The sequence below is a fragment of the Brachyhypopomus gauderio genome, unplaced genomic scaffold (assembly GCF_052324685.1).
Source record: "Brachyhypopomus gauderio isolate BG-103 unplaced genomic scaffold, BGAUD_0.2 sc108, whole genome shotgun sequence".
In the NCBI taxonomy this organism is placed as follows: domain Eukaryota; kingdom Metazoa; phylum Chordata; class Actinopteri; order Gymnotiformes; family Hypopomidae; genus Brachyhypopomus; species Brachyhypopomus gauderio.
The window spans coordinates 184,522-254,521 of NW_027506929.1; the positions used below are offsets into that span (position 1 = coordinate 184,522).

Here is a 70,000-nt window from a genome sequence, read left to right on the forward strand (position 1 = left end):
TGAACTATTGTGTATAAATGTTTATACACATAAAATATATTAAACCTATTGTGTATGTGCATGAAGATATACATTACTCACAAAAAGTGAAATTTATGGAAAACATAAAAAGTTCAACAAACAGTGGTATTATATCATGGCATTAAAGTTGAAGCATGCAATGGTGATTTTCTCATCTCAAACAAAAGCCAAATGGCTACACCCCAACAAAAAATAGTCTCATTGACTTCTCATGTGCCCTTGTCCATCCATTACAGTTTGACAACTGAACCATAATTTCTGCTCAGTGTGGATCAACTTCCATCGGTGAACAGCACTGAGGCCCACTGGTCCCTCGTCCAGTGTAAATGCTCCCTGGCAGGATGAGCAGGATGCAGGATGATGACGCCTGTGTCTGGTGGTGTGGTCAGGGACCCTTGCAGGTCGTCTAGCACGCAGACCACTCTGATGTGACTGTTGCTTTCCACAGTGGAGAAAGGACCATCCCTTATGACACCATTAGACATGCCTAAGACATCCGTCTGCACACGCACGCGTGTGGCTTTCATCTTTTGGACTCACATGGTAATCTGACGTAGTTCTTAAATCTTCTGGCCTTCTGCTGTGGTCCAAAATAGGAGAAACCCTGCTCTTGTTTCTTCTGAACTTTATTTGTCCCTGTTACAATTCAAAAGACATCAGTTGTGGTTACTTCTTTGCATTATTATAGTAATAAATATCGCTACACTTAAAATATTGTCATTATTCATTAGATTTTCTATTTGAACATTAATTAATTAAAAACTAAACAGAATGAACTTAGCAAAGATGTAAAAATATTGAGATGAATGCATTTTTTGTCTAGCCTATGATTTGGGTCAGGTACCTTTATTCAGCTCTCAGTGCTACCTTCATGATACTGTAGGGAAGAACAAAAGAGAACCAGACTCTACTGATGGAGATGGAGACAGAGAGAACTGGAAAGAAAGAAAGAGAGGGAGAAAGAGATGGAAAGACAAAGAGAGGGAGGGAGAGATGAAAGGCTGAACTACTAGTATATGCCCATCTTATTTTGTGCTGTGGCTTTAACTGTGTGTGTGTGTGTGTGTGTGTGTGTGTGTGTGTGTGTGTGTGTGTGTGTGTGTGTGTGTGTGTGTGTGTGTGTGGGTTTTATGTGAGAGAGAGAGAGTCAGAGAGAGAGAGAGAACCCTGGTCTGTACTGTTTCACATCAAAGGTGTATGTCTTTGTGTGTTAGAAAGCACAAGGTGAGATTTCATTTTTATTCTTTTTCTCTGAGGAGTCTTTTTCTCCTGTACTTGCCCCAGGTCTATTCTTCCAGAAGTTTCTCCCGTTCATTGAGAAGTTGAGCAGTTAGCAGTGCTTTGTTCCTATTTGCCCAAAGGAGTGAGTCCTCTCTTTAGCTGATGCTATCTCCAAACACACACATGTGCTTACTCTCACACACACACACACACTCATTCCAAAACACACACACACGCGCCCACATAATTGTATTCTCTACAGTCAAATGCTGGAAGAGGGTTAAAAGCAATCATACAAAACGGTGGGTAGGACATGCAGGTTGTGAGGAGTGACAGGTGTGTGTGTGTGTGTGTGTGTGTGTGTGTGTGTGTGTGTGTGTGGCTCAGGTTTCCCCTCCTCGCCAGGCTTAAATTGTTAGAAAAAAGAAAGAAAAGAAGAGTGAGAGACATACGGACGAGGGAGTAGTGATACCGGCAGAGCCGCCTTCAGCCCACTGCCAGGCTTGAGTGTCTGATCTTATCAAGACATGAGAGAGAGAGAGAGAGAGAGAGAGAGAGAGAGAGATTGGGCAGCTCAGATGGCCCAGAGAAAAAGAGAAAAGAGTGGTGATGAATGATTTTTCTAAGAAGAGGAGAAAGGCGTTTCAGTCTCCTGCTCCCAGCTCGTAACCCCCCCCCCCCCCCCCCCCCCGTCTACCAAGGAGAGCAAGGTGTGTACCACTGCTACTGTAGCCCTGACACTGGTGCCCTCGTCTACTCCATAAGGGAAGAGTGCACGTCCGTGATTAGATAAATGTAGCACTATCTGAGGTTTCACCTCAAACTAATTTCATGGCTGTTTAATTAGTTTTGCTATTGCTTTTCTATCACTATTAAATTCCATTACTTTTACTTACTAACGAGCATAACCTTATATATTATCTTTACATAACCTTATATAGTATTGCATCAATAAAATACTGCATAACTGACACAGACGTCATCTATTTAGTGGCTGTGTTTTTTTTCCCTGTGCTTTTAGAGAAAGTGAAAGTCTTGTGTCATCTTGTGTCATGTGCCATGTGCTCCAGCAGCTGGCGGGGGATATACTGTGTAACCCAGGAGGACGCGGTGCTGTGGTCCGTTAGTCTTAAGACTGCCGTTTATAATCCCTCCGGATTGTCTTGTGATTATTCCTAATTACCGCAGGAATGGTCAAAGCACAGCCAGGCAGAGCAAGTCCAAGATGAGCTTACGGCTGCTCACCGTTTGGCTGTCTTTCGGAAATACGCTGACTTGAGGACATTCATTCTAGAGTTATTCTAGAGTTATTCTAGAGTTATCTAGAGTTATTCTAGAGTTATTCTAGAGTCTGAGTTAACAGACAACAGAAGCATATTCATTGGTCATATTGCTAATTTGTTAAAAATTGTTTTACTGAATTCTCTTTGTCTCTTAGAGGGAACTGATTTTGTGTAAATACACACATGGAAAATATAACCACAGCAGGAGTTAGAAATGGGAACAGGCGTATTCAGAGGTTTGCCCAGCAAGTCTATGATTGATGTGTTTGTGGAACAAATAAGCTAAGGGATGGTGTAATGGAACCTAGGACCAGAGTGGGGGGGGGGGGGGTATTAGGGTATTGGGGGGGAGGGGTGTCAGGAGGGGCAGTGGGGTGTTGGGGGGTGTTGCAGCCTGTGCCAGAGCCCCGCTCTAGGGTCCCGGGGCAGGGGTGGAATGGCAGAGAGGCCAGATTTCAGCTGCGCAGTCAGTGAGTTTGCCTCAAATGGGGTGGGAGAGAGGATCTCCCGAGGGTTCGGCCCTGGTGAAGACCTGCCAGACATGATGGTCTCACTGGGAGAGCACTCCACACACGGCACATCCCAGTGGTGAATGGCTGCAAACAAGTGCACAGTCCAGATGTGAAATATGCTCTGCTTTTGTATGCATGGGTGTGTCCACATTAACAATCACAGAGCACATCTGTACACACACACACACACACACACACACGTACCACACTTTTCTATTGAGTCACAACACATCACCCCGATACACACTTTAGCGCGAAGCAGTAGCCTTGCATCTCTTTTCTCTCGCATCCCTCCCCATGCCCCGCCCCCTCCCTCATGATCCGCCCCCTCTACCACCCTGCCCCTTTCTCCCCAGCCCCGCCTCCTCACAAAACTCTCCTCTCCTTAGCTTATGAGAATTGTCGCTGTAAACATGTTGACAAATGGCCCTTTGAAAGCCCAGTTACAGACGCCATTTCTTCAGTAACAAAGTGGATATTGGAGAGGACTCTCGGGGCGTGCTTTACTGCCACTCCAGCGATCAGTTGTCTGCCCGCCAAGCACCCGAGGCTGCTGGGCCCACCCAGGACGGCTGGGACCATGAAGGAGCTGATTTATAATTGTGGAGGAGGCTGGGTTTCCCTAAAACACCCCCACCCCCAGCACTCCTGCCCCCCGGCACCAAGTTTAGCTGGCTCTGCCTGTCACCAACTTAGCCAAAAGGTTTAGTGTTCTTTACTAACATTTTAATATGATTTGTCTTGGCATAAAGAGAAAAAATGAAAGAAAAATTTGAAATTGGCATGTCTTCGAGGCAAAGCCTGGAGTGTGTGTCTGCCAAACGCACTGTCAGAGGGGAGTGGGGGCTACAGAAGAAAAGATGTAATTAACGTTATTGTGTTTCGGCCCACGGCACCACTGGCTTTGAGAGGAGGGCTGGTTAATTCCCAGTCAGGTCCCTGAATGGCCTTTGTTGGGGTGGCCCTTGTTGAAAAATTGGATTATCCTACACACCTTGATAAAAGGAGCTAATCTTTGACCTGGGCAATTATTAGGAGAGTGTAGTTTTCAGCTAAGCTGGACCCTCAGCAACGCCCACACTCTTTAACAGTGTTACTGTCATTAGAAGCATAAGGTCAGAAGATTAGAAACAAATCAGACATAATGAATAGTATTTTTCAGTCTGTTATACACATTATGTTAAACTTTAGAAATTTCTAGAAATCTCCTATATGAGTGTGAGTGAGTATAGGTGAGCGTGTGAGAAAGAGTGAATGAATTTAGGTGTGTGTTTCTGTAGGTGTGTTTGTGAGTGAATGTGTGTGAGGGAGTGTCTGTACTTTGTGTTTGTGTGTGTCTGTAGGTTTGTGTTAGAGTGTGTGTGTGTGTGTGTGTGTGTGTGTGTGTGTGTGTGTGTGTGTGTGTGTGTGTGTGTGTGTGGAGATTGGATGACGTGAGTTAAGACTCTGTCCAGTAGGGCATCGTCTGCGTGAGGGCTCCTCGTCGTAGCAGACGGCTGGGCCGGCACAGACCAGCCTTTCAGCTGGCGGGAAAGAGGAGCTCCGGCCCACAGCGGCCGCCATTCGATCCCCTTGAGTTTGTCCCGCCTCCTGCCTTTGATTCACTATTCACTACCTCTCACTGCTTTCCACTTTGTTCGGGACATGAGGTCAGATGTTCACGCATGAACTGAGACACACTGAGAGAGAACTGTGAGAGAGGACCGAGCATGAGAGGGAGAAGGAAAGAAGTTTGGGGGGGAGACAGAAGTGTGTCTATTGGTGCTGAGTGGTGTCTTCTTAAATAGCTGTAAATAAGGTTTATAATGTCATGCAGCCATTGTAAAAAGAAGAATGTTAGGATATCCTTCCTTTAATGTCCTCACCATAGATACAAATGCCCCATTCCAAGTGTGTGTGTATGTGTGCGTGTGTCGGTGTGTGCGCAGGTGTGTGTGTCTGGGTGTCGGTACATGTAGTATCTCCAGTACAGCTCCAAGAGCTGTGAAAATAAATGTTTTTTTTATCACTGATTATCCCCCTCTGGACTAATTTATGTACTATAGATTTCCACCTGTCCTGTAGGTGTGTGTGTGTGTGTGTGTGTGTGTGTGTGTGTGTGTGTGTGTGTGTTTACATGCTCGCAGGCGTGTGTGATTGTGTTGTGTTAGAGGTGTATCTCGGTAGCCCCACTGTGGACTGCACACACTCACAACACACTAACACACTATAGGGGAACTCACACACTCACAACACACTAACACACTACAGGGGAACTCACACACTCACAACACACTAACACACCACAGGGGAACTCGGGCACTGCATCAATCTCTGAACAGCCCACCTCACTCTAGAAAGGCTTTGAAGTTTCCTTATGAATCACTTAAAATAGTATATAGTAAGATTTTAAAATAACCTTATTTAGTTTTTTAATATTTATTTTTGGTAATGTTTTTTTTTTTTTGGGAAATCCCAAGCAAAATCATAATTTTATTATTAAACATTACATCTCACATCAAGCAAATGACAATTATTTTCATTTATTATTTATTACTTTATTAAACAAATAAACGTCCCTTTGTGTTCCTACTGAAAGAGCTTTGGTGCTTTATGTGTCCTGGTTCACTATATGCAAAAATGGAAAGGTTGACACCATTTTCAAATTAGTATTAATGCAAATTGACAATAGTATGCATTTGTACTGATTGAAAATTCCCCCATAAATACCCCCCTGAATACCGCCCGTTTTATTTTCTCTCTGACTGTATTCAGTGGCCAGAAGCGACTAGCTCTGTGTTTCACAGAGAACAGCCAGCTTTTATTCTGCTTTGCGGGGACAAGCTGGCTCTGGTCTACTGGTCTGGGTCTGCTGATGGGCTCCAGTCCACTGGTCTGGGTCTGGCGGAGGGCTCTGGTCTACTGGTCTGGGTCTGGCAGAGGGCTCTGGTCTACTCGTCTGGCTGTGGTGGTGGATTCTGGTCTACTGGTGAGGGTCTGATGGTGAGCACTGGGAATGTAACATGACACTAGCATTCCAGGAATACTCCATGCTGGTCTGGCACCAGTAGAAGATGCCCAGTCCATGCTAGGCTCTTTTGACAGGAGTGCAGAAAATTGGCAAAATGTGGGCAGGACGTTGGTGGAACCATCTCACAGGTGTGCTCATTAGCTGGGCATGCACGCGAGTGTGTGAACAGACCTTCACAACCTTTTTTTGGAAGCTTTCCTGCACGATCCATCCGTCCATCTCTGCCCACGCAGAGCTACTCACGTTGGCTCAGTACGACTCGTCGAAGGTCCCTCTGCTCCAGCAGGTGACCTCCAACACTATAGAGAAGATAAATCCAAGCAGGCCTTGCTATAACCAGCTGCTGTGTGTGTGTGTGTGTGTGTGTGTGTGTGTGTGTGTGTGTGTGTGTGTGTGGGGCGGGTGGTGTTTGGATGTGTGTATCATGTAAGTAGGACCTATTGTAACCTGCTGTCCAACAAAGACCTTTGGCTCCTTTGTGAAGGGTCCATGCGCAGAGCTGACCACCCCTGAGTACATGCCTATGTCTAGCTGAGCTGGTCTTTATAGCTATATTCATCTACCCTACAGCTATCCAAGGAAACCTATAATACCACAATGCTAATACTGCCTTCCTAACCATGCCCCTGCCTGCCTAAACCCACCCGCCTGCCTAACCCTGCCCCTGCCTGCCTAACCACGCCCCTGACTGCCTAACCACGCCCCTGCAGGATATATTACTGCAGGCTGTGTTAAACAACCTCATAAGTTCTGAAAAGAATAGACGATGCTTTCAAATGACGAATTAGTCAGTCAAGGCTGGGATGCTCTGTGTGTTTAAGATGGATTCCAGATTGGGTCTGGAAGAAAAAATTAGTTTGTAAAAATGAGTTAAAGTAGCAAGAAAGGGGTACAAAGTTTTGGACTCACTTAACGCTCCGAATGAAAAAGCATGCTGTGACTCTTACAGTATGCAAGCACAGCCAAACAGAGAGAAAGATTTGCATTTGATGCATGAAACTGATTTGTAACACTGTAAGTGGCAGTGAAATGAAAAGCTTCAAGGCACTCCGAGTGCAGCGGGCTTGTGTTCAGCCCTCAAACAACTCAACGTTTTACTTGCTTTGACGAAACTGGTTTACCATAAGGAAGACCATGAAAACGGCCTTGCTCCAGTGTGAGCCTGGCCCACTTTGTGTAGGTGTCCTGGACCCTGATCTAAACAGAGCTGCTATCAGTGTTCTCTGCAAAGCATCGTTTTCAACAATATGGCAAAACTTTTAAAGTGAATATGGACATACTGTGTTTTTTTTTTCATTTATTATAAGTGTCTTGCTAGTTGATCCAATTTATTTTCCATTTTTAGTAAAAGTCTCGGGGGATATGTGTGTGTGTGTGTGTGTGTGTGTGTGTGTGTGTGTGTGTGTGTGTGTGTGTGTGTGTGTGTGTGTGGAGAAAGACACTCTTGAACCTGTGGCCGCCTGTGTTTGTATCTCCGTAATTAGCCGGGGGAATTGAGCGAGCTCCTCTTCTGAGCGTGGGGAGACGCAGCAGATGGACTTGGGGGAGGGTCGTGGGCACACAGAGAGACAGTCAGGCAAGGAAACAAGAACGATGAGTGGAACAAAGAAAAGAAAACACACACACACACAAACATATCACGGCCAAGATGGCTGTGCTCACGCCTTCTCTCCCCTCTTCTTATCTCACCCCTCATTGGTCCATCATTGTCGTTGCAAACATTACCCCCCCTCCCTCCCCACAGACACACACACACAGCCTGGCAAAGGCAGTGTGTGTTCTTTTTTTCCGGGAGAAAGACATAATTTACCGTAAAACGCCTGAGAGTCCACTTGACCATAAACATCCTGCTGGTGTGGGTGAATCCCCCTTCCACTCTGACAGGACACATGGATGAGGAGAGGCTTGAGGACAGAACAGAGAGCTGAATTTGCTTTTCATTGGGTGATCACATTTAATGCTGTTTTTTATTTTCATATTCTACTTTATTTGATTTACTGTTACTGTTGTTCTTTCACTTCATCTCAATGGATTCAAAGTTTCCTGGCTAAGACAGCCAGTGTGGCCAGAGAGCTTTTGAGAGTCTCACATCATCTGTGTCTGGAAAAATCATCAAAGCAATATCCTTTCAATATGCTTGTTTTTAAGAGAAGAATAGCAAATGTCCATTCCAAAGTGGTGTAGATACAGAACATATTTGGGCCATAGTGTCTCTGTTGCCAGTAAATAAGTAAAACACAGTTCTAATGACATGGCTGAGAGACTGAAGACCTTGGGATTTGTAGGCTTTTTTGTCATTTTTAAAAATGTGTTAGGGTTAGGTTTACTTGCAATATAGTTGCATGGTTTTCATACACACTCACCGACCACTTTATTAGGTACCCCAACTAGTACCAGGTTGGGCCCCCTTTTGCCTTCAGAACTTCCTTAATATTTCATGAAATAGATTCAACAAGGTACTGGACACATTCCTCAGAGAGTCTGGTCCATATTGACATGATAGGATCATGCAGTTGCTGCAGATTTGTCGGCTGCACATCCATGATGTGAATCTCCCATTCCACCACATTCCAAAGGTGCTCTATTGGACTGAGATCTGGTGACTGTGGAGGCAATTCGAGTACAGTGAACTCATTGTTGTGTTCAAGAAACCAGTCTGAGATGATTCGCGCTTTATGACATGGCACGTTTTCCTGCTGGAAGTTGGGTACACTGTGGTCATAAAGAGATGGACATGGTCAGCAACAATACTCAGGTAGGCTGTGGCATTGACACAATGCATAATTGGTACTAATGGGCCCAGGAAAATATCCCCCACACCATTGCACCACAACGGCAGGATGAATTCATGCTTTCATGTTGTTGACGACAAATTGTAACCCTACCATCCGAATGCAGAAATTGAGACTCATCAGACCAGGCAACGTTTTTCCAGTCCTCCATTGTCCAATTTTGGTGAGCCTGTGTGAATTGTGGCCTCAGTTTTCAGTTCTTGTGGTCTTCTGCTGCTGTAGCCCATCCGCCTCAAGGTTTGACGTTGTGTGTTCAGAGATGCTCTCCTGCATGCCTCGCTTGTAACGACTGGTTATTTGAGTTACTGTAGCTCTTCTGTCAGCTCCAACCAGTCTGGCCATTCTCCTCTGACCTCTGACATCAACATCTGTGGGTTTGCGCCCACAGAACCGGCGCTCACTGGATATTTTTTTCTTTTTTGGACCATTCTCTGTAAACCCTAGAGATGGTTGTGCGTAGATCAGTAGTTTGTGAAATACTCAGACCAGCCTGTCTGGCACCAACAACCATGCCACGCACTTAAATCACCTTTCTTCCCCATTCTGATTTGAACTGCAGCAGATCATCCTGGCTATGTCTACATGCCTAAATGCATTGAGTTGCTGCCATGTGATTGGCTGATTCGACATTTGCGTTAATGAGCAGTTGGACAGGTGTACCTAATAAAGTGGCCAGTGAGTGTATATATTGTTTGTATGAGATAATTAATATATAAATTATAAATATACAATGTAAAAATGCATGAGCAGTTTTGTTCAGGTTTACAAGGCTGTGCTATGTTGTTGAGAGCAGATTTGCAGTAGCTATGGGGAGATGCTCTGGGGCAGGAAGAGGAGTGAATACTGCCTCCTGCTCTTCCTCAACATGTTCTATTTAAAGGAAACAAGCAATGACTTTGGTATAGTGAGTCTTATCTGTGTGAGTCTTAACGTGTCTGTATGAATCTGTGTGAGTCTTAACGTCTCTGTATGAATCTGTGTGAGTCTTAACGTCTCTGTATGAATTTGTGTGAATCTTAACGCGTTTATATGAATCTGTGCGAGTCTTAACGCGTCTGTATGAATCTGTGTGAGTCTAAATAGTCTGAATGAATCTGGGTGAGCCTGATGCGTCTGTATGAATCGGTGTGAGTCTATGCCGTAAGACCAACAGCATGCTAGTATGTGCAGCGGAAGAAAGACCCACTCTGTTCTAAAGAGGACGTGACCGAGAGGGCCGGTTACATCAGCAAGCTCAGGACCCTCGACGTGGGCAGAGAGAGGCATGTGGGGGTGCTGGCAGCCCCCACTCAGCCTCCAGGATGACAGGCACTTGGGTCTCGCACCATACGGCTCTGTCTCTGGCGCTAAAGGGCCAGCTGTACCCGCCGCCTGTCCCCGCCATCCTGACACTTTGACACGGGTGCGGCGGTGACAAATAGCTGGAGACTTCGCCCCGCGCCACCTCGTCTGCACGCCGCTAAATCGGGGGCCTACGCCACGGCAACACGGCCCCGCTGACAGGTCTTCTGTCACAGTGCAGCGTTGGTCGGGGGCCCGGCGGGGGCCCGGCGGGTGGTGGCGGGCGGTGGTGGCCTACAGAAGGGGCTTGGACAGCAGTTGTGTCTCTCTCGCAGGCGTGCGCGATCTGCATGCGCTGTCTGCGCTCGCCGTCTCTCGCGCTGAGGCTGACATGCTGAGACTGAGAGCTGGAAAAGTCCCAGCTGAGCAGGCTGTCAGGTCGGCTGGGAATGCGTTTGTGGGTGTGCCGTGGGTCTGGGCTTTACAGGGTGTGTGTGTGTGTATGTGTGTGTGTGTGTGTTTCTGCTGTGAACACCTCTTCTCTTGATGACTGCAGCTTTTTTGTTATAGACAATAAAACATAATTATGCACATCATAAGCGGAAAAGGTTTATTCACACATTACTATTCACATCCACTTGCCCTTTTAATACCTCATTCACTCTGACATTCAGATTAAAAGAAAAAAACTCAGCAACTGTAGGCCTAGAAAAGGGCTCTTTGGGGCACTTTGGGGGTCTTTGGGGGTCTGTTCTTTGCTCCAAGTCCGCAGGCAGCAGAGAAAATGACTTTTTATTTTGCACATCTTCACTAGTGCACAGTGACTGAAGGAAAAGTGTGTTTGTGTATTCCCTTAATGCCTACAGAATGCCATGTCTGTGAGCAGGCCTGCTTGACATGTTCAAGGCAGTGTGTGAGTGAGTGTGTGTGTGCGTGTGGTGCTTTAGCTCTGATTAATCTTCCCATGTATAACCTACAGCTCACTTTGAGAAGTCAAAATTCATGGAACTCTGAGGCACAGTATACACTGTGATTAATGCATATATATATATATATATATATATATATATATATATATATATATATATATATATATATATATATATATATATATGCGAGAGAGAGAGAGAGAGAGAGAGAGAGAGAGAGATGGAGAAGGAGACAGGTAGAGTCATGTGTAAGTTTAGATCGGTCTCTTGGCAAACTTTAGAGATTATGTATTTATTTCTTTTAAATGTAGGAGACATCCATCACTAATCTCTTCCAGTCTCTCCCACACTCTTTCTCTCTGTCTTTTCTCTCCGTTTCTCACTTGCTATGTATTTGTACCCCCTCCCTCCTCCAGGTCTGTAGAGACCAGCTGCATTTAACAATACATTAACAGATAAAGTCTCAGTGTGGTTGAGGGTTTTTTTCCCCCCTACCATCACCTCCCTTCGTTTATCTTCTTCTCTTTTCCTCTTTCCATCCCTCACTCCCCTCCTCCTCCTCCTCCTCCCCATATCTCCTGCAGCTGAAATGGAATTGGATCAAAGACGGGAGGAAGAGAGCGAGTGAGTGAGGGAGGGAAATCATCCTCGCTGGGTTTTGTTGAAATATTTATAGGTCAGGGTTGACTGGCTAAATTGAATATCTATGCCGATCTGGCTTGAATGTTTAACTTGCGCTTAGGCAAATATGTTTCCTAGGTGATAACCTTTTATGTACCCGTCTGACTTCATTGAAATGCATGAAGATAGAAATATGTCACACTTCACGGGTGCTCCGAGCCGTCGGCAGCGCCCCGATTATTCAAATGATAATTGACCCCCACCTGTAGCCGCCTCCTTCCTTCCACTCGATCACTTCATTGGCTGCTAAGATATCGGGGGTGGGGGGATAGACTTGTCATTTACATTACAAACCATGCTGAATGTCAAGTACCTCAAACTCAACATGTTTATAGAGAGAAGAATGGGGAAAGAAATATATGGGCAATTATTATAGCTTCTTTAATAATGTAAACATGGTGAGTGTTTGAGGTCCCACCAGCACAGCTGCGGGTCTCGCGGTCTCGTTCGGTCCTGTATGGTTTTGCCTCTCCTAATAAATGTGCTGATATTCATAACCAACAACATCTCATTTTTTTCAGATATAATTCTTTATAATGGCAGGCTGTCAGAAGTGTCAGGCACTGAAAATCGACAGAATGAAGGGACACGGGTGTAATATATTATACCAAGATGATTGGACCCCCTGTTGAAAACATTTGCACATATGTACACAACACACACACACACACACACACACACACACACACACACACACATATACACACATGCACGCATACACATGCAATCACGCATATGCTCATATTCACACATACACACACATACATGCAAACTTACATAAACACAGACCTCCAAATAACCCTTTGTTGGTTTCATAATTTGCTTCAAACACTTTTAGAAAATGTTTTGCTTATGATGCATTAATAATCTCTGTGGATGCTTATTTTGCCAACACGCATATTTTGAATAATTTGAAATAACTCGTTAAGTGTGTATTATCTCAGCTTTATTAAATGTGATTGACCACGTGCTTTGATAAACCTCTTCAGATCCTGTACAAACAAATGCCCTCCGTTTAGTTCCTAATGAGCAGGGATACAGAATGTCCTCATGTATTATTACCGTGAGCACTCTAATGAAAGGTGTTGGAATGCGCTCTCTCTCTCTCTCTCTCTTCCTTGCTCTCCCTCTCTCTCTATTCCTCTGTCTCTCTTCCTCTCTCTCTCTCTCTCTCTCTCTCCATTCCTCTATCTCTCTTCCCCTCTCTCTTTTCCTCTCTCTCTCTGCCCCAATGCCTGTTTGCGCAGAGTGAGCCAAAGCTCTAGAATTAGAACTGTTTAATTATGAAAATGGTTACCTTGGAGAATTTCAAACACACTCCCTCCCCAGATCATTAGTTATGAAGTAAATGGAGAAAAAAATGGAGAGGAGGAAAAAGGACAGAAATGCTCTCCGTGGTGAAGGGTTCATATTTCACGCTTATAGCTGCTAAAAGGCTATACTCCAAAAATCAATTTAATGAACATTGCCTCAGTACTGAAGGGAGCAGTGTATGCAACTAAGCAGTTCTGAAACAGTGTGTGGAGGCCCTGTCTCACACTTGTGAAACTCTCTCCTTTTACGTTATCCTTTGACTTGGGGTCAAAGGTGGCTTCCTGGTTTAAATCAGGTTTCTCTCTCCCTCTCTTTCTGTCTGTGTTTGTGTTAAAGTGCATGGTCTGGGTGATAATCGGTGATTAATGAGGATTGAGATGGAGTTCTCTTGGAGAGGTTAAGAGATTTAATGCAGAAGTATCTGTCTGCCAGCAGAGATTGGTGGAAAGTGAACTGCATGTGCTCGTATGTAATGAGAGGCTGAGGGAGGTGGGTGAGAGGTGGGAGATGGAGAGAGAGAGAGAGAGAGGGGGTAGGGAGAGGTGGGAGATGGAGAGAGAGAGAGAGAGGGGGGTAGGGAGAGGTGGGAGATAGAATGAGAGAGAGAGCACACCGGTATTTGTATTAGATACTCAACATCAGGGAGACAGAGTGAGAAGGGAGGTTATCCATCCCTGCCTGACACACCCCAAGCTGCTGACAAAATGAATCCTCAAAATAAACAACCATCAACCTCACACACACATTTTAAATGCCAGATAAATGACTATTATCCTTTCCCTTATCTGTCTGCTTGGCGGTACCCCATGTGGAGAGCCCCCTCCTGGGCGGGTAAATATGTCACACACATGTGCCAAGCCCAGTTGCCACACAGCTGACACATGGGCCGTGTCACTGTATGCAGCCTCGTGCCCTACCTAGGGAGACTCCTTAGAGCAGAGGTGTGTCAGCATATGGGGGCACGCCCAGGTCTGGATACCTACACATCAGTTTTAAGGCTGGTGGGATTTTTTAAACAGAGGGATGGGGGAAGTGTAGATGTGGAGTGGTGTGTTCTTCAAACCAGCTGTTTAAGTGAGTGTAGAGGATAGACTGGAGACAGACACTGTGTGTGTGTGTGTGTGTGTGTGTGTGTGTGTGTGTGTGTGTGTGTGTGTGTGTGTGTGTGTGTGTGTGTGTGTGTGTGTGTGTGTGTGTGTGTGTGTGTGTGTGTGCACGCGCCTTCAGGTTCGGAGGTCACTGAGAGACAGCACAGCTGGTCTGTCTTGGCCCACATATAGCTCACCTGGGATTCCCATTACTTAGACTGATCGTTTCTTCTTCCCCTCTTTGATTCATACATTAGACACCAGCCTAATGAGTCTGCAGCCTTATGGCACAGGGCATCTGTGCGCCTGCATGTTTACACACACACACACACACACACACACACACACACACACACACACACACTGTCTGATCATCCAGAATCTGTCTGAGTTCACTGTGACCACTGTCAAATGAAGCTTGTATATGTATATAAGCTTGTATAAAAAATAGAATCGTTGCTGAATTCTGACAGTTTGCTAAAGGTCCCCATGTGTGGATCTGATGTAAAGGTGGTGATGCACTGCACTGCCTCAGGCTTGAAAAATGCTTTAAACTGTGTTAAAACCTTACAGTGTAGTTTCAGTGACATCTCCCCAATTTGTTTTATTATCCTACCGTTATTATCCTACGGTACTTCAAGGTCCTGATTGCAGCTCGTACATTTACTGATCCAGTCTCATGTGCTCCTCATTGTGTGTTTTTACAATTATGATGACAATGATGATGATGCCATCAATGACATTGTTGACAGCTCCAGCAGTAACTGTCATTCATGTTAGCTTGCAGATGGCAATTACGTGACCAGTCCAAGAGGGAGACTGCTGGACCTCTCACGTGCCCAGTTCAAGAGGGGGACTGCTGGACCTCTCACGTGACCAGTACAAGAGGGGGACTGCTGGACTTCTCACGTGCCCAATACAAGAGGGGGACTGCTGGACCTCTCACGTGACCAGTACAAGAGGGAGACTGCTGGACATCTCACGTGACCAGTACAAGAGGGGAGACTGCTGGACATCTCACGTGACCAGTACAAGACAAGAGGGAGACTGCTGGACATCTCACGTGACCAGTACAAGAGGGGGACTGCTGGACCTCTCACGTGACCAGTACAAGAGGGGGACTGCTGGACCTCTCACGTGACCAGTACAAGAGGGGGACTGCTGGACTTCTCACGTGCCCAATACAAGAGGGGGACTGCTGGACCTCTCACGTGACCAGTACAAGAGGGAGACTGCTGGACTTCTCACATGACCAGTACAAGAGGGAGACTGCTGGACTTCTCACGTGCCCAATACAAGAGGGGGACTGCTGGACCTCTCACGTGACCAGTACATGAGGGGGACTGCTGGACTTCTCAGGTGACCAGTACAAGAGGGAAACTGCTGGACTTCTCACGTGACCAGTACAAGAGGGAGACTGCTGGACTTCTCACGTGCCCAATACAAGAGTGGGACTGCTGGACCTCTCACGTGACCAGTACAAGGCACATGACTGTGGGTGAAGCACCATACCAGTCAAATATGATTCATCGTACAGCTTACAAGTTTCACTGCCCATAATACAAATGTTTCTACAAAGTTAATAGAACTGTTCTTGGAAAAGCACACATCAGGGGTCTTCATGAAGATTCATAGACATAGACCCTTAGTATGAAACAGGATTGGATTTAGTTAGGGTCACATGAAGAAGAGGATCAGGACTGTATAATCATCTGATAAACTAAATTAGCTGATAAACTAAACTAAGATAATCTCTCGGATTCTCAAAAGGGGACAAAATTGTAAATCTATAGGAGTATATACATGCCTATACATATGAATGTGTGCATGCAAACAGACACACATGCACAGAGAGAGAGAGAAAGAGAGAGAGAGCGAGAGAGAGAGAGAGAGAGAGAGAGAGAGAGAGAGAGAGAGAGAGAGAGAGAGAGAGAGAGAGAGCTGTGTGAACTGTGAATGAACTGGATATAATGAAGTAAAAACAGATTGTATTCAGTGTTATGGAGCAGTAGAGAATAAATGACTGTTTGTTAAACACATTAGCCTAGGCAAGGGTTGGTGTAGGGGTGAGATTCAGTGCACAGAGGCTTCGGGGTGGTCGGCATTGTGTGTGTGTGTGTGTGTGTGTGTGTGTGTGTGTGTGAGAGAGAGAGAGAGAGAGAGAGAGAGAGAGAGAGAAAGAGAAAGAGATAGAGAGAGAGAGAGAGAGAGAGAGAGAGAGAGAGAGAGAGAGAGAGAGAGAGAGAGAGAGACTGAGACTGAATGGGATAAGCAGGTCTGTGTTTAACTGAAGCTCAGCTTGTGAGTAATCTCACACTGTCAGCCTGGTGCTAGAACTGTCACTGTGAATGCCCAGGGCTCCATGTTGTGCCTGGAGAGACTGGTCTCTAGAGGTCAGTGCAGTTCCACCAGTGACAGCTGCATTTAGGGCCCTGCCATAGAGCCAACATGGCTGCCCACAGTTGAAAAGGGAGCTATAGGGAGGGGAAAACAATTAAAGACCAGAATGTGTTTCCACAACATGCTGTCACACTTGCACTCTCTCTCTCTCTCTCTCTCACACACACACACACACACACACACACACACACACACACATATCACACACCATTTTACTCTAATTTCCATGTGTTTGAGTTTTTGACTATATTTTTGCATGAAGTAGAGTGGTGAAGCTGATGAGAAAACGTTAATTAAAACAGTGTATTTGAGATTTTTTTTTAACCTTGTCTGACCTATATGAAAATGTTTAGTGCTTTAGTGTGATTTTTAATGTTTCTGTTGTATATTTCTTTTAGCCACAAAGCAATTATTCAGCTGAAAATTACATTACCGATCTGAAATAAGAGCAAGCCACTTATCCAGTGCACGTGGCCATGGGGCTAATTATTTGATTGCTTGTTGATTCATCATAGTGAGTGGGACCACGACTACTTTCAGGTAGTTTCAGTACACAGTACAGGATTAAAGGAGATGGTCTGAAATACTGAACTTCTCGAGCTTTCTTCCGTTACTGCCGGGCGTTCAGACCGTGTACTCTGGTGCACTTCTCAAGTACTTGAGGCTTTATGTCTCTCCACAGCACGCATGCAAGCGCGCGTACCCGCAGATACAAGCCGAGATCCGGTTTCACTCTAACGCCATTACGCCGAGCTATTTTTTGCAGTCTTTCTCTAAACATTTCCAGTGAAAAGGAACACCGGGAGCTGCTGTTCCTCGTGCTTTGTTTGCGTTGTGGTTGCGGTCGTGCTGGGCTCGAGCCGTCGGCTAGAACTGTGGCCTTCTCTGCCAAGTTTTAAAATTAGCAACAAACCTAATATGTTCGCCCTGGCATCGCGACACTCGGAGACTGCGAAAACGCGCCACTGACTTTGTCATGGGGCTTGGTGCAAGACCGCAAAGATGCAAAATTTAGAAACTCAAGTGGAAGAAGGGAAGTGGCGGATGAGAATGCGGAACAGATGGGAGAGGTATCCGATGGGGCGCGGGGTGGGCCGGGGTGCCGACGCACTGAAGCCGCACACCACCAAACAAGTAAAGCATCCCTTCTCGTCCACGCCGTAAACGAGGCCGTGTGTGTGTCTGCGAGCAGCCGCAGTCATCATCCTCGCACTATTAGCATGCGCCAGAATGACAGAACCCTGATTCTGTTAATGGAGTAATAGTTGGCGACTGTGATTCATGGCTTTCATTTTAAAGACTGCTATCCCCATAGCTCCCAATACAAGGAGGAAATATGTGTTTTGGGTAATGCAGCCCTGCTGTAAGGCCTTACAGGCTGTTAAAGCATGGAAAAGCGCATATTACCATCATAAATCTGCATTTTAGAGCAGCCGGATTTAAATACATGGGGGCATTAAGAATGGGAATAGCTGTGAATTGGAGAAATGAAGAGAGGCAATTACATTTGACTCATTTTGATAGAAAGCAGGTTAGGTTTTTGTTCAAAGCATTTTATTAGTGCCGTTCTGGTTGCATTTTCTTTTTCTCGTTTCTTTTTCCTGATTTCCCTTTTCCCTTTGTTTTAGATATTTTTAGCTATTCTGTTGTAATTTCGGACTTTTTCGTTTATTTTTTCCAATCAGTTTTATTTAAACTGGGACTGAAGGATGTGTTGACTTCCTTGTCTTTGCAGGGTTTAAACAAACAAACAAAAAAACCTCTACAATATCTGATCGTTCATCGTGTCGTCTTGCTCAAAATGACTAGAATCTACTTGGAATAAGAAACTGGCAAATGAACACAGTGACTGCAGTTCTTTATCTGGCCAGCAGAGGGGGGTCACTGATTTATTTCCACCATTTTGCCATTAAACGCGACCTTTGCTGATACGCCTTCATCATAAGCGATTCCATAGAGATGTGTCACTTATTATTTTTGGGCAACCACATCAAGGCTCGCAATCTCTCTGAAAGGATCATTTATAATGTAAAAGATAAGCGCGTTCCAATAACAGATTCCTCTGAAACGTTCACAAGAACTGATTATACGTGACTCCACGTCAGGTCGTAAATATTTGTCAGCCCACCTTTGAAACAGGCAAGCTGCGGCACACTGCGCTCTCCCACATGAAAGTGTATAGAGGGGCTGGGACTGGAATTGCTTAGCGTCGGGAACAGATTCAGGCCTCGCTGTAACGCAATGCTCAATAAAATGCGTAATTATGATGCTCTGTCATTGGCCACCGCCCGGAGGGTTTTTTTAACTGGGCGAAAACCCCACACGCGCATAATGGCTCCGGTTTATGGAAGGCTGGTCTAAAATTGAGCTGTGACAATGTGTGGTCTGCGTGTGGAGCTGGAAAGCGCGCTGTAGTGTGTGGTTTACCTTGTGCAGTGTGCGGGGCGGGCATGTTGGGACGGCCTCTCTTTGATATCAGTGTGCTCGGGAACACATGGTTCTAAAGCCGTGCAATAAATGGCACGCTACTGCGGTAACAGTTAGGGCTGGGTCCACCTGTGAATACCCAGCAGAAATAGCAGCTGCAGGTAACAACTACAAACTGTTTTGATACAACTGAAGATGTTTAAGTCTTCACTACCACCCCCCTCTCCACCCTAACTTAATTACACTGTCAGCGTTGGTGTTCATACAGCGCTGAGTTAATGTTAACAGTAAAAAAAAACAGATTTGAAAAAAAAAACAGATTTGATGATCATTTAGAAACGTCATTGCAAAGTGTTACAAATCCTACTTCACCAAGGAGCTCCATGCAGACACAATGAGACTAAGCAAGTCTTCCTTTTCCATTCTCACACTCATGCAGAGTGAAGTGTGCTAGTCTGTACTCTCCCCCAAGATCTATACACCATCCACACACTACCTGAACACCCCCAGCACACCGACTGTAGGCCTGCTGTGAGCTAGCCTAATGGTCCCTGTGCAGTGGTAGACACTGTAATCTCGGCTTTCTGTATGCCTGTCCTAACAGTCGCAATGAAGGGAGTGCTGTGGGAAACGTACGCAGGAGGAAGATAGTCTATAAGTTCTGTTATTTTCTGACTTTCATAGTTGAGTGCCAGCTATGTTTGGGTAGACTGGGGGCTGTGATTAGGACATGTTTGCCCTGCTCTGAAACGGCACACACAAGCAAACTGTAATTTCGTAGAAAGAGAGAGAGCCAAAGTAGACAGTTTCTAGTCTACATATTCACACACACACACACACACACATTCACCCTTGTGATGAACATATGTGATATACAACATCTTTGCTTGATGTAAGAATTGATCTCTAGATTAGTGTAAGTAGAACTATTGTAAAGAGATTTTTCTTTTTGTCATTTAAATTGTCACATTAAGAACATATTCAGTATAAGGGTTTAGATGTTTAGGGACATGATTTCTGGGCCTAGTAAGAGTAATATCATGATATTTGTTGTGTGTGTGATTGTGTGAGTGGGAATTAGAAAGTCATAGTTAAATGACAACATTAAAATGACATACATGGCTTATGAGGGAATTTAAGTCTGTTAGTCCAATGGTGGCAGAGCTGGACACACACATACACACCCTAACACACACACACCCTAACACATACAATATCACACACACACATACACACCCTAACACACACACACCCTAACACATACAATATCACACACACACATACACACACCCTAACACATACAATATCACACACACACATAAACACACCCTAACAGACAAAATTGCACACATACAAGCACACCAAAATACACACAAAATCATACAAACACACACTAGAACACACAAACTCTTAACGCATACAAACACAAATGCACCTTAATATATCACCACACAAACAAACACATACACACCATAATAAACTTTAACACATACAAACACACCACACCCTAACACAGCGACTTTGAGAGGGTGACTTCTCAAGACACAAACTAACCCTAGACTAATGAGCATTTACAGTTATTTTGGTATGTTGAATCCTTTGACATATTTGGTGTGACACTTTAGTAGGAGAGCAGAGTAAATACATCCTCATAAGGTGGGTATTACTGAATGATCCTCACCTTATCTATATACACCGTTCTCACAGTTTGAAACATTTTCCTATTTGACCCAGTTGTTTGACCCCAGGTACGTCACGTCTGTGCTGGCCCATGTTTTGTGCTGCTGAGTCAGGATCTGGGTCAGAGCAGAGACATAATGAGGATGTAAGAGCCACAGGAGGTGAGAGAATGCTTACGGACCTCCGGCGTTTTCGGGCCAGCACGTCGAGTGGCCCGAGTCACCCCGAGAGCACTGGAAGGTTGAGAACGCACGGCTCGGCTGATGGAGCCACACAAAGACGCTGCTTCATCTACAGGGCCCGGCCACCGAGCAGGGCCTGTAATTATCTTTGACAAAACTCATTAGCAGAGACCCTTGTAGCAACGTCGGCGGCCAGGAATTTCCCCGACGGGAGACATGTGCGAGAACAAAGACTTGCGCACTTTTCATTACGCTCTTTGACAAAATGTAATGAAGTGTGTTCGCCGTCCCCCTCATCAACATTTGAACCCGGAGCCATCCTCACAGAGAGTTTTTTCTCATAAGCACACATCACATGGCACCTCCATCCATTACCCCCTTTGTGTGGCCTCAGGCAAATCGTTGTTGGAGATGATGTTGCAATCACGTTCCTTAATAAGTAGAACTGGACATTACTGCCATGTCAGATGGTCACATGTTGTGATTGTATAATCAGGATTGCATACTCAGGACTGTGTGGGAGGAAGAGGGAGAAGAGACCTTTCCTAACCTCTCTCCTAACTTCTCCTAACGTCTTTCCTTTCCTCTCTCCTAACCATCTCTCCTAACCTTATTTCGCGTTGGTTGACCTTCCATTAACCTTTGACGCTGGACAATTGGGGAATTATAGACAAAGTTTTTCTCAGTATGAGAAACACAAGGATTCCATTTGGCTGACACAAATCACAGTAAACTGGCTAAAACATTACAGTAAAATATAGTTTTAGTATGTATTTTTGTAAGGGACAGGATTAGTGGGAAGGAGTCAGTTTAACAATTCAACAGGCAAATGCATATTTGGTTAAAATGATCAGATATAATAATAACCAGGCAGAAGCAGACTGAGTTGCTATATTCTCTGCTAGCAGAGTCTGGGGGTTTTAAAAAAGCCTACTGATTGCACTTAAGCAATAGATGTATCACGGGTAATAAAACTGGCTTAATTTTTCTCTAATGTCATTCTTAAACCTGTCAGTGACTGTGGGTCTTATAGACAGGACAAAGTCCTAACATGAGCACTTATGCTTGTACATATGCAGACTAATACGTGACATTACTAAAGAGATTTGGTAGCAATTTAAATCTGGTTGTCTAATAGCCTGATGGTGATTAAAGTATTAGCATGCGGGGTATGTCTAAGGAATGTTATTAAAATATATATGTTATGGGAATGCAGTGTCTATGTAGAGAATCCTTCTGTGGTCAAGATCAGTGGCATCTACAACTGTTGTCCTTGAAATACAACTTGTCATTTGCTCCTCAAACATCGAATATTTTATGGTAAATTTATTATAGTTTGCTGTGCAGATGTGCTCTTGCTGTTGTGCTAGGAAAGTGTGGCGTACGTCGAAGATATTTCGCCAGGAAAAGGAACTGAAGGGGGAAACCAAGTCCACCAGTGGGTGTAGTGACTGCGCACTTGGGGATCAGCGTTCTGTCTGATCTGGTCAGCGGTCACACGCGCGCTACATTCGCCTCCCCCTCTCACTCTCTCCCTCTCCATCTCTCTGTCTCTCTCTCTCTCTCTCTCTCCGCACACGCATACACTCACTCGACACAGCACCCTGGCAGTTTAAGTAACAATTTTCTCTATCACGCGAGACTCCACTTGGTCTGCCCAGTCCCACAGTACTTTTGTTTACTCGTCGTTATAACGTCTTTGCTTTTTTCCTCTGTTATTGGGAGATTATCTGAAATCTGTTTTGGATTAAACTGTAGGCTGATGTCGCTACAACACCCCGGAGAAAATAAAAACAGGAATGTAGACTGAAGAGAAACACGTGTATGAAGTTGCTTTGCGCGTTTGCTGTAAATTGAGAACAACAAGTAATTGTAGCTTTTTCTCTGTATGTAATTGCTCGGGGTCTTTACTCTAAATATGCTGTCACTCAGATTAATATGACTATGACTGTGATCCATTTAATGACAAGATCATTCATTCAAGATCGATTCATTGTCAATCTTATTGATAGAAGTGTTTTTTTTTTAAGAAAAAGCCTTTGCTTTAAGTTAATTAACAAAGGATTATCTAATGCACCATTCCTAATACGCAGACCATCGGTCCATTAGGATAATGAACAATACTAATGACGGAAAATAAAACCCGAAAACAAAAGGGGTAAAAAAAACCTGAATAGCCCTGCACCGTCGTGAAATGTCGGAACTTGAATAAAACATTCTGCATCTGAAGAGAAGGCAAACATTGTTCAAACCTATTCCGTTCTCTCTCTCGTCTTGATTTAATGTCATGTAAACCTGATGTAAGACAGCCTCTTAATTGATCTATTAGTTGTTGCCTGAGCCCGCGAATTCGTTGCTCCATGCCAGCAATCCATGCCGTTATTGTCGGTCCCCCCAGGTATAGAACTACCGTGCTAATCCCATTGCGCATGCTTCATTACCTTCAATAATGTTTGGCGGCTTTTCTTTACAGCCTCCGTTTTAATTAACTTTCCTTTAAATATTTAATACACGCCAAAGGTAGGCTATTTATGTCGCCCGCGCGCATGTCCTCTGGCATTCTTTTTCATTGCAGTAGAAATGAACAGAGGGTAGGCCTTACATCCTGCCCCTTACATCCTGCCCCTTACATCCTGCCCCTTCTATTTTTTCTCCATATTCATTGTTTAATTGAACTTTACTACGTAAATGTATGCTGTATCACATTTGTGTCTTGGGCGATTTAGCTGCAGTGATATCAGGTCTATAGCTAAATCACCCTTGACCCAACACCGAGTTTATCATGGCTACAATGAATTTTCAATTCCGGACGAGCACATTTTCATTAAAAATTAATACCGAGCTCTTAAATTCTTTTTCATGTTATTATCGACCATGTCCAGGTCCGATTCTCTTTTAATCAAAATAGTATTCAGAATGCGATTCCGCGAGATTATATGTAGGAAGATTTGTCGAAACATAGGCCTATCTCGCCTGTTGGACAGATTGCTTAGAATTGTAGATCCTGCTAGATAATCTCAAACCACCGTCCGCTGACCTTCAGTAAAACCTGCAGGACGAGCCGTGCGTGCCACCTTGATCGCTTTATGATTTCGGGCACTTCCATCCGCCACTCTACTTTTACATTTACCGCAGGACAAATACAAAGTCAATTCATTTTCAAACCTTTTCTTGAAAACCGATTTTTTTAAAATCCCTTTTTGTTACAGGCCAGGTAATTTTGGATGTCCTTTTGCAGGTAAATATTTAGGCCTATAGGCTCCATAACTATGTTAGGGATTTGCTTGTTTGCTCTGCACTGTTCCCAAATGACTGGAGGTCTGTTAACGAGCGATGAAGGGTCCAGAACCTTATCGGATTTATCAAGTGGGTCCGACAGAAGCGCCAGTCGCTTTTAATGTGGTCTTCGTTGTCACTTGGGGTTATCTGCTAAAGTCACGCAGGTACACCGCGTCTCCATGGCCTGCGCTCCGCAAATAGACATAATACAGACCTAATGCTCATATTACATGATTTAATCCTCTCAGTCGAACCAGAAATAATGTTTATCTTTTCGTGGCTTAATTTACTGGCTTCTAAATTGTAGGTCATTCGCTGGATCCTTTTCTTTAATGACTTACATAAAAAAACTTTGTTCGGAACTTTACTCCGTCTGATTATAACAGTAGGCTATACGTTCGTAAATCAAAAGGAATTGTATTCAGACTGAGAAACTGTACTGATGGGTCTGTAAATGTGTTTTTATGGGCGCTCACCCCGACTGCCCCGTTTTTAATACAAGTATTCTTCTGGATGAGACGGCTGAAGGCTGCTTTGCGCCCCGAGCACAATGCCGCATTCATAACGTATTCTTTCCTTGTTGCGAAACTGAACTTTAACAAAGTGTTTGATGCCACTACCGATTAAATAATGACAAAGACGGAATAATGTCCCCTTTCTTCTCTGCCTTGTAGAGTTCATTCACGTCCTCGACTGAATTATGACCTTCCAGCAATGTCCTGGCATTATACACCGAGTCAAGAAGATAAACTTTGATCAAGCGCAGTGCTTCAAATGTTTTAATTGACCCATTTGTAAGCAGAGAAATCATGACACAGAAACGACAGTCTTTGAAAAACGCATTCTTATAAAATAGTTTAGAAATGGCAAACACAGAACACTGATAGGCCCGCTCACGATGTTCTTTTTGTCTGGAATGTTCTCCAGGTTTAAATGTTCAGCTCCTTAATAAGCAAATCAAACAGTAACAATAAGCTTTGCTTTCCTCCAGAAAACGAAACACAGGTAAACATTTAGCACGTGACCACCGTAAATATCATACACAACAAAACATCGAGAAGACGCATGACACGAAATAAATAGTGAATGAATAATTAAGGAATAAATAGATAAATAAGACCACTAAACTACGATTGCCATTGCAGACATCAGAAATCACGCACAGTTTTTTCATAACAGTTGCATTTTTTTAAATGTTGCATAAAATCTTCAACACTTTCGAAATTATATTTGTGCAAAATTATGGCTACCTCGGCTTTCACAGAGCTGAGCGCCCCTACCCGCGCTCACATCCCGAGTTTCAGCTGCCACGAGCTTTGTTCTTCATTTCAGGTCTCTAGTGCATAATTGAAGTTACAGACACGTCCCAGTGCTTAATGGTAGCGCCTCCATCATCCTGAGGACAGAAATGCAGAATGACTGAACAAACACTCCGGGAAATAACACGGGAAATAGCACGCAGTATCGCACGAATTTAGCGCAGCATTTATACGTTACATACATACATAATTTGTCATTAAATACACACACACACACACACACACACACACACACACACACACACACACACACACACACACACACACACACACACACACACACACAGATGGGGGGCTGCGGTTAGGTAGGGATTTCAGAAGGCCTTTTTTTGTTCAGTTGAGCAATAGATTAAATATAAGCAATCCAGTTATACTGATCCATTTTCTCTGTTAAATCTGTTAGATCAATCAAATCTTATTAATGTATTTAGATGTTTCCTGTGCCACCAGTGATGATGCATCTGAGTTTGTTGAACGACTGAAGTATTATCCAATAAGCAGTAATCCAATTGGATTTATCGACTGCTATTTCAGTGAAACCACAGATGTCGGTGTGGCTTCTGTGGACTTTTTTGAGAAAAACATCATATATGCCTATAAGTTGGTGTGTGTGTGTGTGTGTGTGTGTGTGTGTGTGTGTGTGTGTGTGTGTGTGTGTGTGTGTGTGTGAGAGAGAGAGATGTGCTTACCTCCTTCACCTCTTCATCACAGGTATGAAAGCTGTTGCCTTGGTATTCTGCAGTGTTAGACACGTGTCAGCAAGCAGGGGAGACTCAACCTCAGACTTCCCTCCACAGCAGATACCTACAAACCACGCAGGACACAGTCCCATTACACCCAGTACAAAACCCTACAAACCATGCAGGACACAGCCCCATTACATCCAGTACAAAACCCTACAAACCACGCAGGACACAGTCCCATTACACCCAGTACAAAACCCTACAAACCGCACAGGACACAGTCCCATTACACCCAGTACAAAACCGTACAAACCACGCAGGACACAGTCCCATTACACCCAGTACAGAACAACAAACCATAGAGAACACAGTCCCATTACACCCAGTACAAAACCCTACAAACCATACAGGACACAGTCCCATTACACCCAGTACAAAACCCTACAAACCATACAGGACACAGTCCCATTACACCCAGTACAAAACGCTACAAACCACACAGGACACAGTCCCATTACACCCAGTACAGAACAACAAACCATAGAGAACACAGTCCCATTACACCCAGTACAGAACAACAAACCATAGAGAACACAGTCCCATTACACCTAGTACAAAATCCTACAAACCACACAGGACACAGTCCCATTACACCCATTCTAGAACCCTACAAGCCACATGGGTTACAGTCCCATTACACCCAGTACAGAACTACAAACCACACAGGACACAGTCCCATTAGACCTAGTACAAAACCCTACAAACCACACAGGACACAGTCCCATTACACCCATTCTAGAACCCTACAAGTCACATGGGTCACAATCCCATTACACCCAGTACAGAACTACAAACCACACAGGACACAGTCCCATTAGACCCAGTACAAAACCCTACAAACCACACAGGACACAGTCCCATTACACCCATTCTAGAACCCTACAAGTCACATGGGTCACAGTCCCATTACACCCAGTACAGAACTACAAACCACACAGGACATAGTCCCATTACACCCAGTACAGAATCCTACAAACCACACAAGACACAGTACAGAACTCCACAAACCATCAGGACACAGTCACTGTGTATGCGGTGGACCAGCCCTGAATGCATGGTTAAGTTTGATTTGAATTTGGAAACAAATAAATGAAGTGAATTACAACACACTACACAATAGTTTACTGTAACCTGCAGGTATAGAGCAAGAGGTCAATAAGGTCACAATGTTGTCATTTTATGATGCCCTGTTTGAGAGAGAGAGAAAAAAAACACGCTGAAATGATTTACCTTCTATGTTGGAATACTGGCATGAATCTGTCACAGCCTGGTAGGAGGAGCAATACACCTGTAGTTCTCTGTAGCCCCCCATGCTGTACACCTTACTCCGCCCCTGTAGCTCCTCTTCAAACAGGCTCTCTGTGTGCCCCAGGTGTGTGGGCTCCTGGAGTCCTTTGGTGTCCCTGCTTTGGCCGCCACCCTCTACCGCCAGTGCTCGGGCTGCCTGTACCTGGCAGTTCCTGGCTCTGCCCCCAGTCCGTAGGTCGGCCCCATGCTGACTTCCTGGCACAACCCCACCAGCAGAAGCGGTCCGGGCTAGGGACCAGATCCGTGGCTTCTGCTCCGACCCCTGGAAGTGGGAGAAGGGCCCGGGGCAGACAGAAACAGGCAAAACGGGAGGCCGTGACTTGGGACCCAGAGGGTCCATGCAGTCGGGCATGATGGACGACATGCGTTTCACCCCACAGGGGAAAGACGGTAAAGTGGAGGAAATGGGCAGGTTGGAATCGCAGTCCTTTTTTACAGGGTTGGCCATGGGCAGGACGGGCGGGGGGAGAACTGGCGTGTCCTGTCTGTGTTTATCACACTCAGCGTCCAGCTTGTCACAGTCCTCGTCCTCATCCTCGATGTCATCCAGGTCACTGAGGTGGAGGTCCTCTTTGCCGTCTTTAGGGTCTGCGTAAGAATGAAGATATGCACTCTCAGAGACATTGGGAAAAAATGCCTCTGCCTCATTAATCATTTTTTAGAAACAAAAATAAGCAGATTAACTATTCATACAAATTATTAACAGCTCTGCCTCATAACAAACCAGCACATTGTTGGAAACTAACTTTATTATTGTTAGAAAACTATCTTCAGGTCAAATTATTGTTACAAAACCAACCTCTGGTGTTATTATTGTTAGAAAACAAACCTCAGGTGTTATTCTTATTAAGCCGACGTCAGGTGTTGTTATTATTACTAAGATTAGTGTCTAAGTACAGATGAAGCTGATAATAACATGGAGCAGGAACCTTTGGTGATGCTCTCCTCCTCTGTCTTATCCAGGATGTCCTTCTTGTCATCTCCAGTCTTGTTCTTAGGTGACCAGGTCATCTTGTTCTCCTTCTTCAGCCTCCTCCTGGCGTTGGCGAACCAGGTGGACACTTGAGTGAGGGTCATTTTGGTGATGATGGCCAGCATGATCTTCTCGCCCTTGGTGGGGTAGGGATTTTTCCGGTGCTCATAGAGCCATGTTTTCAGAGTGCTTGTAGTCTCTCGAGTAGCATTCTTCCTCCTGGCTGTGCTGTTAAAGTCTACAGTCCCATACCTGAAGAAAGATGTCTATATTATTGTTTTATTCCTACATTCATGCATTAATGGAAAAAAAACCCATCATTGTCACAAATGTAATATTAAAGGTCAATGATTGCCCATGTTTGTGGAGCTGACACCAACCTTTCCTAAGTATGCATAGTAAAAATCCAGACCTAATTCATCTGTCCTGCCAATACCCAAAACTGCTTTAAAATCTTGTCATGGGGGTTTCTAGTGACGTGTTATTGTAACTCTTACCTGTCATATTGATACTGACTCAGGGAGTGATCATACGGATAGTAAGCAGCATGCTGTGGTATCCCACTGTGAAGGTTCCCTGTCCCCTCCTTAACGTCATACTGTGGAGTCTGCAAAGACAACGCGTGGGATAAAATTTAAAATACAAAAGTAGTTAAGCACAAAGTGTATAGTAGTCTATGTATCGAACTTTAATGGAAGTGTTATGATAGCCTAGCTTCTATTTTTGTTTTTTGGAAATATAAATATAGTAGGCTATAAGTGAAACGCATAAATTGCATTTTGTGGCCTTATTTTCTGCTTATTATTTTCTGGATTATTTGCGTTACACAAAGTCATTACAATACAGTAAAATGTCCTTTATGAACAAGGAAAAAACAGAGATAGTATCCTTATTCGCTTATTATTCAAAGTTACTTCGGTCCTCATCTGCTTGATGCTATAAACAACAAAAAGTAATCGATAGAGCGTAGAGACTGTGATGAGTCGATCGATTAAATGCAGAACGCCTTTTAATCAAATTAAAATGCACCACATACCAGCGTGGAGTATATTGTGGACGGGTCGGTGCTGTACTGGAAGTAGTTGGCGTAATTGTGACCGGCTGTGGCTGCCGCTGTGTACGGAGAGCTGTACATCCCGAGCGCCGCGCTGAGCTCCGTGCGCGTGCTCGCCAGGAGCCGGTTCTGGTATGAGGGACAGCAGAAGGTGCCGGTGGTCTGGGACGCGTTGGATCCCTCAGAAACCGACCTGGAAATCGAATCGCAGCAAGTCGTAGTGGGGTTTGGCGACACTAAAAACTGTATGAAGAAAATTATGGAAGGACACGTTATTTGTTTGCTGTAGACATGTTTAATCTTTGCTCGTTTTGCTTTGGTGAAATGTAGCGTACGAAGGTAAGGTGTATATTTTTCCAGAAAATTCTGTATTCGACATAAAAATGTACTGTTCATAAAGTCAGTCTGATATTAGTAATAACTATAAATGTAGAGAATCATTATGAAAATGCAGTTATTTTTAATGCCATTCATGTTTTAAATAGAAGGTGGGCGTTAAATTTCATGCAGCTGAAAAGTGATTCAAAAACTTCTCGCCATGTTTAAGAATGTTGTGAAGAAGTTTGACGCTCTCTGACTTCTTACAGTGTTGAGATTAACTAAAAGTCTAATAAAAGTAGATTATCATTAGCCATACAAAAAGTTCCATGAAAGTTTATAGATGTTAACGTGGTTAAAAGTTAAAACGGCTTGGCCAATTTGCGCACACTATACAGTCCCGGTGAAGGGAGGAGCCGCGCGCTCTGCAATTACACCTTAAAGGTAATGTACACATGTTTTTGTCACCCCACAACAGCACGTGAGTTCATTCATAATTCAAATTGCGCATTACTCTAAATGTGGACAGACAACATGTACTGTTGAGTTTGACGTCAGTAAGAAAGCTGCATCAAATTTAAAGCTACCTCCAAAACACGGTAAAAGTGAAAACGTGACTGTGTGTATTGGCACGGAGCTTTAATGACAAACAACAACAATACATGTTATTATTAGTATTATTATTTGCTTACCTGAGAAGTTGCATTGTAAGGGTATCCAAACTGAGGGAAAGACATAGCTGCTTCTTTAGTTACCATCAGTAATATTCTTCTCCGCTGATCGATTGAAACCAAATCTAGCTCAAATCCACCGTCTTACACACATTTCCATGCTCGGCCTTTCGCTCAATAATAGATGACTGCACTTAAGAGGGAGTGCTCTGGCTGTTTACACCTGATCTTAGATTTATACGTACGTGTAATCCCCCTAAGGAAATAGAATTCGGAGTAAATCCCAATCAAGTATAAAATGATTGTTGGCGGTGCTGAAGAAAGCTTAAAGGATAACGTAAGACTTGCAAGATATGGAGTTCTGCTTGTGCCATTATTTGCGCCTCTATAGTACTTTAGCATTCACTCGTGCCCGGGTCTCGGAGTGACGTCACGGTGGTCCCGGAACGCCGGCTCTGCGAGGCTAGAATAATGTCTGCCAATCACAAGCACAAGCGCGCGCTTTACTTGAAATGTGTTTTGGACAGCTCTGTCATCTCGGTTTTGTGCAATAACGTGTTTTAGAGTTTTTAAAAGAAACAAAATGTGTGAGGGATCAGTCTCTCTGAGAAACATTAATCTTATTTTAGGTTCGCGTATAACGGATACTAAACAGATTTAATGTAAGCTGTAATGTAAACTTGCATTTTAAACGAATTCATTACGTTCCATTTCACAATAAAGCAGTTCTTTCATTTTTAATCTTCGCCGTGTACCTCTATCTTTATTGTACTCTTGAAGGTAGCCCTTTTTGATGGATTTCTTCTTAATACCATTATCATATTATCTACAAACAGACAAATAACTTTTTATAGATTTGTTTATATGCTATTTTGTTCAATTTTACTTTGGATATTTTGCTAGTCTAATAAGTCCTGTGCTACAAAACATCAGTGGGTTTACGCACACTTGATAAGAGGATGAACGGAAGTGGTGGCTAAAGACCTCGCATCTGTCTGTCCGCGCAGAGGTCCGACCTGATGTTAATGACACTGATGTTTCCGTCTCTCTCTATTAGGGAAAGGAGCAGTCCCAGCGGGCATGCGCGGGGAAAGGCTCTGGCAGGTCAATAGAAGACTGATTGATGTGTATCTCGGGACCTACGTGACCATTACGATAAATTCGTAATTGCATCAATTAACAGATGGAAATGGCCTTGTTTAACCAGGGAGTTACAGACTGAGAATGCGCCTCGAAATTCGAAGAGCAGAAAGGAAAAAGAAGGGAGGAGAAAAAAGAAAAAAAAGAACTGGAAGCTGAATCTCTCATGTCTAATTATACGCAGCAGTGGGAGGTGACGAGAATCGCATTTTAATCGAACGATACGCACTTGAAACGAACGGGAGAAATAACGCTCCTTTGCCCGGTATAAAAGTAAAGAGTAAAAATACGAAGCTTTATTTGATTGTTGAGACAATATAATTAAATCTCGCTCTCATTCCACCAGTGGCTTGAACTATGAACTGTTAATATCACCTTGGCCGACCGCTCCCAGTTCTTTCAGAACAATACTGACGCACTTATTGTGCCTCGCGCAGAACAGTCACTGCAGGGACGCTGATGTCCCTCCCTATAACCTTAGCGCGAGGCACGAGTTCTTCTCTCCTTATTTCCACCACTGCCAGGCATAATATACGGAGAATATATAATTGCCCTTGCTTAAAAGGGATGAGCGCCTTCCCTGGAGATCCCTCTGCGATTACGTGCTTTCTCTTCGAGTGGCGCCAGAGAGCTGCGAGTAGATATGATCCTTGATGGAAAGATGAACCACAAAGGCTAACGGAGTATAAGCTACAGTGACCGCATTCAGGCCCCTGAATACTTCACGACGACGAAAGCCATGGTCCTCGCGGAGCCGCCGACGTCTTGCCACGAGCGTGTTGGTATGACGTGTCTTCACACGTATTCCTGATGTTGCCCGGGAGAAAATGGCGGGGAGGAAGTCTGGAAAGGCGCGCGAGGTGTCAGTTTAAACTCCATGAACACATTAAACACATTAAATCACATTTCTTCAAATAATACAGCCTTTTGCACTTGTGATTGTCTATTATATGCATTTAAAGTTTAAAGTAGACTATGTGTTTTCAGACATATTCAGCTAAGCGTGTAATAAATAAATAGGATTACCTATTAATAGAGCTCTTGATTGACATAATAAAGAAAGACGTTTTTCTTGATAATTCACCTCCAAGTACAATTCACTGATCACATTAATAAAGCGCTTGGAAGGGAAACACCTCATTCTTGCGTGCGTTAGGAGTATTAAACACCAAAGGAGACGGAGACGGAAGGTCAGATCACCTTACGTGCGGTCATGATAGTTTGCTGAATTCCGACCTCCGCGCAAGGGCGCGCATGATAGCCCGAGTGCACGTGGAGCCACTCATGCATTATGTATAAGCAGCACTGGCGGTGGATCAAGGGGACTGAAACCTAAAGCAGCTTTAATTGAAGAGGCAGGGCGGGCTGACCAGCTCCTCAATCCGCCCGTATCGTTTTACCAACCTGCTATTCCCACACCGCCGTGTGGTGCTAGGTGCCGCTCTGTCTAAATTCAGACATTAACACGTCACTTGTCTCCTATGAACAACTTGTGCTGTGGTTTTTGGATAGGACTATTCCATTTACAGTTAAGATGGTAATTATGAGATACAGTTGCTACCGCTGTGTATGAACAGTTTCATTTTTGTGCCGTTCTAAACTGTCATGTTAATTTTGTTAAACAGCTACGGTTTATATCGCTACAGCTGTAACAATAGACTTGACACCAGAAATCTAGAGAATCTAGAGCAATACTGAATATATACTAAACTTCACTGTCTAAAACTGTAATAAAAAAAATCGAGATCACTTTCTGTATCATTTAATGTTCTGTAGAATGTTTCTTTAGATTGTTCAGAGTTGGAACGCAGAAGTGGCACGTGTCATAGTCTATTTCTGGAAAGCACCTATAGCAAACCCTAATGTATATGTATAAAGTGTTCAAAGCTCACTACAGCTCAGGTGTGTGAATGGGCTCTTTGGTTACTTCTGTGAATGTGTGTGTGTGTGTGTGTGTGTGTGTGTGTGTGTGTGTGCGCGCGAGTGTGAGTGTGCTAGTGCCTCTGTTAGCGTTGCATGAGGATTATCATGGCTCAGAACGACTGCACAGAAAGGTTAAACCAACAGCCGGCTTCACCTTCACATTTAATACATTTCTCATGCTGTTTTAATGAATTTCACAAAGCTTTGCAGGTTTTTCATAAGACAGATCAGAGCTTTTTATGAAATAATAATAAGAGGAGACAGAAAGAGCCGGTCTGGAAGGGAGGTTCCATTTGTGAGTGTGCTAGACTGATGCCTCATTAGGCAAACCTGATATAGGCCTGATATATTCTGATGAATCCCTGACACACAAGGACCAGAATTATTACACGCACACCCCCGCCCCAGTACATACTACATTCCCGGCCAGGTATTAATGCTGTTAAATTTTCCAAAAATTGAAAAGAAAGTAATAAATATTCTAATGAGATGTACTCAAATTATTATCATAGTGGCCAAACCAGTGCCCCACAAAACCCAAAATAAACTTTGTCTGAGCTGCAGATTAAATTGACCATGGAGGGACTTTAGTGGCTTTATTAAATAATCACAACCAAAAAAGTTCTCAGTCAGTTTTTTTCTTTCTAATAATGCCCCTGAGTGTAGGTGGTGAGCTGGTTTATTCCCTACCTATATCTTATCACAGTCTCATAATTAGGCATCATTAAGTACTCCTGTGGTTAATGACCTGAATAGGACAGTCTGCAGGAAAGGACAATGCTAAAATCTAGTTTGAACTTCCTGTCATGAAAAGAGGAGTAAATAAAAAAAAAGCTGTTTTAACCACTGCAGTAGAAGAACGGTATGAATAACACCTGGGACGCCTCACGTCTCCATTACGGTGGTCATGATGTAACAGTTTCATGTCCTTTCAAAACCAAATGAAGAATTCCAGTACTTTCATGTAAGGAAGTATAAGTTGACTTCTTGCTTGTGTGTCTACTGTCACCACCCCCCCCACCCCCCCCGTTTGTGTGTGTTTGCGTGTGCGTGTGTGTGGGGGTGTGTATAGGCTTCAGTAGCTGGCAGATGCCCCTGAAGGATGTGATGTAAACCTATCATCAGTGTTACTGTCAGAGATTTGTAGCTTGTCACATACACAGTGGCCTGGCAGTGACTTGTGGAAGTGAATTGGTTAGTACAAGTGTGTGTGTGTGTGTGTGTGTGTGTGTGTGTGTGTGTGTGTGTGGGTGTGTGTGTGTGTGTGTTGTATGATGTATGTGTCTGTTCTTGTGTGTTTTGTTAAATGTGGGTTTGCCTTGCATGTTTCTTGTTTATTGTTTCACATTTGCGTTGTGTGTGTGGTTAAACATTGGAGTGTGGATGTGTATCAGAATGTGTGTGGTTGGTGTTCTGGAGGATGGCTTCTGGACAATGGTGTCTCCTGGAGAGAGAGAAGCAGACAGAGAGACGTTTTTCCTGTTTCATTCCAAAAGCAAATCGGTCCCATTTTGGATTGTTGTCACACTAATTATGATCATCTTGTGTCATAGATTACAACATAAACATTGTCGGCGTCCGTGTCCGTGTCCGTGTTTTGCCATAACGTGATGTTTTTATAGCTGGCATTGCTATCCTCCACCATGTTTTCCTGTATTCTTTCAATCTGTCTGTCTCTCTTCTCTCCCTCTGTCTGTCTGTCTCTCTCGTCTCTCCCTCTGTCTGTCTGTCTCTCTCTTCTTTCCCTCTGTCTGCCTGTCTGTCTCTCTCTCATTCAGTCTCTTCTCTCCCTCTCTCTGTTTCTCTCTCTCTCTTCTCTCCCTCTTGTCTCTATGGCCCCCGGGGAGAGGGCCCATCTGCGGTGGGTTGCGGGCGGTTAAGTGTAAAGTGATGCCAATACAAATAGCTGTGCTTGATGTTTGTTTGCATAAACTGTTTTGAGAGGCTGGCCCCCCTCACACCCCTCTGTTCTTTTTTGTGGAGTTGGTATGAGGTTGAGGGCCACAAGTAAGCCAGGGAACACGATGCTTACCCAAGCACTAATGTTTGATTGTATTTGTTTTCTTTCTCTTTTTCTCTTTTTCTAAGGGATTTTTTTGTTTCAGTTCATCTCTCAGTCCCAATGGATTATTCTTTTCAACAGTCTGGCATATGTGGTTTAGTAGCATGGGGAGTGACAGGGGTTAAGTCTTATTTTCTGCTTGCATTAAAGCAATGCAGGCTGTAGTAATGTCAAATTTACTTTTCCCCTTGCTGTTACTTCAAAGCCACACTCTGGGTTCCAGGCGGTACTGGTGCGGCGAAGTCCTCCTAATGGAGAAGGGAGCTTTTGCCTTTCCTTTTTGATTTTGCCCCTGGGCCAGGGCAGTTCCAGTGGAGGTGTATAACGGGAAGGCGTGCAGGGCAGCAGAATTCAAGATTGGGTTACATGTACGAACTAAGACAAGTGCGCTCATTTATCCTCCATTACCAGCAGCTTGTGGAAAGGTTTGTGTTTCGGGGCCCTCATCCTGGGGATTTAGGCCAGAGCAGAAGTGACCAATCAGTGGCCGTCGTCACTTATCCACGTCTCGTTTGGCAGGTTTAGTGAAACCGGCCCAAACACTTTCATCTTCGGGTGAGCACACTGTATCCGAGGTAACCAGAAACAGACCGGGCCGCGGTGCCGGTGCAGCGTTCACGCCGGCCCGACCCGCGCAGCAGGATGGAGCAGTGTTTCCACGGCGACTGCCCAGTCTCAGGGGCCTCTGGTACCCATTTGCAGCAAGGGCCTTCTCCTCCACACTCCGCCTCCAAACGCAAGCCAGATGTCTCTAAAAATACAGCCTCTGCTCGCTCTGGTTCTCCATCGGAGATGCAGGGGCAGGCCCCAGGGCTTAAGACGTCTTTACGCCCGTGTTTCTCTGGACGGCAGAGCCAGCATCTTCAGCGTCAACCCAGAGTTGGCACATCCTGTTGGGATCATCGTCTGCCTATGTGTGAATTCTTCTCTGCGGGACACACATGTTCCTCAGACTGGGACGGCCTTACCACGCTCTGCTTACTTAGAAACAGCAAGATGAAAAATGGTGTAAAGTTTATTGCTGAGCCATTATATCGACACATTCAAAGGATCCTCCCAAATCCCACATGTCTGTTCTAGTTCTGGCCATGAGCAAAGTTCCACGGCTTTTGTTATAAAACAGCTGAAGTAAAACCTCGATGAACAGAGAGATGGTACCGTTTAATGACAAACAGGAGAACTGGCTAGCTCGGACTCTGGTGTAAGACAGCAGGAATGTCACCCCTCTCTCCCTGAATGCTGTCATGCATTTCTGGGAGTTCCTTCAGTGCCGCTGCCATTCAGACGCGACTCATCTGTTCTTTTATTTTTTATGTTTCTTTGTTTTCCAATTTTTTTTCTATTTAAATTGCCTGTGTTATACAGCCCACTGCCAGACCTGAGCATTTTGGAGTTATTTTTCCTGAACAGGAATCTGGATTTAACTACAGCAGCCTTTAGTGGAGAAGAGAGAATCTGTAGAGAGGAGCCGAAAACAGATGTTAAATAGCTGCAGACATCAAACGGCACTGTTAACTGTACAGAAGGTGAAATTAAATACCTCTGATTGGTGGAGTCACTGGTTATCGTAAAGTGGACCCGAACATTGCTGAAATGAAGCTTCTGACCTTAGCTGTGATTAGTGCATCCATCATCCGATTTCAAACGCAGTAACAGCTTGCTGGCGTTAATGCTAATTTTTGATTTGCAGATTGTCAAGCTTACTTTAGAGATCAAGGCACTTAGATCAAATCTCAAGGGTTTTGCTTTATTGATTTAGATGCGGCTCGCCTAAGTGAAAAGAAGATGCTGCTGCAGTGGGCTACGTCCTTGAAATGCAATCCTGGGAGTTTAAGATAGTTTTAAGATATTTGTCTGCTTTGCTGTTCCCTCTGATGTAAGTTGTCTGAGATCTGGGGTTGTTGTGGTCAGTTGTGTTTGCTGGAGGAGCTTGGAGAAGAGAGGGTTGCTGGGATTAAAGTGTACTGAAGCCCCTTCAACAGGTATTCTATTTACTTTGAACATAAACCAAGCACACAGAGGTACAGTCAGTACAGGTTGTTAAATGGAGCTATGGAGTGAATGAAGTCTTAAATTCAAGTGTCAAATATTGCAGTGCCACCACAAGGTGCTGAAAGTAAACACAGAGAATTGACCTTGGTGTAACCAACACACACACACACACACACACACACACACACACACACACACACACACACACACACACACACACACACTTGCACTCGCTCACACACACACACACACACACACACACACACACACACACACACACACACACACACACACACACACACACACGGGTACGTGACATGTTCCCTTGCCCCAGAATAACTCCCGAACATGAACGCAACAGTTGTACAAGCATGAGACTCAATTAAATTCTGTCAATTAAAACGTTAGCAAAAAAAAAAGAACTCCTTCATCTTAACCCTGTATTAACGAACACATTCAAGGTTCCTTGTTTAGAAACAGCCAACAGACATTATGTGGGAATGTGGGTTGGTTAGCACTGCCTACACCAGTAATGTCACATTTTCTATACATATGACACAGATCCCTTTTATGTGAAAGGTCTTCCAACATGTGAACAGTAAAACCGTTTGGAATAGTTTTGATGCATAAAAAAAGTTTTGAATAGCTATTTTTTTAAAATGCTATAATGTGACCACATAATCATCTTTTCTTAGAAAAAATCTTGGGCTAATTAGAAGTATACATCTTCTTCACTGTCTGATAATATAATCCAGAATAATCTGGATTTATCTGGATAATCCATTAGTTTAATAAATAATATGATTATTAACATTAATGGTGGAAAAAATGGTTAAAAAAATGGTAGCAATGACAAGAACAACCAGACTGACAAAAACATGTAAACAAAAACATTTGCATTTATTAATGCAGTTAATAACTACCCAGTGTCATCCTGCAGATAATAATACAGGGACAGACGACCCAGCCTCTTGTCTGCAGTACTGATGGGGTTGGTCTCTGACCTTTATCAGTGTGCGTTCTGACCACAGCAAAGAGAGTTGAGACTGCACTCTATGATGTACTAGAGGCCATGAGGAACACCACACACATTCTCAAAGTGCCCTTCCTCTCATCACAACACAACACATCCCTGTGAGGCTGTCTCACTAAGGTTGTTTGTATTCATCCCGGCCTCATGTTAGTCATCCTGGGCTAACATTAGAAGAAGAAGCAATACCTTTTATCAAGCCCCTTAGGGAAATCCGTCTCTGTATTTAACTCATCCAGAGTGAACACCCCAGAACAGTGGGCAGCCACCTACAGCAGCTACCTGGGATGTTGGGGGGACCTTGCTCCACACGTCAACCAAGGTTACTGCTGTTTGCAGGGCTTGAACCACCAACCTTATGGGCCCAAACCCATGTCTCCAGCTTTCAGGCACAGCTGCAAAGAGAACGGCTTCTCTTTGTATCACTTTAGATATGCAGGACATGTGTCTCTGCGTGCGTTTAGTCGTCCTGACCTACTTTCTTGTGTTTCGACTGACCTTGGTCCAAGTTAGCACGATAGTTAAACAAGCTATTCTGTATACCAACTGTGTTTGATTTGTCTGTCTGATCTCTCTGAGTGTGATTAGTCAGCCTGACATACCTTCTCTGTATGCATTTTATTGGCATGTCCTGGCCTCTGAGAATTCAGTGAACTTCATTCAGCTTGGACACCGAGTGAGGAACAAAAATAGCTGCTCTCCCTCGGTTATTTAAACAGATAAAACATGGTGCATATATAACCCATATGTCCCAAGAAAGAATACAAAGGATGGAAGGAAAGAAAGAAAGAAAGAAAGGAAGAAAGAAAGGAACTAGATTTAGTGTGTTTAGACGCCACTTAAAAGGGAACTTGGTGCTTGATTGCTGGAATACTTTCTTGTTTTTGCATTTGAGAGTGTAGCTGGTCACATGTTTGTTCCCACTCTTCAGGATAGCAGCGTTCAGGCATGTGTAGGACTGAACCGGTGCCGGCTGTTCCCGGCTGGAGCTCACAGGATGGTGCAAACTTAGTTTTCAAGTCCGTAATCTGTGTTCTGTTCTTGCAGTTGCTGACCCCTGAGCGATTTTGGTGATTGCATCAAAGAGGCAGGATTCAGCTTCAGATGTTATTATATCTGTCTGGTCTGCTGTGTGTAGTGTGTCTGCTACTTTCTCTGAGAAGGGAATACGAGTCTCTCGATGCTCAGAAAGACAGGTGGAGGTTGAATAACAGAACAGGGGAAGCTACAGTAGAGATGTAAAGATTTTTTTTTTTGTTGATATTTGATTATTTATTTATTTATTTATTTATTTATCTTCCGAGAGCACCATGTTTCAAATCTCAGATTATAGTCTGGCTCTTTGTTTGATGAGCTGACACAGTATCGACGAACACGGCAAATCCCACCTGGTGAATATTTTACGCCATAGAGGATACATTGAAAACAGAGCAAGAAAGGCAGAGAGAGGGGGAGGGAAAGAGAGAGAAAGATGTGGAGGAAGGGAGAGAGAGAGCAATAGAGAAGGAGAAAGAGAGAGTAAACTTTTTTCTTTTTAATTCATCAAAGAAGCCAGTAAATGAAGGGCCGGGTTAAACTTTCATACGGCGTGAAGACGGCAAATGCTGGAGTTTTTTTTTTTTTGTCTTTTCTTCCCTAGAATGGCAGTGTGTGTCTGTAATTCATTAGGCTTTTGAAAGGCATGAACTGAAGACTCAGGGGAAAAGAGTAAAAAAAGAGAGAGAGAGAGAGAGAGAGAGAGAGAGAGAGAGAGAGAGAGAGAGGGAGGCAGCGAAGAGCAAAGAAAACGAGTGACGGTTGCCTCCTTCAGCAGATGGAAAGGTAAGCCTCTAATTTGCTGGGGTCCATGTCATTCTTCTGATGATTGGTGCCTTTTGAGTGTGTTCTCTTCAGGCCCGCGCTCATTCCCCACGCCGCTCCGACGAGCCGGGCCCTCGGTCCCGCCAGCTGCACCTCCCCGGGGCCGCCTGTGTGGCTCCCAGCGCTCAGCCTGGTTTTCAGACGGATTGTGTAATTGCATCAATCCATTACTCAGTGTGACAGTTTTATTACTGTACATACAGTGAGTCCGGGCCGTCCTGTTCGAGAAGGGAGTTTTATCCAAAGGAGCGGTTTTGAAAAAGTCTGTCTTGCTATCCGTTGATCTACGTGCGTGTGTGCATATGTGTACATATGTGTGCATATGTGTGCATGTGAGAGTGTGTATGTGTGTGTGTGTGTGTGTGTGTGTGCGCACGCATGCGCATATGTATGTGCCTGCGTATATGTGCATGTGCGTGTATGAACATGCATTCAAGCGCACACGTGTGTGTCTGTGTGTGTATATACAAAGTTTTAAGTGTGCGTGAAAGACGGACAGGCTTCTGAAATGATGCATAAACAAAACAAAAACTGAAAAAAATAGGCTTATCACACATGGAAGAGGGTTCTGCACTCCGAGGAACCCCACCCCCAAGTCCTGTTTCCAGATGCTGTCTGAGTTGTGGCGGAGCTGTAGGAGAGGGTCAGATAGCTCTCTGAGTGCTGATAACCCCTCCCAAGAGCGGTGGGCAGCAGTGACATTAAACAGATGGCCCCCTGACCCTCTCTCCTTGGGAACAGGACACAACTCTACACAGGAAGGAGGATCGTATTTTTTTTCTTGTCTGCAGAGAGGGTGGTCACATGAGTTGATAAGCATGGAAGGGATGTTGTACTTGTAAAGCGGATGCCAGACAGAACACACAGGCAGTGGATTAGGTGTCCTGCAATAGTTCTCTGTTGATTTTCTTGGTCAAGGATGTGATTAAGGCTTTTGGTGCTGCTGTTTAAAGAACACAAGGAGACACGCTGGCTACACTTCACATAGGTGTGCAGTCACAGTACTTAGATATGAAATAACAGGAACAGAAAATAGTATTGAGAATATGACTTTATAGTAATACACTCCATTTGTGCAAGTGCTGACAAGAACATTGCTGAATTAAAAAATAAACCCTGATTGTATGGCCATGCTGAGGTTGTGTCAATAAAGACTCAAACACACATGTACTGTACACACACACACACACACACACACACACACACACACACACACACACACACACACACACACACACACTTTTGACTTCTCCATTGCTGGAGATCTTCATTAACATGCCCTTCACACGGTGAGAAGAGAGGTGGAGCAGCTTTCCCAGTGGCGTGTCGCAGCACGGCCGGGCGGCCACGGCGGGGGTGGGGGGTGGGGGGGGGCACCTCCCCCCCTCTTCCTCTGCGGAGACAGACGGCCTCTGCTCACCGTCAGCGCGTGGGCCTGCCCACACTCCAAGCGGGAGCTGCCGACGTGGGAACACTCTGACACTCTGGAGAGGAAACGGAGCTGGCAGTGGCCAGGGTGGAGGTGGCGGTGGAGGAGGGAGTGGTGATTGCGGTTATTTTCTTAAGTGTTGTCTCCATGTTATCTAGCTTCTTCTTTCCGCACTGTCACATTTACTTTTTCCTCTATGGCAGTGTCTCTGCTCCTCTCTGCCCTCCAGCCCCTCCCACTGCCCCTCCCCCCGGCCCTCCACACAGTCGATAGTGTTAATTGGCCAGCTCCGTCAGTGATGCATTGATTGTGGGCACTAATAAAAGAGCTATTGATTGGCACTTTGTTTAACATTGGCCCGTGTGGAGCGCCGTGCCCTTTAATGCTATCTCTACAGCAACCTCTCTCTGTTTCCTCCACTTCTTAATGTCATAAATTATGCCGGTCGATTAAGGAGAGTTTTGCCTCCTTCCCATTTTTCACACACTTAGAGGAGTGTAACCCTGCTGAGGATGAGACAAGGATAAGCGAATTCTTCTCAAATTTGATGTGTGTGTGTGTGTGTGTGTGTGTGTGTGTGTGTGTGTGTGTGTGTGTGTGTGTGTGTATGCTTGCACGCATGCGTGTGTGTTTTTATGCATGTTTGTGTATATGTGTTTGCATGTGTGCCTATGTGAGTGTGTGTATGATATCTAGTATCATCTCAGAGGGCCCACTGGAAGCTATATTACTGATCCTCTCCTACTGACATCTCCAGTGATGTCACTTAGCAGGATAACCTCTTTGTCATGATTTAGCCTCTGTGCACGGTCAGAATACCATTAGTGTCAAAACACATGGCCATTTGGAACCGTACTCTACATCATCACTGACAGTATCTGTGTGGTCTTACTGCCAACATTTCATTTTAGTCATGACAACACAATATAGACATTGCCATACTACTATACTGCCATGAGTATGTTTCCTATACCATACTACACTTGTACACAACCATGATCGCTGCTCTACTTGGTTCATTTATCACACCAACGCCTATATTCAGACATTGCTATACCATCACGTAGTGGTAGTGAAGGAGCTTTTTCTGAAGATCTCTCCTGATTGCTCTTTGCATCACACTAATTGCAGATCCTATAAAGAGTGATTTGATGCTGCATTAGGACGTAATTAAAAGTGACGTCCTCTCAGCGTGTCGGGTGTCTGTGGGTGCACCATCGCAATGTCGCTGAGTGCCGAACCCCTCCGATTTAATTATTGCCATTAAATATTCAATGATCAATGAGCGTCGGCTTGTGCCGATCAATACGGGTTGAAGCATGAGAAGGACAATGGGCATAAGTTAATATTTGCATTTCAAAGTGCCCGGTGTCACGAGGCCCGATTGGAAATCCATAGCTCGGGATGGCAGTATTTCACGGCACTCTGTTTCCACTGCTTAAGGCTGACTACCATTGATTGGCCATTGAGTATTTACAGCCTGGAAACAGCCGTAGGTTTAAAGTGTCAGAATGTTTTTAGGAAGCTGAAAGCCCCCCTGTTTCTTCTTTCTATTCGTTTCAGCGCCAGAGCAGCTCTCTACCTCTCTTCTGGAGCCTTTTCTCAGGCCCGGGCTGACCCCAGAGCAGCTTTATACCTCTCTCTTGGAGCCTTTTCAAAGAGCTGGGCTGACCCCAGAACAGCTCTATACCTCTCTCCTGGAGCCTTTTCTCAGGGCCGGGCTGACCCCAGAACAGCTCTATACCTCTCTCCTGGAGCCTTTTCTCAGGGTCAGCTCTCCATCTTTGTGTTTCCATGCTGTCTCTCTCATGCTGTCTCTCTCTGCCTGTATCTGCCTGCATATCTCTCTCTCTCTCTCTCTCTCTCTCGCTCTCTCTCTCTCTCTCTCTCTCTCTCTCTATATATATATATATATATATATATATATATATATATATATATATTTATATATACTCTGTCCCTTCTTTTGCTCTTCATATCATGGCATAAAGGCAAATTAAAGCCTGTCATCTTTCTCCTCAATATTGCCGTACACCCCCCCCCCCCCCCCCTCGCACTGTGTGTGTGTACATGTGTAAGTAAATAGAATCCTCCACACAGCTAGGGGAATCCCCTCTAGCCACTTCAAAGTGTGCGTAAGCCCCTCGTGGATGCCTTGTCCCGGAGGAGGCCTGTTTTGTTTACCTGGTTTGGTATCTAATGGGATGTTTGTGCCCTAGATCTCTGGTTGGTGGAATGACGTTTCTTCAGACACCTGCTCAGGTTGAGCCAGGCCTTTGATCCTATAGCCGGTCGGCTGTTTCAGTGTGCACGAACCACGTTTGATCTCAGTAAAACTGATCAATTTGCCCTTTTTTGCTCAGTTAATATGAGGTAAACATACCAACAACAAACAGAAGGCATTTTGGCACCTGGTCATGTCTTTACAATGTCTTAACAAGAAGACCCTGGCCCTGAAACTTTCTGCAGCCTGTTTCATATTTTTTCTCCCATTTTCATATGAAAGACATCATGTTCTTTGCCAGCTTTAAAACACATGAACACGATACATTTAGATTTGAATTTGAATACAAATATTGAGTCTCTGACTTCTATTTCATTTCAAAAGAATGATGCAATCCAATCTATAAATTTTTCAAACTCTCTTCTCTCTCTCTTTCTCTCTCTCTCTCTCTCTCTACAGGCAGGACTATTGAAAGGTGTGTAATAGATTATATGATTTCATGCATTTATTGCCTCGTCTCAGTTTATGTTTCAAGCGTCCCCTTTGCATTGATTAGATGTAAACTTGAATTATATGTAATGGTACTTTCTTTAATTGTGTATAATGATAGATGAATAAATACTGTGTTTGATTCAGCACTAAATCAAGTATTTTATAAATGTATTTTTCAAAAGCATTTAAGTGGATGTACTGGATCAACACTGCACACTAGGCTGACTTCCTTTTCATGTTTTTTTTTCTTTCAATTTCCATCAGCTTGGATGTAACATAAAAGGGACCCTCACACACACACACACACACACACACACACACACACACACACACGTATCTCAACCCCCATGCTTATATGCATAATATGTTGTAGTTGCAAGAGGGAATGAAAAAATCTTTCTCCCTGAAGGTTAACACAGGAACTGTGCAGATTAATCAATACCATATAAGTAAGGCTCGTGTGTGTGTGTGTGTGTGTATGTGTGTGTGAGATAGAGACAGAGAGAGTTCATGCTTGTATGCCTCTATGTATGTGTGTCAGAGCAGGTATAAGTGCTGGCAGTGATCTGTTCTGCTTGAGGTCCTCTGATGATGAATGTTTAATGTAAGACACATTTTGGAGGGAAAGACTCTAATGTTAATCACCAGGCCCATAGTACAGCACCATAAAAGACTCATTGCCATATTACAATCAAATATCAAGAGGTTCAACTTACAAAAGCACCTAGTACCTTAGCAAAATATGAGGGAGGGGCAGGAAGCAGAGATAATAACTCTAGAATGCTTTGACCCTGCTCTAATGAGCTGACCTCCAGAATAAGGGACTTTATCTAAGGATGAATCAGGATGAACATTTTCATAATGTCAACCACTGTCATTCCAATAGTGGCGATATACTCACACCAGAATCATAACCAGACATAGGTAGTGTTTCAGGCTACAGATTGCTTTTTTCCACAGACTGATAGGTTTGTTTTGTGTTTGTGTGTGTTTAAACTGCAGTATGCAATATGCAGTATGCAGTATACAGTATGCAGTATTTAATAGGGCATTTTGAACGCACCCCATGCCTCTGTCTCTGTGGTCATCGACTTTTTTCTCTGCATGCCTCTGTGTGTCTCCGTGGTACCCGACCCGGCAGAACCAGGTGGACCCCCTGACGTAGCTGGAGACTCATCCATCAGGGTGGCAGCGGACACTACACGCCTGCCCTCGATTGCTCCCAACAGTGTTTTTAGATCCGCAGAAAATCGATAGTGCTTTTACCACGGCGACAGTAGTGGAGCCCTATGGATGTCCAGATGTCAGTCCTGGTGCGGACTGGAAAGCTCCACCTCCCCTCTCATAGAGCATTATGGTCTACAGAACCTTCTTATTGTTCGTGTTACAAAGTAACCACAGCATTCTGTCTCTTGTTGGGGTTTATGGGCTGTTTGGGGGTGTAGGTGTGCAGTGGTGGGTGGTGCTGGTCTGCTGACGTGCCAGGTTTACACAACCAGGCTTATTGTAAAGGCAGCGTATTGATCCTGGTCTCAGAGAAAGCTCTTTAAATGAATACAATCTTAATGTGTTATCACTGTAAAGCCCAACACAGGGCTGAGACTGGGTGCAGACAATTTATCAGGCAATTCAATCAGAGGAGGGAGAGTTAAACATGATTCAATAAAGGTGATCTTACTGCATTAGATAGGTGAAGGAGAGAGAGCAGGAGAGAGAGAGAGAGAGAGAGAGAGAGAGAAGATGAGGATAAGGAGAAATAGAGAGGTGAATATATAACGAGTAGTCTAAGGTGAGCAAGAGGGAATAAAGAGAAAAAAGAGTTGGATAATGGGATAGATTGATATTGAGTGATGGCAGACAGCAAAGAATTAGAGCTTGTAGTCTGAAGAATCCCTGGCTTTGGTGCTTGATTAAAGATTCTCTCTCTCTCTCTCTCTCTCTCTCTATCTCTCTCTCTTTCAGTCTCTCTATCTTTCTTTTCTCTCATTTCTATAACCTCCACACCCTCCTCCCATTCCAAAAGGCAGCTGCTTTATCTGTGCATTATGATAGACGTGAAACCAGTGGCAGAACGGAACGCCGTTTCAAACTCCTTCGCAGAAAAGTTCCTGCAGCCGGTTAAAGTTTTCCCTCGATCTACTTCCGTTGAGAAATGTCTTAGAAATTCTGAAACCCTTCAATGGTGAGTACAAAATAAGTCAGAAGCAGTTGGGTTAGATAATAAGTACAATGATTTATTAAAACATACCGTGGATTAAAATAATTGAGATCTCAGTTACAAACACCCAAGTGTCTGTCAGAGAGAGCTAATTCCCCATTCCGAACTCTCATCCTTTATACCCTTGATCATCAATACACACGGTGTCCACGAGGTGAACACACGGTTATTAACTAAATATGATTGGACAAAGTAAGGAGTAATTAACTCTGATTTGACAGATGCATATGATGCGTGCCCCCTCCCTGCTCAGCATCCTCGTGATGGCATGGCAGACTGAGTGTCGCCGTAGTCCTTTCCAAGCTGAGATTATGCGTCTCCAGCGAGGTCAGTTTAGGAACACCAGAGGAACATCAGATTAAATGTCCCAGACAGGCACACATAAACACATCTCTGAGGCCTACTAAAGTCACCAGAATGACTTTAGTGCTTTGATTACCACACATATGCAAAAACCTTATTTCTAATGTGTTTAACGTATACTAAGAAAGCCTGATCTAAATGGAAATCACCAAATTTCCACCACATTTCCCTCCTTTTTGTCCTTTATGGACAAATTACATTGACTACAGACCACTCCAATACAGGCTTTCGATCGTAGCATAATTTCCAGGAAGTACATGGATGGTCAAACAAATCACACCTGATTACAAACAGAATACAACATTGGTCAATGAAGTTAATCAAACCAAATCATCATCATCATCATCATCAGTAAATGAATCAACATCAGGTGGTAGATTTGTAGCCTTGACATCTGTCCTCATCGTGAGGTCCTCAGGTTTTAGCGCCGTGTCTGCAGCCTGCAAGACACAACTCCTCAGAAGTGACAGCAAACAAGGCACACAGAAAACCATCAACAACAATCGCCATTGAGCTCCATCACCGGATGAGCAAGAGCACAGGGTTCATGGTGGGTGATCGTTGACCCTTCTTGACAGCCGTTGTGCTTGGAGTGCGGGTCACGCCCTTTCTGCACTTCCACCCACTCGACTGAGGCGCCCGAACACCCTCCTTTCACCCTACAGAAGCTGGGATGCTTCAGGGCTGCTCTTCGTCTGCTCAGGTACTGGAACCTTCTTGCAATGGCTAGCGTGAATCCACGTTCCAGGTCGTGCTGTGGACCTTAGGTAACGCCTCTTTCACCGCCCTGTGAACTTGTGACAAGACAGAGGACAAGTTTGCACAATAAATCAACATGACATCATTGCACTCGCTCGTGGTGGGTGCAGAGGGTCGTTCTCACCCGATGCCTGTATTTGGCGGCCTGCCAAATAAGATCTCATTGTTATCATACATCATACATTGTTATCATACATCCCCCCTGTTGACACATGATCCGTGTGTCAATTGTGCATACACAGGAAACATGCTCCCAGGAAGAAACGGTTTGTCATTGGGCCCAACCCAAAGGCCCCCCCGCTTCACCGCACCCGCCCGCTGCCACGCAGACAGCTCCGAGGCGGTTGCTGTCTTCTGGAGCTCGTTTATCTCAGCTGTTGTGGAAACAACGGTGTTATCAGCACACAGAGTGTACATGGTGTCCGAATCCTGCTTAAATGACTGCCCGTTCATTACCCATAATAAACAGAATCTTTATTGTCAGAATATATACATCACATTTACATACCGCTATTTGCTTCGGGACGAGAATGGCATCACGAAGTTCAGCAATTGATTTACGATGTGTGATCAACTTCCCCAATGAAGTGAGAACCCCCCTGTGTGTCCAGATAGCCCCGAAGTCGTGCACTACTTCAAAGGCATACCTGTTGCCTGTGCGAATCGCCACTGTTTTACCTAGAACCACTCAGCATGCCTGAGTCAGAGCCACCAATTCAGCTGCCTGCGCCGAATGGTGCCCTGACAGTGGTCCAGGTTCAACAGTGCTGTGTTGCGAAACCCCTGCATAACCCACACAGTTTTTCTCTGTTGCTGGATTACGTGATGCCGATCCGTCCACAAATAGCTCCAGACCTCCCTCAGGTCTGGCATTGGGGAATAGATCTCAGTCACCGCTTATCATCTGCTGTTTGGACAAACAGAAATACAGAGTTAGCCAGGCCCAATGTTAAGGATGTGTGCAACGCTTGTTTTTAAATGCATTAAAGGCCTGTCGACAGCCTTAGCTTAGGTGAGTGAAAGTGTATGGTTGACCATCAACCTTAAAAGCAAACCAAAGCTGTGAGTTTGCATGTGCCGGTACAGAAAAGAAGGCATTAGCCAAATCAACAAAAAACCCACTTACTGTCAGGTGAGACTTGTGACAGAACTGTTAAGGGATTCGGTACCAACGGGGCTCCTGCTACCACATCTAAATTTTACCGCCTGGAGAGCTTTTATCAACCTCCACTCCTCGGTACACCAGGCTCCCTAAATTTTCACTCAGGAAAAAAATTGGAACTCCCACTGGTGAATTAGCATATGGAACAATTACCCCCCCCTTTCCCAATGTCTCAAAGACTGGTCGTATCCCCTTGACCGCTTCAAGGGGTACTGTGGTTTGCAAGGCCTACGGTCTGACCTAGATGTGTTTCTCTAAGTCACACTCCCCTGGGACCACAGAGTCTGTGGGACTCCCTTCAGTCACACACACACACACACCCTCTTATCTTTGGACATTGGAATGTTGGCAACTCGCCCAGATACAGCTGCACTCCCCTGCTCACTCTGACCTCCCAAATCAGTGGTTTAGAAAAACCCGTCCATTGACGGACTGTACCGCACACCATCACACCCACTCCCACAGCCATGCGCACACAAACCCTGCCTCAGCCACACCGTTTACTGTTTGAAACCTAACCTGCTCTGCCCAAGTTAACCCCAAAAAACATAACCGCTCAGCAGCAGCACTTGTCTCATAAAACAGCATATATTCCCCATACGACAGTTCATCATTATTTGCATAGCCCAGTTGCAGAATAATATGTATATAATTTTTTTTTTTTTTTTATATATATAATAAAGGAATAAAAAAAAGAAAAAACAGAACCAGTAGGTGTTAGCGGAAGCATTTCTTCATTGCAGAGCATAGGAAAAAAAAATTGTGTCTTACCTGACCCTTCAGGACATCACCAGTTGACCCCTCCGGCCATCAGTCCCCACCATGACTTTGCCGACCTTGCTTTTCCCGCTTATCCTGTCTTTGTGGACACTCCTTTGACCAGTGTCCGTCTTCTCCACAGATGTAACAAGCGTTGTCGTCATCTTCTCTCCTGCGGTTCTTCACCTTTTTAGTCCTCTTCTGCTCCTTCCCGCTTTTGCCTCCTGCACAGTTACCTTTTTCATCGCCCCTCATCACTCGAACCATGGAAAGTTGTGTTTGCCGCGGTTCTTTGTCTTGCTTCCAGGCACTCACCGTCTTCCATCGCCTTTCCGCGTGGATAGCATGTTGCACAATCACTTCCATCTTGGCTGTCTCCCACGTGATGCAAGTGTCCTTGAGCTTCTCGGAAATCTCCGGCTTCAGTCCATTGATGAAAGCATTCCGCAAATGAGCTTCATAGGGTGTGATTGGCCCGTTGTCCATCCTGTCGGGCTTGTCCATGCCGCAGTGAGCATCATGCACCTGGGTGAGTCGATACAGGTACTCCTGCACAGTCTCTGAGTCATTTTGTTTACAAATAGCTATTTTGGTTAAATCCATAACAAGGGGAAAGGCATCCCGTATTGCTGCACATAGTTCATGTAACATTGTCCGATACGGTTCGTTACCTTCATGTGACCACTCACTGTTGACCAACTGAATGTTCTTGACTGACCAGTCCATCTGGATCTTTGTAACCTCTACTCCCAGTTTCAGGCCCAGGAGTCGTCGCAGCTCATGTGACGTCGGCCTGAACTCACGGCAAAACATGTCCAGTTCATGTGCAAACTTACGCCCCCCAATGTCACCAGGGAGCTTGAACTGCTTCATCACTTCCTGTAAATCTGCAACAGTCCATGTTCTCATAACAAGCATAGGCCCATCCTGACCAGCCACCTCTACCATTGGGCACATCACCTGATCCTTGGTTGTTTCCGGAGGAGGAGACAGGGGCGACTCGCTGACGTGGACCATCCGTCCTTGGCTTGGTCCGGCAGTTGTGTCTTGCCCGTCTCGCGATCTTGTGTGCATAGCCACTGGGCTGATTGGACGTGCTGGAGGAGGCTTGTTTCGTCTGACTGGTTTCTGGGGCTTGACGTCGGTGGGGTTGGGTGGGGCCATCGGGACGGTTGGGGGTCGCCTGAGACATCCGTCCAGGTCTGGATCTGCAACACACTTAACAGACTGGAGATTCTGAAGTTCCCGTTGAACTTCATATTTAGTTTGTGTTTGCAATCTATAATCCCGCCGTTTCGCCTCCCTCTCCCACAAGTCAAAAGCTTCCCAGTTTACCTTAAACCCATCATATTGTTCTTTTATCAGACTTCGTTTTAATGCTGCAATTCGGTTCATGTTAAAACTCCCTTCCTCTGGGAAATCACATTTAGTAACCCACATGTGAAATTGTTTTAAACTTTCGGGCCCATACCGTTCTTTCATGTACCTTATTCTAGGATGTGCGTGCAGTATCTCACTGACCTCCCTGTCAGTATGACTACTACCACATCCGCCCATTTTGCTGCTTCTGGGGAGAAAAAAATAACAACACTCCCTCACACAACGCACACACTCACGCAGAGCCTGACTCTCACTCTCCCTGATACTCTGGTCCTCGACTCCCAGCCGAAGGTGAAACACTTAATCACTCAGTTACCCCGCCCGATAACCACTACAGTGTATACACGCACCAAGAGAGAAGTCACAACCTCTGCAATAAGCTTATATCAACACTTTGTACTCACCAGGGTTTAGTTAACTTAAATGTTCGTCTGTTCCTGGGAAAACTCCGACGCCGAGGAGGCACACACACCTGCGAGTCCCGCTCAACGGAATTTGTCGTTGGCTGACTGAAGTAAGGCCTTCAGGAGCTAAGCGCTTAGTCTCTCCCTCAGGTGTGCCGTCCTCAGTCGTGGAGTCCCATCTGGGGTGCCAAAATGTCTTAGAAATTCTGAAACCCTTCAATGGTGAGTACAAAATAAGTCAGAAGCAGTTGGGTTAGATAATAAGTACAATGATTTATTAAAACATACCGTGGATTAAAATAATTGAGATCTCAGTTACAAACACCCAAGTGTCTGTCAGAGAGAGCTAATTCCCCATTCCGAACTCTCATCCTTTATACCCTTGATCATCAATACACACGGTGTCCACGAGGTGAACACACGGTTATTAACTAAATATGATTGGACAAAGTAAGGAGTAATTAACTCTGATTTGACAGATGCATATGATGCGTGCCCCCTCCCTGCTCAGCATCCTCGTGATGGCATGGCAGACTGAGTGTCGCCGTAGTCCTTTCCAAGCTGAGATTATGCGTCTCCAGCGAGGTCAGTTTAGGAACACCAGAGGAACATCAGATTAAATGTCCCAGACAGGCACACATAAACACATCTCTGAGGCCTACTAAAGTCACCAGAATGACTTTAGTGCTTTGATTACCACACATATGCAAAAACCTTATTTCTAATGTGTTTAACGTATACTAAGAAAGCCTGATCTAAATGGAAATCACCAAATTTCCACCACAAGGACCTGACATCAACGGTGAGCACATCCACGTCAGATTCACTTCACACAGTTGACTTGAAACTTTTACCCACATGCCGTTGCAGTCTTGCGCGGCATTACCGTACGGGAGAGGAGGCAGTGAAATAACGATGGTGCGGTTATTCTTTGCACAGGTATTTGCTCGGCCTCACACTCTCTCTGCGTCTGCAGTCCTCCCGCTTCAGCATCTCAGGGCTGACTGCTGGTTGAAGGCCTGTATCCCAGCTAGGAACGTCTGTAGTGGGGCTGGAACAGAGGACGACGCTTGGCTCGCTATAGAAGGAGGTGCTTTAGGACCTAAGGTAGGCATTCAGTCTCTCTCTCTCTCTTCCTCTCCCCCTCTCTCCCTTTCTCTCTCCCTCCCTCTCTCCCTCTGTGCTGCTTCTGTCATTACTGATTTAGCTGGTAAGTGGACGACCCCGTGGGGGCTGCGTGATGCTGATGAGAATGTCCAGGCTGGAGAAGCACCACCATGATGGTAGTGGACAGCAGCATCACAGCTGCCCTGCATTACCGCTCTTTGTGCTCTAACTGCTAATGTTGCCGTGACGATATCTACAGCTTCCATGTGGAGACTCCAAAGTGACTTATGTATCAGAAATATGAGAGACTCTGAGGCTGTGTGGTTACTAGGAAACGGAGAGGGGTTAAGAGGCTGTAAGATTTGTTATTTATTGGTTTAATGTGAGATCCCAATGCATATGTCATCTACAAATGGGGGTGGGAATGACCCTCACAGCAGGGGGCAGTAAAGGTCAGCTGGCAGATCTGTTGGCCTGGAGCAATTGGACTTTGCTGTGACAACACTGTCTGACCCCCAGGTCAAAGGTCATCCCAGGGACCGTACAGTGAGCCCTCCACTGTGTGCTGAGGGTGAAATGATTTGTGTCACGTTCTGTCATGTCTTATCAATCTGGTCTTGGTAACCCACCATGGATTTGGCACTAAAAGAAAATGATGTGCAGAATCATATATGTACCTAGTTAATTGTGCATGGCTAAAAGTAACAGTATGGGTTACACCAGATGAGAGAGAGGAGACAGTGGCAGTGAAGCAGAGGGCAGTGAAGCCAGCAGGTTCTGAAGGAGCTGACACACGGTAGCATCTTCCTTAGTCTAAAACTGCATTGAGATTAATGGCCAATCTGCTCTCAGCTGTAATGATGTAGATGGCAGCTTGTACGTATCTTCCTCACTGCACCCTGCATACGCCCTGTACTCCAACGTCCATCCCTGTCTCCCTGTCTCCCTGTCTCCCTGTCTCCCTGTTTCCCCGTCTCCCTGTCTCCCTGTCTCAACCGTCTTCCTCGGTTTTAACTCCTTATTTACTTTTCCATCTTCATAATTCTCCCTTTCATTCCTTTGCTCCTGCTCTCTCTCTCTCTCTCTCTCTCTCTCTCTCTCTCTCTCTCTCTCTCTCTCTCTCTCTCTCTCTCTCTCTCTCTCTCTCTCTAGCCGGCGTTGGCCTGTGCTTGTGTTCAGCGTAGTGTCCCATCAGGGAATGGGCCTCGCTCATGAAGTACATCAAAAAATGAAGACACAAACCTGTATTGATCAAAGGGGTCTGAGGTGTGAGGCTGTCTGGGCTTTGTCTGCCAGGCGTCCGGCGAGAGCTGCCTGCATACCTCTCCTGCTCCACTATTATTTTGGAAAATCAAACCCACCGAGATAGCCAGACCACGATAAACAGGGCTTCAGTGGGCGATGAGCTAGCTTTACCTTACAGAAACCTCACCACTCCTGAAACCGCCAAGATGCCTCTCTGATTCCAATATACCTCTATGACTATAAATACTATACATATAAACACTTTGAACATAAATTAAATACTAGTGGTTATCTATCTATCTATCTATCTATCTATCTATCTATCTATCTATCTATCTATCTATCTATTAGTGGTGGGACTTTAACGTCTTAATTTCAATTAATTAATTCAGCTGCAAATGGTATTAAAAACATCTGATTTGCTCTGTTTTCTGCACTCATCTATTGATCTGTGTAGTACATTGGTGGAAAAATAAACAAGATGTTGAAGTTTATGCTTATGTTCATTGATTCATTCATCATTCAAATTTAGATTAATATTTCTCATGTTACATATTGAAATGCGATTAAAATGTGACTAATTTCGATGTATTAATTACAAAGCTTGTGTAAAAGATTTTTTAATCGCGTCCCACCCCTAATATATATATATATATATATATATATATATATATATATATATATATATATATATATATATATATATATTGGTTCTGATGTTCTAGAAAAGATTTTTTCTAGAATTTCACCTTCACCTTCTAGATCTCCTGCAGCTTAAAGTCTTGTTTGCCCAGCTGATGTTGCCCTGTCCAAAATGTCAGTGCTGAAGCAACCTCGGTGTTAAGCTTCCACACTCTCTCTGTTTTTCTTTTCAGTCCCTGGTTTCCAACTTTTTATTTTCACTTTCAATTACCACTTCAATTACCACTGCTGTTTATACACACACACACACACACACACACACACACACACACACACACACACACACACACACACACACACACACACACACACACACACACACACACACACACACACACACAGAGTTGGAAACAAGAGACTCACCCCCCCAGCTTGGACATCTCCCGTGTTAGCAAAGTCAACATCAGATGCTAGGGAAGCTAGCTGAGCCCAGATGAGTTCTCTATCTCTCTCATTGGAACACATACAAGACACTTATGGACAGGAGATAACAGCAGAAGATCGCTGAGTGCTACTACGAGAGCAATCCAGTGTGAGAGGGCATATGCAGAGGACTTAAAGCCCAACATCTAGACTAACAGCAGAGCAACGACTCTCAGTGTTCCTGCATCCACAGTCGGCTACTGCCGTCACAACCAAAGATTGACAGGTACCACAAGAGATCGACAGATACAACTCAAATGCTACAGCAAGATGACATGTCACAGGGGGGATGTCATCATTACGGAGTCAACCCATGCACCAAGCTCAACGCCAGACCTGCTGGGCCTGGAGATCATGGATATGTTGGTCTCCACTCGTAGCAGAGGACCAAGACCAAGTGAAGAAGTCGAAGATCTGCTGGGAAATGTGAATGTAACACTGCAAACAAATTTCCGTTGTTACCATCACTGAGACCAACCAGCTGATGTAGGCCTCAGCAACAGTGATATTTGCTACAAGAACATCATCAAGAAACGTGGAGAAGGATGTTGGAGGTCAAGATAAGTGCAACATGGAGAGATGTATCAGAGCAGTATCAGAGCTGTCCATACCTGAGTCCTTGGAGACTACCAAGCAAAGATTAACAGCTCTGGCTGCTCATCTGAAGAGGTACACAAGAGAAGTAGTAGAAGACAAACAAACAGGATGTTCTCCCATGAGCCATGTGAAGTGTGCTGGGTAGTAGCATGAGAGCAAACCCTCCCAAAGCTGGAGACTGAACAGTACTGGGGAAGCATGCAGGAGAAGGAGGCTTCACATAAGCCCTGAAGCACGGCTTCTCATCACGGTCCCCCACCACAGCCCTGCACCACGGCCTTGCACCATAGCACCGCACCATAGCACTGCACTACGACCCTGCACCATAGCACAGCACTATGACCCTGCACCATATCACTGCACTACATCACAGCCCTGCACCATAGCACCGCACTACGACCCTGCACTATAGCACCGCACCACGACCCTGCACCACAGCACCGCACCACAGCCCTGCACTATAGCACCGCACCATGACCCTGCACCATATCACTGCCCTGCACCACAGCACCGCACCACAGCCCTGCACTATAGCACCGCACCATGACCCTGCACCATATCACTGCCCTGCACCACAGCACTGCACCACAGCCCTGCACTATAGCACCGCACCATGACCCTGCACCATATCACTGCCCTGCACCATGGCCTTGCAGCCTCCCTGAACAGAACCCAGTAACCATCAAGCTAACAAACATCCAAGAAAGGAACTAGTGGCACAAATGAATCAACTGTTACTGGATGGACCTCACCCTAATTGGATAACTGAAGGCCAGACAGCTCTGACCCTGAAGGACTCCCAGAAAGGGGCACTTCCATTCACCTTCCAGCCAATAAACTGGCTCTGGGTCAAACTGCATGAAAGTACACATAAAAAAGCATGATTTGCTAATGAAGTTATAACTGCAGCCCATTTATTCGTAGTTTTTTATATAATTAACTCTAGGGTTATATCATCATGTTATGATGGTTTAGAACAACTGACTGAAAGGTCAGGTCAGATGTCTGTGTGGTGATCCACTTGTGGGCTGCCGTGTCCCAGCCGTGGCTCTGCCAGCGATCCCAGCGGTAAACACCGTAAACTCTCACTGTATATTGCTCCATAAACGATGACACTGTACTTCTCCTTCCACATCCATCTCATAAAAGTCACATTCACTCAGTAGCTCCCAATCTATGGCAAAGTCGCAAAATGAATGCAGGTCTGTTGAATGGGTTATTTAGATTAAACTGTGCTTAATGGAATTTTTACACATTACAGTGCTGGTTACCCTCTTATGAATTGCCTATTCTCCCGCTGCTCCACACAGTGCTAAACGTCGCCTGTCGCGGCTTGCTAGTCATAACCTGGTAAAGGTTATTAATGAGAGTAATAAAAAGCAGATTATTCAATATAAAGTTATGAAAAAATAAATATCCCTGGTGTTAATGAGTTTGTTTGTTTTTCATGTCCAGTTATCGCCCACACTCCTTCCAAACTTTATGGGCATAAAAATGATACTCTCTGCTTGCTTCATTTTCTTATAAGTCTTATAAGTAGGTATATGGACTGCTCACAGGAAACCAACACTACCAGTCCCATTAAGAACAGAAGTAGGCTGCCTCATAAAATAAAATGGTTTTGATTTTGTGTGTTTTGTATTGACACTGTCAAACTTCAATGTACGACCTAAAAAACTCACAAGTTTAGTGTTTTGCCACATTACAATACACAAAATAGTTGTTTTGTTTACATTATCATTTACATTGTTAAGGTTAAATTGATTAATTCTGATCATATTTATGTAGTGTAATCTCTAAAACACCAGACACCTCCTTGACCCCCCCCCCTCTATCTCTCTCTCTATGCATCTTAAATCTTTTCTTCACTCCCACCCCCCATTAGCTTCCCATAACCCATCCCCAGGTTGTGTGTATGTGTGTGTGTGTGTGTGTGTGTGTGTGTGTGTGTATCTATTGATCCCTCCCTCTCCATAATGAAGTGTTCAACACAGCTTCGTCACAGTGTCCAGCTGCCATTGGCTCGAGGTAATATGAAATTAGCCCACGTGTGAGCAGACTGTCAGTATCGATTTCCCTACCCAGATTACTTGTTACAAAAGAATAGAGCTGTCTGGGCCATAATTGAACAACTTAACTCCTTGTCTCATAAAATAAGGCTGTGTCGATTCTGAAAGGCCTGGTTTTCATGCAGAAGAAAAGAAAGTTGTAAAACTGCACAATCTTGAAGAGATGCTGATGGTTTTTGTTCCTTCCTCTCTCTCTCTCTCACTCTCTCTCTCTCTATTTCTCTCTCTCTCTCTCTCTCTCTCTCTCTCTCTCTGTTGATAGTGTTTGCCAGCAGCGTGCTACAGTGCTGTTTTGCTGACATAAGGACAAGGTGAATGAGTCTGTGTTCCAGTCTGCAGATGGTTGGTGTGTGTATCTTTTTTCTGCAGTGCCTTGTACTGCTGTTCCTCAGAGTGACTGCTGCATTTGTGTGTGTGTGTGTATATGTGTGTATATGTGTGTGTGTGTGTGTGTGTTGTTTCACTAATAAAGTTAAAAAGAATTTATCAGTTATACATGGATGAATCCAGACTGTTAGATTTGTGTTAACTGTTAGATTTGTGTGACATCTCCTTAATTAACCTGTAAACCTATGCAAATCTGGAGTGAAATAAATGAAAAAGAGATAACTAGAGAGAAAAGGAGAGAGAGAGAGAGAGAGAGAGAGAGAGAGAGAGAGAGAGAGAGAGATAAGAGCGTTGTACACGCCCCGGGACACGGGTGTATTGAGCTGAGCCCCGTTTAAAGCTGCAGTAAGCAGATGAACACTTATTCCACACTGTTACTCCTGCTAATTACAGAATGAATCCCAGTCAAGTGGAAAACGCACACACCATTTCAACATGCACAGCAGAACTGCCCAGTGGGCTCTGCGCTAAACGAAGACCCATTTGGGTGGGTGGGGGTCGTGGGGTTTTGGCCTGGGGGTAATAAATAGTTTTGCGTGTGTGCGTTTAGCTGTTGTTCCTATCGCTGCCGTGCATACAGTACAGGGTTTTCCCTGTGTGGGGTTAAGGGTTAATAAAACCTCCCTCTGTCTCTGCGTCTCTCGCTCTCCCCTCAGTGGAGTGATAAGTAGCTAACCAATAGAGCCTGTAATTACAATCTTACAGAAACCCGCCCGATCTGTATATAAATCTCACCATCCAATTACAAGATGTAATAATTCTGCACTCAAGCTGGTAATGAGCTCTAATACTGGCGCATGTGATAATCCCCTCTGGATGCTGGCTTGATCAGATGTTGGCTTTGTAATTACACTGGCAGAAAATCATTATTTCGTATTCTGGAAAAGGAAAAGGGAAGAAAAAAAGAGGGAAGAGGTTGGTGGGAAGTTCATTTCGCCCCTGTTCTCCGAAGCGGAGACACGAATTTAATGATTTAATCATGATTGTTAGCTATTTTGCAATCGATTTGTAATGATTGTGTCGCAACAGAGGGTTTTGCTGGGAGAAAGCCCCAGAACAAGCATGGGTGTCAGTGTGTGTGTGTGTGTGTGTGTGTGTGTGTGTGTGTGTGTGTGTGTGTGTGTGTGTGTGTGTGTGTGTGTGTGTGTGCGTGCCCGTGTGTGCGTGTGTGATAGAGAGACGGATGGGGTGATTTTAAAGAGCTAGAGTAAATGTTTTAGTTTATCTGAAAAAACCCATCCAAAGAGCTTGATCCTGTCTCATTTACCACAGGACTATTACACCAGTGCTGCTTAGGGACATGGGACTAAATACTGTATATAGTTAAGAAAAATCCATCATTAAGGTGACATACATTTTTTAAAATAAATTTGGATAAATATTATTGTCTATGGACAAATGTGTGTGTCTTCAATTGTCTTCAGTCACATGTAAAAATCAGAAAGTCCCTTTTGAAGCTTTAACTCGAAGCCTTTCCTACCGATACAAGAACGAAGCAAGAAATGTTCAAAACTGTTTGGAAATTTTGGAAAAACGCTTTTAAAAAAGCTCAACTAAATTAAACGGACTTAGAACTGTTCACAAAGGGGCTGTTCTCTTTGTTCCTGTGGTGGGTGCTGGTTCAGTTTGAGGCCACCCTCCATCAAAAAATAAATAATCTTTTTGAATAACCTATCTGAGGCTAAAACTGTGGATTCCAAATGTAAAGTGTCTGTGCTTTAAAGAGATTTGAAGATGAGACAGGCCAGAGTATTGGCTGCTGGTCTTTGTATATCGCCTCTTCACAGTCTTGCTTTCCAGTACATGATAATGAGCTCGGCGTGCAGCGGAAGTGTTGGGTGCTGTATGTATCCTTCCACCACAGTCTGGGCTGATGCATTATTGACAACTGCTACTCATGAAAGCTCTTCTGCCAAGCTACTGGGGAAAAGGAGGAAAGTCATTAAGGCGTGGACAAATATTATTAATGACTAGGGAGAATTGTTGTAGCGACTCAGTGCAGTGCATACTGTATATGATTAAAAAAATCTTTAGAGCAAACACTGTTTCATTAGAAATACAGTTAACCTCCGGAGACCGCAGTCTGTGTCCAAAATGGCCTCATATGAGAGTGCAGTGTCTCACGAGGTTAGACTGCTGCACGGAGTTGGCACACACGCACACACACACACACACGCCCGCGCGTAATCATACACACACATCTTTTCCCACACACACCTTTATGCACTGTTTTCTGTACAGAACAAAGCTGCACAGCTGATTGTTGGATGTCAGCGCTGTTAATTGTTTCAAATCTTACACTACATTTGACAATCTTAGATTGAGCACTAAAAGTGCTGATACGAAAGCATGTGGACAGCTGAACCTGATCACTAGTTTTATTTTGTGAGGCGTCTGACATGGAGGTGTGACAACGAGAGAGAGTGATGGTGAAGCCTTTCTTCAGTATTCCTTTAATCAAAATGGCTTTCTGAACAGATGCTGCAAAGAATAAGACCTTTCTTTCTTTCTTTCTTTCTTTCTTTCTTTCTTTCTTTCTTTCTTTCTTTAGTGCAAACCCTGTCCCTTCCAAGGTAGAATATACCAAAATCTAGCTGTCATACAGATATGGAGGTGTGGGTCCACCCACCCCCCACATACACACACCCCTCTCTCTCTGTTTCTCTCTCTCACACACACACACACACACACTCACTCACTCACTCACTCTCTCTCTCTCTCTCTCTTTCTCTCTCTGTCTTGCTCTCTTGTGTGTGTGTGCGTGTGTGAGTGAGTGAGATAGAGACAGCTAGTGAGTATATTTTACCTGTCCGTTCCTACAGTTCTCCTTGCCTTTATTGTAATCTCAGGTGATTTGCACTGAGGACTTCATTGATACTCAACTGACATCAGTCACCTAAAGGTTCACCCTATAATTATACTGTTTGAAGTTGTATCCAGAGGTCCAGAGTTATTGCCTTTTTGATCAGTTCTAATGAGTCACTATCCTAAAGGTCCTCCAGGAGTGTTACCCTATCTAGCTGATCTTCTGTGGAAGCTTACTTATGATGAAATGTCTTCTTGTGTAAGGATGTGGGTGTGTGCATGATAGGAATCGTGTGTAGACTGTTCTATTCTACCTTGCCTTGGCCCTAGGGAAGACATTCCTCTGTGTGTGTGTGTGTGTGTGTGTGTGTGTGTGTGTGTGTGTGTGTGTGTGTGTGTGTGTATGTGTGTGTGTGTGTGTGCGCGCGCGTGTGTGTGTGTGTGCGTGTGTGCATGTGTATGTGTGTGCTGGGCCCAGAGGCTGGTCCCCCACTTTGAGTGGTTCAGTTTTCAGGCCGTCTGTCTGTCTCTCTCTGTTTGTCTGTCTTCTCTCTCTCCTTCTCTCTCATTCTCTGTCTCTCTCTCACTCTCTCTGTCGGTCTCTTTCTCTGTCTCTCTCTCTCTCTGTCTCTCCCTCTCTCTCTTTCTCTCTCTCTCTCTCTCTCTCTCTCTCTTTCTCCCTCTCTCTCTGTCTCTCTCTCTCTCTCTCTCTCTCTCTCTCTTCTCCCTCTCTCTCTGTCTCTCTCTCTCTTTCTCCCTCTCTCTCTGTCTCTCCATGCCCACCTGCTCAGTACCTTGGAAGAGCTTTCAAGTGCTCTTTAAGAACAGAAAAAAAATCCTGTGTTCTTCTAACAGCATCCCCCCCCCCCCATTTTTTGGTACAGCGTTCTGACAGAACCTCTGCCCAGCAGGTCCCTGCCACTCAGAGGAATGGCCCATTAAATCGCCACTGCTTCCCTAGATGAGAAGAGACCTACAGGGAGAAGAGAAGAGGAGAGAAGAGAAAATCTGTGATGAAAATTATGATAAATCTCTGTCCCATGCATCTTAAGGGCAGTATTAACAGAATTAATAAATCATATCACTATCTTGGCCAAAGGGGGTTTAGTAATAGTGACATGGTGTGTATTTGAGCTGACACTGTTGGCTATGAATCAAGGTGCTTGCACCCTACTGGGGGATTATTTCTTCACCAAATCTGGATAAAATATTACTATATCACATCATAAAGATGATTAATCCTGTCTTATCTCTAAATTTGACACACTTATGTTTAGTAGGTATTGGAATAACCTCTCGACAGCCCAAAGAAAATCTGGATGTAGAATCAGGAATCAGGACTGATATCAGATGGGTAGATCAGCAGATATCCACTGGATTTAATGACTAAACTTAATATGACATAGAAGTTGCAGTGCAAGTCTCTCTCTCTCTCTCTCTCTCTCTCTCTCTCTCTCTATTCATTTCAATCCAATTCAATTCAACTCAGTTAAATTCAGTGTTTATTGGCAGGACAAATAATGGTGCGTTTTGGCTGTCAAATCTTAGCTCAGGTTACTTGCTCCTCACGGCTCTTTCTACCGATTGCATGTAAATCAGAATAATTACATGTTTGTCTCCATCTCCTTCTCCAGACAGCCATCAGGAGAAAACTAGCACTCTATTTAGAATGTGCTAGCACTTCATACAGACATGGGGAGTGTGTGATCCATGTGTTTATCCTGAGGCCACCAGTCCTATAATCCAGCTCAGCACAGCACTGTACTGTCACACAGTCTGCTTTGCCACTACACCACCATCAGAGGAAAAGTGGAAGAGGGTTAAAGTTTTCACTAATCCCTTTTTTTACATTCTTCCTGAAGCACACGTCTGCTCTGGAACAAGGGAGGGGCTAATTATAGTCACGTAGAAGGGAGATAACAGGGGAGAGATGATTGCAGTGTGGTGGACAGGAGCTGGTAGTGGACAATGTGTGTCAGTTAAAGACTGACATTATGAAAGTGACACTGCTGCAGCATAGAGCACAGTGTGTTGTATTTACAACAGTGTGTGTGTGTGTGTGTGTGTGTGTGTGTGTGTGTGTGTGTGTGTGTGTGTGTGTGTGTGTGTGTGTGTGTGTGTGTGAGTGTGTGAGTGTCTGTGTGTGTGTATGTTTGTGCACGTGTGTGTGTGCGTGTGTGTGTATCTGTGTGTCTAAAGACACCCCACACCCCTTCACAACACCCCTATCAGTTGCATCATCTTGAAAGATGTACATATATATATGTACATATATATATATATATATACGCATTGAGGAAAATAAGTATTGGAACACCCTGCGACTTTGCAAGTTCTCCCACTCAGTAATCATGGAGGGGTCTGAAATTTACATCTTAGGTGCAGGTCCACTGTGAGAGACATAATCTAAAAAAATCTGGAAATCACAATCCTCACTGTATATACAGTGGGGAGAGAGAGAGAGAGAGAGAGAGAGAGAGAGAGAGAGAGAGAGAGACACACAGAGAGAGAGAGAGAGACAGAGAGAGACAGAGAGAGACATCATAGATACTGGAGAGAGCTTGAAGGAGCCAGAGAGCAGCTGAAGGTCAGAGGCAGGCAGTCTTCCATTAGCCAAGGCTCTGTTTCCCCAGTGCTGACCTCACTGGGGAGTAGATGGCATATGCTCCTGCTCCCGCCAGCCCGGTGAGGACCCACTTAACAGGAGCTGGGAGGCGGGCTGGGGCCATGGCCCAGAGCGGACCTCCCAGCCCGGGCATTTATCTAGCGCCACTCCCTCACTGCTATACCCAGTGGGCCTGCCATCTTTCCAGCTGACCCCTTCAAAAATTGTTTACTCTCTAAGGGATGTGTTTTTATTGTGTGTGTGTGTGTGTGTGTGTGTGTGTGTGTGTGTGTGTGTGTGTGTGTGTGTGTGTGTGTGTGTGTGTGAGAGAGTGTATGTGTCTTCATGTGTGTTCAGTGCTGTGGTGTTAAGGAAAAACTTTGTTTGAGCTGTTTACTTTCTGACTGAACATTTTGCTTTTCTGTATGTAATAAAGAGAGAATGGTTTTCTGATTTCAATTAAAAGTTGAAATCGTACAGCAGGATAATTCTGCCCATCACCGAAGACAGACAGACAGACACACAGAGTATCAGAGAGAGAAAAATCGTGAAAAAGAGAAAGAGAGAAGGAACTGTGATGGAACTCAAAGAAAATGCAACGAGAGCTCTTTTTCTATATATATAATAAAGTGAAATACCAATAAAAATTTGGCTTAATTTATTCAAATCAGTAATTGAACCAATTGCATTATATAGCATTAATGTACTGGGACCTCTGACACAAAACAATTTCACAAATTGGGACAAACATCCAGTCAAAGTCCTGCACACAGAATTCTGGTCACCTCAGCCAGCTGGTCCTTACACTCAGTGACCAAAAACCCCACAACATCACCAACAACAATCAACTTGACCATATACTCGCTCAGAAAATCAGATCCATCCAAACAATAACCAACCAAAAATACAATTACATCTTGACTGAAACCACACAACAGCAACACAAACTTCAGTGCTGTTTGGCTCTAAATCGAGACTACACATTAGGAACCTTCCAGACAGCAATCAAAGAGAAGAAACTGGAAGATGTTGACGATGTACAGACTCAGTAAGCCCAGTCTGGTCATTGAACATGGCTGGCACAGACAGAGGCCAGACCAGTGCTCTCTGTGAGCTCTCAGTGGTGCAGACAGAGCTGCACTTCCTAACAGAATGCTGTAAATATGATTCCATTAGAGACGGATTCCATAAGAACGATCAGCATGTCCCCTGAGTTTCTGTGCTGCAGTAACTCTGAGGAACTGCCATAAGTGAAGACGATCGTACACAGTGCGATATGTATAATCCTTTCACAACCTGAGGGACAACCAGTGAGGACAATCAACACATTATTGATTAATATTAATTATTATTATATACTTCATTTTTTTTACTAATTTATTGATCATTAATAATCCTGTAAATAACTTCTATTTCTAGTGCTCTATCCCAACCCATAATATTGCTTTCCTTTCATTTATTACCTATACACTAATGTGTTTCTTGTAAACTGCAGTGGTAACAATGTATCTTATTACTTTCTCTCTCTGGGTCTCACTCCCTCTTTCTTTCTCTCTCTCACTCCCTTTTTCTCTCTTTATCTCTCTCTTTCTGCCCAACTGACCCCGTCGTGTGCCCCTTTTAAAGATCCCAGCAGCGAGAAGTCAGTGCTAAACCCATTAGAACAGGAGAGCAGAGGAATTTGCTGCACTGGGCTAGTGTGATTTGAAAGGCAGCCATTGTGCTGAAGCGCTGGATGAGCTCTGATAGGACGCTGGTAAATGCAGAACCCAATTGGTCATTCAAACAGAGTGTCATCCATTCACGGCAAAGCATGTCATGCGTGATGGGAGAGTGGGATAGAGGCCTGGGGAAGGGAAACCACTATATTTGTAACTCACGCATCTCCATCAAGACAAGGATGCAGCATTCGCCCGTGTGCTGGTGCCGTCCTGCTCTTATTAGAGATAACACCAACTAACAGAGACCCAACGACAGGGGTCTGTGCATGTCTGCAGCACTTGTTCTGTGTGGTTCTGGGTCCCTAAGGACCTCTGCAGGAATGATAAACATCGTCAGAATATATTCTCTGACTTTCAGAGTGCATGTCTGGACTCAACAGTAAGCATGTTGCTGAATGATTTAACTTTACTGAACTTTCTCACCATGAAATGATGGACAATGCGCAGAATCGATCTGTGATTCAGATGGTATTTGTTAAATAGTTACACTGATGCAGGCTCGTAATCCCCACATTAGGAACATTACAGATCATAGCTTGCAAAAGGTTATTTCTCAAGCATCAAATAGAAAATGCTCCTGCTTTATGACACTTGTTATTTTCATATACACTGGGAATGTCTTTGTGGCATTGTCACAGGTTCCTTCTTTTAGCTAAGTCCATTACTCAGTTGCTTTTCCTGGGAGCTGAAAATAGAAGATGTGTTTAAAAGGATATCCATCACACCACCACACGTTCACCTCCATTAAGGACCTGAGACAACAAGGCAGCTGTGGTGAGAGTCTCTCTTTCTAAAGGACGCATGCTGTCCCCACACTGGCCCTCTCTGTCCCCACACTGGCCCACCCTGTCCCCACACTGGCCCTCCCTGTCTTCCCCGGGCCCCCGCGCTGCGGTGACTACAGCACAGCCAGACTGGACACTGGTCGTGTGGGAATAAAACTAAACAAAGGAGCTTAAAAGCATGTGTGCTGGGTTTGTCTTTCTTGGTCTGCTGGGATGTCATCTATTTACTCTCCTCGAGAATACCAGCACGCCAGCTCTGACTCTGACAGCTGTCAACAGCACTGCAGACGTGTATACTGGAGTTAATTTGATTATTTGGTTGGTCGGTTGTCTGGTTGGTTGGTTCAACTGTGTAATCCATAAACAGTGCTAATTGCTGATTAAGCATGCTAGCTGTTTTGTTGTCAGTGTGGTGACTTCCTGAATGCAGCAGTATTTGGTGATTCTCATCTTTCTGCTACACTCTTTCATCCTGACATGAGATGAAAGGCTAAATCTCCATTTCTTTCCTTGGCACAACTCATCCCTCTGTTTCCATTGCCAGAGAGACAGGAAAAGCCAGAGAGAGATGGGTAAGACAGACAGAGAGACGGGTAAACAAAGAGAGACAGGAAAGAGAGACACACAAAGCGGAGGCTCTAATAGATAGCACTGCTGTCAGGCTGTCTATGGCCATATTCAGATTATCAGTGCTACAGTTGTGCTACAAACAGCTTTGAATGAAACAGACAAGGTCACACTGAAATATTCAAAGTAACTGTAAAAAGTACATTAGTAAGATGTGGACATCATCAGAACACTTGAGACCAAAGTGTTTGTTTTGCAAGAGTTGAAGTAAAAATCCAAAACAGTAAGCACTCTTACTGTCAGTGAACACCAGGTCAGATTGGGATATTTGAAACTTAACCGAGTTCACAATCTTGAAATGACATTTCAAGAAATGCATCCCGATCTTGATATCTACCTGGAGCCCCGTGAGAGGCACGAACAGTATGGGAGTAGGTTACACATGGTTGAGTTTGCTTGTCTCAGCCAGGATGGGTTAGGGTGGTTGAACCAACATGCTCAAACTCGAGCATGAGTTCAAATCTGCTCTGACAGCACAGAAAGTGCTTATTCTCTACGCTCGTAAATTAGTGCGAGGCGGTTCCACATGCTTTGTTTTCTGCTGGGTTGCGTCAGACGTTTCTAGAGTTTCTCTGGAGACAATCGACACAATCAAAAAAAGCCATCACCTTTATCCTCTCTGCTGGGCCCCAAAGATCAGGAGCCTAGGGGACAGAGAAAAGGAGGGAGGGAGGGAAGGAGGGAGGGAGAGAGAGAGAGAGAGAGAGAGAGAGAGAGAGAGAGAGAGAAAACAAGCTGTTGCCTGTTGAGCAGATGGGGGTTAGGCCACTCTGGCTTCATTCCCAAGATGTTGCTGTCAGATCACTGTCTCTCTCTCTTTCTCTCTCTCTCTCTCTCTCTCTCTCTTTCTCTCTCCCTCTCTGTCTCTCTCAATGTCTGAGTGTCTGAGTTTATGGAGGATCATGTGAGAAGCTTTACTAGCTTACTTTAGTAGAACCCACTGCAACACTCCTCCAGCATCCAGACAGATGTGCTACCAGACGGGAGAGAGTGCGGGATCAGAGGGGAGGTATGCAATATGGAAGGAAATAGAGTATGGAACATGTGAAGAGAAAAAAAGCTGACAAGTCAGAGGAGGAACCTACACACTTGGACACACATGCATACACACACGCATACACACACGCATACACACACCCCCTTGTGGTTAGCAAAGTCACTGCACTCTCCACACAACAGCCCATAATCTTCCATGGAGGGCTGGCCTCTGGTGATATAAGTGTTCTGGGTTCTTACTTTTGTCAGCCCCCCGGGGGTCATAAAGTTGTGGATGTAAAACAAAGCAGGACTAGGATATGCAGGGGTTGCCAGGGCAACCTTAAAACAGGACAGGTCCACTGCTCATCTTCATGTCTCATCAGCAGACAGATACTGTATGTTTTGTTTTGATGGAGTAACTTGAGTGCCATCGCTCCAGGGTATCCGTGTGTCGAACGCTAAACCACTCCAGAAGCCGGAGCTGGCCTGAAAGCTGTGACTGACCACTCCACGCGTTCATATAGGCAAGGGTCAGCACATGTGTTCATACAAGGGAGACTCTAGTGCACTGAAGGTCTTCTGAGGTGAGTTAACTAACCAGAGGATAATAGGGTAATAGGTAGCATCAGTCTGATCTGCACTGACTCTGAGGATGACCCTCCAATACTCTGTATCTCTCCTGCTCTCTCTCTCTCTCTCTCTCTCTCTCTCCCTCTCTCTCTCTTTCTCTATTTCTCTCTCTCTCTCTCCATCTCTCTGTGTGATACCTGTTAGGGCCCTGACTAAAACATCAGTATTCCACTCATCCCCCAAGCCCCATTCCCCCGTATATTTATTTTCATACTATGAGGTATGATAGGTGCTTCATAATTGATTTTTATAGTGTATATCCACGCACTGAGAAATTCCACTTCATCCTGGCTATAGTTAGGGCTGCTTCTTGCATCATTCAGCCGTGCTGTTAGCCATGGCTGTGCCTGCGTCCGCTGGAGTCTGGGGCTCCACACGCAGGTCTGTCCTGCTCCTCTGATGACACGCCACTCCAAAGAGGAACACGACCACGGCCGCTTCACATCCGCCCTCAGCTACGGTCCGCACAGAGCTGAAGTAGCGCTGGGTATTTGTGCATGTTGTGCGACGTTTGTGTGTACGTAGGTGTGTGTGTGTGTGTGTGTGTGTGTGTGTGTGTGTGTTGGCTGGTTGGAGAGTAAGGCTATATGTGGCTGTGTAATTGAATGGGGTTTTTCATGGGCAGTGTGGTCGTTGGTTGTGGTTGGAGGGGCTCTGGAGAAGCACTGGCTAACTCCTTCTTACCCATGTTATTCTTTTCCTAATCCCAGAACTCAATGATTTCACTAAACCCTTTCAGCACATGCATACACACACACACACACACACACACACACACACACACACACACACACACACACACACACACACACACATTCATCCATCTTATCTGTCTCTCTTTCTGATATTTTTTCATGTCATATGCAGTGTCCGATCAGAAGGTTTTATGGCTTTTTAAAAAGATTTTTTCTACCATTGCAGAACGTTAGCATGATACACTACCAGGGCCTGAGTCTTGGTGATGATACACTACCAGGGCCTGAGTCTTGGTGATGATACACTACCAGGGCATGAGTCTTGGTGATGATACACTACCAGGGCATGAGTGTTGGTGAGGATACACTACCAGGGCCTGAGTCTTGGTGATGATACACTACCAGGGCATGAGTGTTGGTGATGATACACTACCAGGGCCTGAGTCTTGGTGAGGATACACTACCAGGGCCTGAGTCTTGGTGATGATACACTACCAGGGCATGAGTGTTGGTGATGATACACTACCAGGGCCTGAGTCTTGGTGAGGATACACTACCAGGGCCTGAGTCTTGGTGATGATACACTACCAGGGCCTGAGTCTTGGTGATGATACATTACCAGGGCCTGAGTCTTGGTGATGATACACTACCAGGGTCTGAGTCTTGGTGATGATACACTACCAGGGCATGAGTGTTGGTGATGATACACTACCAGGGCATGAGTGTTGGTGAGGATATACTACCAGGGCCTGAGTCTTGGTGATGATACACTACCAGGGCCTGAGTCTTGGTGATGTTCTTATCAAACTGTTGGTAAGTTGACAAATGCTGATAGTTAACCATTAATAAGTTATTATTGCATATGTATATTGTGTGTGTGTCCTATTTGGATGTGTATAAGTACACGCGTGTATGTATTTGATGCAAGCCGTCATAAATGC

At 44.6% G+C, this 70,000-nt stretch overlaps 2 protein-coding genes across 4 annotated transcripts; both read right to left on the bottom strand.

Annotated features, from left to right (window-relative positions):
• Positions 1 to 24,863: 24,863 nt before the first annotated feature.
• On the bottom strand, positions 24,864 to 31,220 carry irx6a (iroquois homeobox 6a). 3 transcript variants are annotated; one of them, XM_076993294.1, is made up of 7 exons: positions 30,508 to 31,220; positions 29,480 to 29,740; positions 28,941 to 29,050; positions 28,400 to 28,695; positions 27,393 to 28,058; positions 26,109 to 26,223; positions 24,864 to 25,496 (listed from the first exon to the last, which is right to left on the bottom strand). In XM_076993294.1, exons 1-6 carry the CDS (start codon positions 30,571 to 30,573, stop codon positions 26,114 to 26,116), a joined length of 1,509 nt encoding a protein of 502 aa, XP_076849409.1. In that variant the 5' UTR covers positions 30,574 to 31,220; the 3' UTR covers positions 24,864 to 25,496; positions 26,109 to 26,113. The 3 variants fall into 3 exon arrangements, with proteins under 3 accessions (XP_076849409.1, XP_076849410.1, XP_076849408.1); XM_076993295.1 differs by having other exon boundaries at positions 29,480 to 29,690; positions 30,508 to 31,215; XM_076993293.1 differs by lacking the exon at positions 30,508 to 31,220 and having other exon boundaries at positions 29,480 to 30,410.
• A 15,587-nt stretch (positions 31,221 to 46,807) lies between these two features.
• LOC143497379 (uncharacterized) lies at positions 46,808 to 52,465 on the bottom strand. The gene is made up of 2 exons (XM_076993291.1): positions 49,912 to 52,465; positions 46,808 to 48,013 (listed from the first exon to the last, which is right to left on the bottom strand). Exon 1 carries the CDS (start codon positions 51,454 to 51,456, stop codon positions 49,951 to 49,953), a length of 1,506 nt encoding a protein of 501 aa, XP_076849406.1. The 5' UTR covers positions 51,457 to 52,465; the 3' UTR covers positions 46,808 to 48,013; positions 49,912 to 49,950.
• Positions 52,466 to 70,000: the final 17,535 nt, after the last annotated feature.

Coding starts and splice junctions, on each gene's coding strand:
- irx6a (XM_076993293.1), bottom strand. CDS start 29,893: ATGAACAGTACATTTTTATGTCGAATACAGAATTTTCTGGAAAAATAT. Junction 29,051..29,479: donor CCACAATATACTCCACGCTG/GTATGTGGTGCA, acceptor TTGTCTTTGCAG/ACTCCACAGTATGACGTTAA. Junction 28,696..28,940: donor AGTCAGTATCAATATGACAG/GTAAGAGTTACA, acceptor ATCTTTCTTCAG/GTATGGGACTGTAGACTTTA.
- LOC143497379 (XM_076993291.1), bottom strand. CDS start 51,456: ATGGGCGGATGTGGTAGTAGTCATACTGACAGGGAGGTCAGTGAGATA.